The 72,089-nt window shown below is 46.2% G+C and overlaps 2 long non-coding RNA genes across 3 annotated transcripts; one reads left to right on the top strand and one right to left on the bottom strand.

The window, feature by feature from the left end:
• Window positions 1-23,382: 23,382 nt before the first annotated feature.
• On the bottom strand, window positions 23,383-40,602 carry LOC141990157 (uncharacterized). Its single transcript, XR_012640094.1, has 3 exons — window positions 40,457-40,602; window positions 27,015-27,176; window positions 23,383-26,240 (listed from the first exon to the last, which is right to left on the bottom strand). It is a non-coding gene; the product is annotated as an uncharacterized LOC141990157 (long non-coding RNA).
• On the top strand, window positions 34,363-63,755 carry LOC141990156 (uncharacterized). Of its 2 annotated transcripts, none has more exons than XR_012640092.1 (3): window positions 34,363-34,517; window positions 61,773-62,337; window positions 63,251-63,755. It is a non-coding gene; the product is annotated as an uncharacterized LOC141990156 (long non-coding RNA). The 2 variants fall into 2 exon arrangements; XR_012640093.1 differs by lacking the exon at window positions 34,363-34,517 and adding an exon at window positions 34,556-34,626.
• Window positions 63,756-72,089: the final 8,334 nt, after the last annotated feature.

Here is a 72,089-nt window from a genome sequence, read left to right as displayed (position 1 = left end):
AACTGGTACATTATAAATGCCCAGGCATATTGAATAATTAAATTAAGTAATACTTACCACTAACAGCATATTGCACCTTTCATGTGAGGATATCAAAGTGCTTCTCAAAGGTCAGCAGTAATAATTAATGATAATACATCAATAATGCTTTGCAGTTATTTAGCAACTTACGTTTTTAAAGAGATGTATAACTATCCACTCATTGAATCCCACAATCTTTCTGGGAGGGTAGTCAGTATCATCGTCCTCATTTTAAAGATGGGGAAAACAGAAGTGATTTACACAGCTCCACACAATTAGTCAGTGGAAGGCAGGAATAAAACCTAAGCTTCTTGAGTCTCAGTCCCAGAGCTAACCACTAGAAAACACTGTCTTCTCCACTGTGCTACTGGAGGCGTCACAGTCTCCTAATTCACACTTCTGTTGCAGGTACCTGGCCAGTTACTTCGGTTGCCAGGCGTCCGGTTTTCAACCAGAATGCCCGGTCAAAAAGGGACCCTGGCAGCTGCTGAGCAGGCCGCTAAAAGTCTGGTAAGTGGCACGGTGGGGCTAAGGCAGGCTCCCTGCCTGCCTTGGCTGTTTGCAGCTCCCGAAAGCAGCCAGCATGTCCCTGAAGCCCCTAGGATCAGGGCAGTCAGGGAGGCTCCGCGCACTGCCCCCACCCCTAGTGCTGGCTCTGCAGCTCCATTGGCCGGGAACCATGTCCAATGGGAGCTGCTGCCTGCAAGCACGGGCAGTGCACAGAGCCCCCTGAGCCCTCCACTTAGGAACTGGACATGCCGTCCGCTTCCAGGAGCCGCCTGAGGTAAGTGCTACCCAGCCAGAGCCCTCACCCCAAGCCCCCTCCTGCACCCCAACCCCCTGCCCCAGCTCGGAACCCCCACCCAAACCCAAACTGCCTCCTGGAGCCCTCACCCCACATCCCCTCCTGGACCTCAACCCCCTGCCCCAGTCCTGAGCCCCCTCCTGCACCCCAAACCCCACATCCCTGGCCCCACCCTAGAGCCCACACCCCCAGCCAGAGCCTGCACCCTCTCCCACACCCCTACCCCCGTCCCAGCTCTGAGCCCCCTCCTGCACCCAAACTTCCTCCTGGAGCCTTCACCCTGCATCCCAACCCTCTGCCCCAGCCCTGAGCCCCCTCCCAGAGCCCACACCCTTTGCCCCCTCCCGTACTCCAAACCCATTGGCCCCAGCCCGGAGCCCCCTCCCGCTCCCTGAATCCCTCATTTCTGGCCCCACCCCGGAGCATGAACCGCCTCCGGCACCCCAACCCTCTGCCCCCGCCTGGTGAAAGTGAGTGTGGATGGGGGAGAGTGAGCGACGGAGGGAGGGGTGATGGAGTGAGCAGGGGGTGGGGCCTTGGAGAAGGGGAGGGAAAGGGGCAGGGCCTCAGGTCAGGGGCAGGACAGGGGCAGGGCAAGGGTGTTTGGGTTTGTGTAATTAGAAAGTTGGCAACCCTACTGCCTACTGGTATGGGGCAGTCTCCAGGTTGCTTCTTTAAGGAGGAAAACGGTAGAATCCTCACTTCTGGTTGAGTCTGCCAGGATAGGAAGGCTGATCTTGTTTGTGCTTTGGAATTAGAAGAGGATGGCAGCCTTCCAGTCTTAGGTGCTGGGAGTGGGAATCTAAAATAATGTTTCTGCCAACCAGGTTTCTGCTCATGGGCCTATCTCTAGTTGAGCACTTTCCCAGCTACCTCAATTAGTACTTTCTCTTTCTTCAACCTAGAAGGCTCACTTTGAAGTGTGAGAGGTAATAGATTAATGGAGCATCTTCTAACATCATCCTATCTCTTCTACCCTTTAGACTGGTCCCTTGCTTTACTCTTAATGCTATATCACGCTTTGCCCTAGTTCTCTCTAGATATACCCACTGCAGCACCAGCATCTAGTCTTGCCCATTCCCTAGCCCTAACCAGTGCACCATTTCACCCCACCTTTTTCCTGTTCCGACCCTCTGTGTCAACTAGCCCTGTTGCAGGCCCTGCCTGAACTTGCCTATTAGCCCACAGATCCCTGCACAGATTGGGCTTCAGACTCCACTCATTTACACTGGTATATATGTATTGGTTCCAGTGGAGTTACTGTGGATTTACACCAGTGTGAGCACAGAATTGAACCCATAGAGTCTAGGTACTAGATATTGCTTAGAATACAGTGAAAATGACATCCCCACAGGTGCTAAGAAGTTCCACCAGGCATGGATGAGCTTCCTGGGGCTGTGCTGTAGGGGCTGTCTTTCCCTGTGGCTCTACAATGCTTAGTATGCTGATGCAGTAAGCAACAAATTTATAATGAAACTTTTCTTTCTCTTTCTCACCTTCCTATGGGGAGAGGGAGGCCTCATCAGCTTCCTGAGGATCTTACCCATTTCTCCCTTCTCACTGAGTAGCCACCATCCCGAGATCTATTTTATTTGTTTTGTATTTTAATAAGTAAAAAAAACCACCCTGAAACTAAAATTTGGAATGGTTCAAACCATCTAGCTTACGCACAAGGCAAGTCTATGTAGCAATGTGTCCTTATCATGTTGCCCTCATCCTCCCTCCCTTGTTTCTGCATCCATTTCTTATGTCTTGTCTTAGAGTGTAAGTTCCTCAGGCCAATGAATGTCTCTTACTATGTATGTGTTTGTACAGTGACTAAGACATAGGGGCCCTTATCTGATTAGGGTCTCTGATCGCTACTGTAGTACAAATAAGAATAAGAATTGTACTTGGAATTGCACTCAGGTGCAGCCTATCTCTTCATCACTACCTGTCCACACAGAAGACTTAATACTCCTGGACTAACAAAACTTACCCCTAATGGAATCTCCATCATAATTTTCTGCAGAACCTGGATGTTGGTTGGGGCATTCTCTTACAAGTACTGACAAGGCTAACCCTGTTAGGTTGAGAGAGCTGACCAGTTTATAGCCTGCAATAATACAACTGCAGGTAGGAAAGAGTACGTGTAATAAATCCTTAGCTCCCCAGGCTGATAAGTTCTGTGAGAATTGCCGAGGAGATGTGCCCAGCCCTGGAGATGGAGCAGAGGAAGGAGTAAATACTATTGGCCACTCTCTACTGCCTACTCTGATAGATGCTCAGAGTGGAACTGATGATGAGCTCTAGCAGGAGCTTTGTCCAGTCTTCTCTTAGTGGAAGGTGAATCACCTAAACTTTCACAGAACCTCTGTGAATGATGAGAATCTGAAGGGGACCTCAGAAGAAAAGGTGGGGATGCCAAGGACACTTTTCCAGCATTCCTTGTTTATCTTGATGGCTTCCTTTCCACTCCATTATTTACTAGAGGTTTGGAAGAATGAAAGAAACTGCTCTGGTCTATTACTAGGGCCCTGAATCTGTTATCACTTATACTGATGTAAAATTAGGTTAATTTTTGCCCTAAATGCTACATCACTTGAAGAAAAGGAATGATCTAATGTTTTGAACAGAGGCCTGGGAGCCACAGACTCCTGGGAGCTAAGAGCAGCACTAACACTGAATCACTGTATAACCTTGGGTAAGTCATTTTACCTCCTCTCATAGTGTCTCTGTCTTAGTGTACGCATCAGTAAAATGGAGATAATTAGCACAGTTTTCAAAATTGTGAAAGTCAGAGGTCCCCAAAATGTGGGGCGCCCCGCCCAGGGGAGCATGGAGGAGCGTCCAGGAGGCGCAGCTGGGTTCAGGCCAGCCCCCACAAAGGCAGGGAGGGAGCACCATCTGGCCCCCCACCCCCAGCCCCAGTCATGTTCCTGGCTCCTGGCCCCACATCTGGCCTTGGCCCTGTTCCCAGCCTTGCGCCAGCCCCCAGTAGGGTTGCCAACTTTCTAATAGCACAAAACCCCGCCCCTGCTGTGACGGTGCCCCCCATAAGGCTTTATGGAGATATGCTTTTGAATGTATATATGACAAACATATTCTAGTTATACGCTACATATGCCATGTAACATATCTCTGTAAAGGTTATGATCTACTGAATCTAGTAATCCTATTTGTAGGCATGTGTCATTTTTGTATTAAAAGTTATGAATATTGGCTGTGTACTGGCTTGATTTTGAAGTAACCTTTGTAAAACATTTGGTCAGCTTCTTGAGAAAGGAATGTGCAAATCAAGAAGCACTTAAAGTACAGTGGATCTTGGAATGCTCCAATCCACATAAGAAGTCTACTTGAGGACGTTCAAGGCAGCATGTGACCCATGGCTGCTATCTGGTAAGAAACTGTGAGTCATGCATGGACATGTGACTTGCGCAGGTGACTCCAGAACATCATCTTGGAGCTGGACTTTGCATAGGAGAGAGGAGGGGTCTCCATCCACAAGAGAAAGTCTATTTAAGCCCATGGGAGACCCCCTCCATTTTGTCTTCAGCTGGCTAAAGAGAGAGCCTCTCCACCCCCAAGAAAGAAACTGGAACAAAGGGCAATAACTACACGGGTTGTGAGTGATTGCTGGATCCGGACTAGAAGGAGATCAGTCTGTAAAAGGAAGCTTACTGGAACTGGTGAGGTTTTGTCTGTATTCAGTTTTATTAGACATAGACTTGTGGTTTTATTTTATTTTGCTTGGTAATTCACTTTGTTCTGTCTATTACTACTTGGAATTTTTCTACTTGGAATTTCTACTTTTCTACTTGGAATTTTTAGTACTTTCTGTATTTAATAAAATCACTTTTTACTTTTAATTAACCCAGAGTATGTATTAATACTTGTGTGTGGGGGGCAAACAGCTGTGCATATCTCTCTATCAGTGTTATAGAGGGCGAACAATTTATGAGTTTACCCTGTATATGGTTTGTACAGGGTAAAATGGATTTATTCAGGGTTTGGGCCCCATTGGGAGTTGGGCATCTGAGTGTCAAGGACAGGAACACTTCTTAAACTGCTTTCAATTAAGCCTACAGCTGTTAGGGGACGTGGTTCAGACCTGGGTCTGGGTTTGCAGCAGGCTAGCGGGTCTGGCTCAAACCAGGCAGGGCACTGAAGTCCTAAGCTGACTGGGCAGGAAAGCAGGGGTAGAAGTAGTCTTGGCACATCAGGTGGCAGTCCCAAAGGGGGTTTCTGTGATCCAACCCGTCACAGTGGCGTAGTCGGCAGGATCTGTGTACAGCTGATTGCTCTGAGGTACCGGTAGTGATTTTAAGTGTGTTTTAAGTGTGGTGGCTGGAGAACAGACAAAGTGGTTGCTGGTTTGTTATTTTCTGTTTGCTCGTTTCAGGCAGGAAAGCAGGGGCAGAAGTAGTCTTGGCACATCAGGTGGCAGTTCCCAAGGGCGTTTCTATGATCCAACCCATCACAGTGACGTAGTTGGCTGCCTCATCCCTTCTCTGAGGCCCCACCCCCCACTCCCTCCGTTCCCCGTCCCTCTGTTGCTCTTTCTCCCCCACCCTCACTCACTTTCACTGGGCTAGGGCAGGGGGTTGGGGTGTGGGAAGGTGTGAGGGCTGCAGCTGGGGGTACGAGCTCTGGGGTGGGGTCAGAAATGAGGGGTTCAGGATGCAGGAGTGGGCTCAGGGCTGGGGCAAGAGATTGAGGTGCACAAGCAGGTGCGGGCTCTGTCTGGGAGTGTGGGCTCTGGGGTGGGGCTGAGGATGAGGGGTTTGGGGTACAGGAGGGGACTCCTGGCTGGGGCCGAGGGGTTTGGAGTGCGGGAGGGGGCTCAGGGCTAGGGCAGGGGGTTGGAGTGTGGGAGGGAGTGCAGGGTGCAGGCTCCAGGAGGGAGTTAGAGTGTGGAAAGGGGTTCTGACCTGGGGCAGAGGGTTGGGGTGCATTTGGGGTTGCGGGGTCTGAGAGGGAGTTAGAGTGCAGGAGGGGATTCCCACCTGGGGCAGGGGCTGGGTGCAGGTGGGGTTTTGGGCTCTGGCTGGGTAGTGCTTACCCCAGGCAGCTCCCAGTCAGTAGCACAGCAGGGCTAAGGCAGTCTCCCTGCCTGCCCTGGCTCCGCACTGCTCCCAGAAGTGGCCGGCATGTCCGACCCTAGGCAGAGACACAGCCAGGCGGCTTTGTGTGGTGCAGGCTGCCTGTGCCCCCAGGAACTGCCCCCACAGTTCCCATTGGCCGCGGTTCCCATGCTGCGGGGAGCTGGCGCTGAGGGCGGGGGCAGCACACGGAGCTTCCCTGATGGCCCCTGCACCTAGAGGCCAGACATGCCGTCTGCTTCCGGAGAGCTGCGCAGAGTCAAGGCAGGCAGGGAGCCTGCCTTAGCCCCACTGCGCCACCGACCAGACTATTAACAACCTGGTCAGCGGTACTGACTGGAGCAGCCAGGGTCCCTTTTCGACTGGGCGTTCCGGTCGAAAACCAGATGCCTGGCAATCCTAGACCTCAGCCTCGGCCACTGCTATGTTCTCGGCCTGAGGCCAAGGCTGGGGGCAAGGCCAGGAGAGGAGCCGCATCTGCCCGCGAGCCCAGCTACCGACCCCTACCGCAGCCCAGCTGCGGCTCTGCTCCCTCCCCCACGCCCAGCCTCAGCCCCTGGCTGCAGCTCTGCCCCCAGACCTACCCCCAGCTGCGGCCCCCTTACCCTGTCCTTTTCCCCCCACTCTCCCTGGAGCCGCAGCCCTGGTCCCGGCCCTGGTTCCGAGGGGTGGGGTGGGGGGTACAGACAGGTGTAAGGGGGCGCTGCAACACTAAATAGTTTGGGGACTGCTGGTGTAAGTGATTTAGAAATCTGAATCAATGGGATTTAGACATGCATCCATCCTCCACGCAAAGCGACAGTATGTTCTATCCCAACATTGAATGGAACTTTCCCTTCAATTGCTCTTCCCAACTGCTGGGCACCAGAACAGGGGAAAAGTCTCTGCTCTTTCTCAATGCTCCCCCTTCTAGCACCCAGGCTGGTGCAGGAGAAGGAAGAAACAGCCTAACTTGAATACAGAGGGGCAAGGAATGGGAAAAGGAGCCAGGGGAAGAGAATTGGGTTAGGAGCCAGATGGAAGAGGGGTTAGGAACAGCAGCCAGGAGGGGGAAATAGGGGCAGGAACAGAGAGGGGCAGAAGACCAGAGGGAGGGATAGGAAAAGGGAAGGGAGAGAGGCAGGAACAGATGGAGGAGCTCGAAAGGATGGACCGGAGCCAGGGGGATAGTAGTAGGGGAGGGTACAGGGGTAGGAGCTGAGGATGGGGTTGAGGATAGGAGCAGAAGGGGAATGGGGAGAGGCTGAGGGGGGCCAACATAGGAGGATCTATAATTGCAAGAGTATTCATTGACCCACAAAACCTGGAACTGAACCCATTATTCCTAAGTCTCACCATTTCTTTGCTGGGAGCAAATAGCTGTGAAATCCACTGGCAATGGATGTGTCTCCATCCCTTTTCAGTGGCAGGTCCACATAGAAATAACAGCCTTCTAGTACTACCAGTTACTCCACAAACTCAAGTGCTAGAGGATTGTGCTGTGAATCTAAAGGTCCCAACCCTGCTGATGACCTATGGGGGAATTAATATGGTTCCACATGATGATATTTTTTGTTTGTCTTTTTTAAGTTTTTAAAAAACAGGAAATTACATCCAAAAAACTATATTTAAGAATGTTAAGGTTGCAAAGTCAAGGACTTAAAAGTCAGAAAATGCCAGAAATAAGATTGCCCATGCAACTTTAATTTGAGCCCGTTGTACCTATGCATCATGATACAGTCTTTAATTACATGATCATATATAATTTTTCCACACTCTTGCCTCATTCAGTGCACAGAATGGACTGTACTTTGGGAGTGTACCAGGATTATGTAATGAATGAGGGTGTTGTTTGTAGTATCTCTGCCTCGTTTGTTGTAAAAGTTGGAAGGTGTAGAAATTGGAAGATGTGTAGTGAATGAAGCAGGGAGCTGCAGAACGGATGGACAGTTGAATCCCACCCTGGAACTCGAGTCTGTTCCTGCCTCTCCCACGGAGTTCCAGTGTGAGGTGGGGGAAGTCACATAAACCAGAATTTTGAGAGATGTGAGTTCCTCTTCATTTTGGCCACCTGTGTGTTCCCCTTTATTTTGGGTACCCAACTTGAGACACCTGGGGTACAATTTGAAGAAATGCTAAGCACTCACAACTGCGGACTGAGGTCAGTGGAAGTTCTGCTCTGAATTTATAAAGTACTGTGACAAATCAAGTCGTGAGATTCACAGATTGGGCACCCTAAATTAGCTGATACTTTTGTCAAATTTGGCTTTTATTTCTGTATCACAGTTGCGTATGTGTAAAATGGGGATAATACTACTACCTCACTTCACAGGAGTCTTGTGAAGGTAAATTCATTAATGTTTGTAAAGAATTAAGATATTATGATGGAAGTGCCATAGAAAAGCCCATGAGGAAATTAATAATTCTGTTTTCAATGAAGGGTTTGGATGGTATACAGTAAATAATGCATGACGCCACACAGTGAATAATGAGAATAAAAAGAAACATTGACTAGCTACTCATTCATTGTGTACCATCTATCTTATGCCCTGAATGAGACAGTGGTCCTGTGAAAAAAATATGTGATCATGTAATTAAAGACTGTAGTGTAATACATACACATTTCTGGCATTTCCCAACTTTTGAGACTTGACTTTGCAACTTTAATGCTTTTTAACTTTTTTTTAATGTAATATTTATAAAGCATGTAGAAGAATAACTATATTATTATTGCCAATTGGTATTTCCAGCCATATTAGAAACCTCCCTCTCCCTTGTACACAGCACCACATAACACAAACACACTGACTAAGCTAGTACTGATGGGAGCCATGCGCTAGGGCCCTTAAAATGTACAGAATCTCTACCTCTCCTAGTGTTATTTTCTATAGTTATGTCTCATCAAACATTGGACATTATGTCATGCTATTTTGTGGTCCACATAGTGTCATCCTCATAGATCATTCTTAATCAGCCCTGGACAGAGCCCTGACGGAAGAGCAGTGCTCACTTCCACCACAGTTAGAAACAGATGCTGAGAGTCATGTCTGTTTATTGGGTTTAAGTGGAATTTCCTATTTCAATATATTTGACTGGGATAAACTGTAGGGAATAATTGGACATTAGTGCTCAGATTAGGGACCTGATAGATGGGACCTTATAGATTGTTTCCTTCTCTAGGGGCATGTCTACATTACAAACTTTTGCCAACACAAGTTACACCAGCATAAAGCTGCCACATTTAGTATATTGCTTGTGTGCATGCATACTTGGCTCCTTACATCAGTTCTGCAAGTACTCACCAGGAATATGTTTCAATGCATAGTGCAGTGCACCCTGGGTAAGTATGCCAGTGTGCAACTTGCCACCATCCAGCACACTGTCTTTTGGGAAGTTTTGGCAATGCATGCTGGGGCAGAAACGAGGTGACTGGGACTGCAAGGTCAAGTTTCCATCATGCTGCTTTCTCCACCCAATAATGCCATCTCTATCCCATAATTTTTGCATCTATTTTGAAAATCCCACAAACCCGCACGGGATGCCATCTCTGACAGAAGCATGGAGCCGCACAGCTCTACACTATTGTCATGAGTGTTGCAAGCACAGGATGCATGATCCTCTGGTATTTGCAGAGCTGTAAGAAGAGCCACAGGGAACATGATGATTTCCTGGACGACAGATTTCTGTGGGACATAGTGAGAACCAATTTCAGATTGTTGGTAGCATTCACAGAGCAGCTGCAAACAGTAGAGTGCCATTTCTGGGCCCAAGAAGTGAGCATTGATTGGTGGGACTGCATCATAGTGCAGGCTTGGGATGACAAGCAGTGGCTGCAGAACTTTCAGATGCGGAAGGCCACATTCCTGGATCTGTGTGCCAAGCTCGCCCCATTCCTCCAGCACAGGGACACAAGAATTAGAGCCATACTGACAGTGGAGAAGTGAGTGGTGATCACACTGTGGAAACTTGCAATGCCGGTCAGTGAGAGATCATTTTGGAGTTGGCATATCCACTATGGGGGACTTTGTCATGCAAGTGTGAAGGGCTATTAATTCTCTCCTGCTGTGCAGGACTGTGGCTCTTGGCAATGTGCAGGACATAATGGATGGATTTGCAGCACTGGGGTTCTCGAACTGTAGTGGAGTGATAGACAGCACACATATCCCTACTTTGGCACCAGACTACCTTGCCACAGAGTACATCAACAGAAAGGGCTACTTTTCTGTGGTTATGCAAGCACCGATGGCTCACTGGGGATGCGTCACCAACATCAATGTTGGCTGGTTCAGGAAGATACCTGACACTCACATCTTTAAGGACACAGGACTGTTCAGAAAGCTACAAGCAGGTACTTTCTTTCCTAGCTGGCAGATTACCATTGGTGATGTTGAAATGCTAATAGTGATCCCGAGGGACCCAGCCTACCCCTTACTCCCCTCGCTCCTGACATCGTACACCAGCCACCTCAACAGCACCAAGAAAAGATTCAGCTACTGTCTCAACAGGTGCAGAATGACAGTTGAATGTGCTTTTAGTAGATTGAAGGGGCACTGGTGTTGTTTACTCACAAGATTGGACCTCAGAAAAATGTGACAATGGTTATAACGGTCTGCTGTGTCCTCCATAATAAAGTAAAGTAAAATATAGTAAAGAGGGAAAAGTTGCTGCTGAGGTGGAGCTGGAATGGCTGTCCGCTGAGTTTGAACAGCCAGACACAAGGGCTATCAGAAGAGCTCAACAGACAGCTATACAGCTCAGGGAAGCTTTGAAAGAGCAGTTTAACAGTGTGCCACAGTAATTCATTGTGGTGTACTGTGCTCTACCTGGTCCTGCAGTTTGGGAGCCTGTTAGGAAATGTGTGGTGCTTGGTGCACATCTATGAATATAACACTAACAATGCACCTATTAATTTTGTGGTGCTCGCTGTACATTTATGATTACTACACTGTGTTTGTCACTGATCTTGTGATTTGGATCACAGTGTACAAAACAAGTAAGTGTGTGCTTTTACTACCACCAAGCATTCTACAGCATGTGCTGGGAACTAATAAAGATGAATTATTTTCCAAACAATAGAATCTTCCCCCAAAATATCCCCCCAAGCCCTACACCCCCTTTTCTGGGGAAGGCTTGATAAGAATCCTCACCAATTGGTACAGGTGAACACAGACCCAAACCCTTGGATCTTAAGAACAATGAAAAATCAATCAGGTTCTTAAAAGAAGAATTTTAATGAAAGAAAAGGTAAAAGAATCACCTCTGTAAAATCAGGATGGTAAATACCTTACAGGGTAATCAGATTCAAAACATAGAGAATCCCTCTAGGCAAAACCTTAAGTTACAAAAAGACACAAAAACAGGAATATACATTCCATTCAGCACAGCTTATTGTATCAGCCATTAAAAAAAGAAAATCTAACGCATTTTCTAGCTAGATTACTTACTAACTTAACAGGAGTTGGAAGGCTTGCATTTCTGATCTGTTCCTGGTAAAAGCATCACACAGACAGACAGAACTCTTTGTCGTCGTCCCCCCCTCCAGATTTGAAAGTATCTTGTCCCCTCATTGGTCATTTTGGATCAGGTGCCAGCGAGGTTACCTTAGCTTCTTAACCCTTTACAGGAGAAAGGGTTTCGCCTCTGGCCACTGTATACAGAAAGGTGGTTACCCTTCCCTTTATATTTATGACAGTTAAAAGCAAATACATTAAAACTTAATAAATTTATGCAACAGAGATTAAAGAAGGGGAAGGAACATTCATGTCCATTTTAGCTACACACTCACTGACCTGTGAGAGCCACAGTTAAGTATGTGAAGCTCTGGTTGTCCTTTATGTTCCCCAGTGTGGAGTGGTAGGGGTAGGGATGCAGTCCCTGATACCAGTGTGGAGAGCAGGGGTGTAGGGAGGTGCTATATTGGAGTTCTCTCTGGATTGCAAAAGGAGGCAAGCCCAGGATTGTTGAACCTGTAGGTCCACAAGAGGCTGTGGCATCTGTGTTTGCTGCCAGAGAAGCCCCATTATGTCTTGGTGCAGCTCCCTCTCCTTGTCCTGCAGGAGTCCTGGGCCTTTCTCCTGTCTGCTCTTTCCTTCTCCATACAGTCTACAATATTCATCCTCCAGGGCCTCAGTTCAAGGTCTGATGCAGCACTGGCTTTCAGGATCTCATTAAACATGTCATCCCGAGTCCTCTTTTTTCTTCTCCTTATCTAGCTCAGGTGTTCCGTTGGTGTGGAGGGAGAAGCCCTCAAGCCACAATCAGCAGCTGCAGATAAAACACACAGAGGTACCATTGTCAGTATAGTCACAACAGACAGCGAAAGTTAAGATTTAGAGTTCCCTTCCCTTGCTCACCTAAAGTTTTAAACAAGACATGTTTATTGCCACTTGTCTTTTGGAGTCCTTGTACACAGCATGACTCAGAGCAGCCACCATGGATTGTATGGCCCACTAGGGGTGAGGGAAATGAGGAGGGAATTGCTCAGTTGCATGAAACTGTGAGTATAGGGCAATGACACTGAATACTGACACCATTTTCCACAGACAGTGGGAATTTTAGCTGTTAGCTCACTCCTAAGGGTTACGAAGGCACAGAGAGAGTACAGCTGCTGCTGGTGTCCCACCCGTATGCTGCTAGCCTGTTTACTGCAATTATGCTAGCCGAAGTTATCACAGACTGGCATGGGAAAGTGTCCTACCACGGATGAAGAATTAAGGCTGCAGAGTACCTCCATGAAAGTTTAATTGAGATCTCTCAGGAAGATTCAAGGGACATCCCTGTGTATATAAACAAACTTCTCTGCATGCTCCCCGCCCCCCAGCCTAACTCTACACGTGAATGAAATCAGATAACAACACTATCTCCCTTTGTTGTATTGCTACCTCTTCTAGTATGAGTAAATTAATGAAAAGTTGATCGCAGAATCATGCTAAGTTGGGGGCGCCCATTCAATAGGAAATAAATTTACACACTTCCTGGAGGTTCCTTCCCCTCCATCTCCTTCCCCTCCATCTGGCTTGCCCATCCTCGACGGCCAAGACTGACTGGACTGCAGTGTAGTCTCAAACAATTCTGGCTCGCAGCATAGCTGGACCCTCTGTTTGCATGTCCCCCATTCTCCTCCTCTACCTCCTCCTCATCCTCTCTGTTCATACCAGAGGCCTATGACATGGGCTCCTTGGCGGTATCCTCAGTGGTGTGCAGGGTAGTGATGGGGTCTCTGCCAAGTATGGCATGAAGCTCTTTGTAAAAGCAGCAGGTCTGCAGCTCGGCACCAGATCAACTGTTGGAGTCCCTGGCCTTCTGATATGCTTGCCACATGTCCTTTGCCTTCAAGTGACACTACTGTTGATCCCTGTTGTACCACCTCTCCTGCTTCCTCTGCAGAATCTGCTCACAGATGTCTATATTTCTACAGCTAGTCCATAGCTGTGCTTGCACAGCCTCTTCTCCCCGCAAGCCCAGCAGATCCAAAATCTCCTGTGTGCTCCAGGCTGGAGTGCATCTAGAGCAGGGACGGGCAAATTATGGCCAGGGGGCCACATCCGGACCTACAGATGTTTTAATCCAGTCCTCGAGCTCCTGCTGGGGAGCAGGGTCTGGGACTTGCCCCGCTCTGGCATTCTAGCCAGGGAGAGGAGTTGGGGGTTTGCCCCACTCCATGCGTGCCGTGGCTCCACACGGCTCCCGGAAGCAGCGGCATGTCCTCCTTCTGGCTCCTACGCGTAGGGGAAGCCAGGGGGCTCCACACACTGCCCCCACTCCAAGTGCGGCCCCCACAGCTCCCATTGGCTGGGAACTGCAGCCAATGGGAGCTGCAGGGGTGGCACCTGCGGATGGGGCAGCACACAGACCCGCCTGGCCGCGCCTCCACATAGGAGCCAGAGGGGCAACATGCTGCTGCTTCTGGGAGCTGCTTGAGGTAAGCACTGCCCGGACCCTGCACCCCAGACTCCCTCCTGTGTCCCAACCTCCTGCCCCAGCCCTGATCCCCCTCCAACCCTCCAAACCCCTCGGTCCCAGCCAGGAGCATCCTCCTGCACCCCCAACCCCTCATCTCCAGACCCACCCTAGAGCCTGCACGCCCAGCTGGAGCCCTCACCCCCCAACTCCCTGCCCCAGCCCAGAGACCCCTCCCACACCTTGAACTCCTCATTTCTGGCCCCACTTCAGAGCCCGCACCCCCAGCCAGAGCCCTCACCCCCTCCCATACCCTAACCCCCAATTTTCTGAGCATTCATGGCCTGCCATACAATTTCCATACCCAGATGTGGCCCTTGGGCCAAAAAGTTTGCCCACCCCGATCCAGAGCGTTTAGCCAGCATGGTCAGCTGGGAAATTGCACATCACAATGGAGAGTTGCTAGGTGCGCTTGCCAAAATGGACGATCAGGAAAAGGGATTTCAAAAATTCATGGCATTGTAAAGAGTGGAGGGGCTTCTGGTCTCCATGACCCCTGGACAGTAGAGTTCACAATGATGACCAGAGCGATCAGTGTTGAGCATTGTGGGACAGCTGAGGGAGGATTGGTAGGGTTGACATAGGCAATGCAGTGTCTACATCAATGCTTTGTCGACTTCAGTACATCAATCATGGCTTAATTCAGCTTGGGGAGGTGGTGTTACTATGTCAGCATAATAGAGAGCTTACATTGATGGGAGACAAACTTAAGTGTAGATACATGCACAATTAGGACAACGCAAGGTGGCTTGCATTGATGTAACATTTTAGTTTAGACCAGGGCTAGGTCTCTGATTCCTTGAAACAGCTGATCTGTGGGTGATGTGGTGACAGCAGGCAAAGAGTTATTTTGGGGCAGGTTCTTTTTCATTCATGTTGTTTCCCTCTTTCTGTAGCTGTGTAGCAATTACAGTCCCTGGCAGCGGGGAAGCCAAGGGGGATGGGGAAGGAACTGTATTAGAGACAGAGGATTCATCATGACTGTTTGTCCTCTCCGTGACTGCAGCACCAGCTTGCGGGAGTGGGGGAGGGAAAAGGAGTGTAGCCTCAGGCTCATTCACAGCTGACCCATGGTTATTTTTAGCTCTGGAATGCTCCTCCCAAGACCCTCGGGGTTTATTTCTCTTCTCTTGGCAAATCGCACTTTGTGAGCTCCTCAGCAGAGGCATTGGAGGGCACTGGAAAAAGTCAAAACCAAGATAGAGCCCAGAGAGAGGGGCATTTGGAGGGTCAGTGCATGCCTGTGATAAGGGCAGGAGCACCTCATACGAGCTCCACTCACTCATCAATTGAGGCAATCCAGCTCACCAGGATAAGGTGGTAGGATCTAATTTGAAGGAGAGAGGAAAGGATGGGAATGCAGAGGAAAGGAGAAGAGAGAGAGAGAAGAATGAAGTCAGAGAAGAAAGGGAAGGAAGGGATGTGGAAGAGAAGCAGCTCTGTGGGGGGGGTAGATGGGGTGAGGGAAGAAGTGAAGGAGGGTGGGATGAGTGTGACTGAGAAAAAGGAGAACTAGGAATGGCAGTTTGCTCTCCAAATCCTCAGGAAGGCTTATTTGGCACTGACATGGCTTGTCAGGCTCCTCCTCAGCTGGAGAGCTCCTGAAATACCCAAGTTAGTCCCACGAAATAGAAGCATTATAAGAGGAGGGTTTGGGTTTGTCCACTAAGAGAATGGGACTTTTTTCCTTCTCCTCAGAGTGGGAGTCAGCCCCAGCAGAAGTGGGTAGCAGGCCTAGATTCAGTGAGGTGAGAGTACTCAGCTGAGATGGGGTTAATATTCCCCTAGGAAAGGAACCTAGCAGTTCTTAGTTTTTAGGAAGAGAGTTCACTCCAGTCAACCCCTCTAGAAAACCTTTCCCTGCCCCTGTTGGAGAACTCCTTGGGACCCAGCCTAGCACCTGCCTGGCAAAGCCCCAGGAGAAGTCTCAGATTGAAGTCGTAGTATCTGGAGTTCTAGTAAATGTCAGAAGCCAGATTCCTGGAGCTTTATGACAATATTAATGTAAGATCTAAAACACAGGCAGCCTCTGGTGCCTGTGAAAAGTGAAGCAGTTATTGTTTAGGAAATTAAAAAGATAGTAATAAATGCTCAGGTGCTTAACTGTGGAGTCCCCAAATGTGTGGGAGCTCCAAGTGCTTCAGCTGGCTGTACCTGCATGCTCCAGTGTTGCTTTCTTCCTCTCTGTTTACTTCACTGGCAACAATTCATATAGTATTTGAGCCACACAAACATTAATGAATTTATCTTCATAATTCCTGTGTGAATTAGGAATGTATGATTATCCTTATTACACACACGGGGCATAGGCGCCAACTCCGTGGGTGCTCCAGGGCTGGAGCACCCACGGGGAAAAATTGGTGGGTGCTCTGCACCCACAAGCAGCTCCCTGCCCTGCCCCAGCTCACCTCCACCTCCACTCCGCCTCCACCTCCTCCCCTAAGCGTGCTGCATGCTTCCTCCTCCCCACTCCCCCCCAGCATGCCCACTTTCCCCCCCTCCCCCCAGGATGACCAGACAGCAAGTGTGAAAAATTAGGACAGCGTGTCGGGGGTAATAGGAGCCTGTATAAGAAAAAGACTCCCAAATCAGGACTGTCCCTATAAAATTGGGACATCTGGTCACCCTAGGGTGGAGGGGGGAAGAGGGGAAATGCGGTGCACTCAGGGGAGGAGGGGGCCGGGGAGCGGATTTGGGGAGGGGTCCAATAAAGGCAGGGAGGGGGCAGAGTTGGAGAGGGGACTTTGTGGAAGGGGTTGGAATGGGGGCGGGGCAGGGGTGGAGTTGGGGCGGGGCCGGGGGCGGGGGGGGGCGGAAGCACCCACTGGTGCCATGAGAAGTTGGCACCTATGACATGGGGAACTGTTCCTGGGAAATGCATTAATAACCTTTCCCCAAATATTGTAAATTTGAAGATAAAATATGCTCTGATTTCCCTTCTCTTATCAGGGACCTGGCAAGGAGCTTGCCTGCTCCAGCACTTGGGCTGCTGCACTGGTGGTCATAGCTGGGCTGAATGTCATGCCGATGTGAGAGCAGAAATAACCTACTCAAAATAACATGGCTCCCCCCTCTCTGCCTCTCACGCTCTCTCTCTTTATAGTAGCTTCTCCTTAGCTTTCAAAACTCCCAGCTGTTTCTGCTTGTTTAAGGCAAGGGAAGCTTGTTGCCTGGATACCAGTCCCTTTGATGAGCAGTTCAGTCCCCAGGAACTCACACTGCAGCCAACACCCTCAATTTTGCAGTATTGTTGCTGAGTGTGAAAGATGGAAGCCAAGCACATTTTGGTGCTCGTAGGGCTTTAAAATGCAAAAAAGGGAAAGTAATAGATGGTAAAATGCCCTGAATGGCAATGCTCCTTCTCCTCTCAAAAGAATAACCAGCTGTAGTGATCGTAGAGACAGAAGTGGCCAGGAGAAAGGAGATCATCCTGGCCCTCTGCTGGGGGGGGGGCCAAAGCAGGATGCAATTCCTAAACATATCAAATACTAAATTGATAAAAACTGATCCTGTGCTTGAGCTGAGCCAAGAGGCCAATTCAGAAATCTGCATTACAGGAAGCAGAGATGCAAACTGATTGCCATATCCTGGCAGGGGGAACCATGAATGTGTTTGCTCTACCACTGATATAGGCACTGCCCTCAGTACAACTTCACATGTAGGGTCAGAATTGGGAGGGAACAAGATGACGATTCCCTTTCACCCAAGCTTTCTGTGCTGCTTCACCATTACGCAGTTGCTTGGCTCCGATGCAGTTAACTCTGGCTGGTGATGCTAGAACAATCAGCTAACTTGGCAGCGTTGCAAAGAGGAAGAGATCTGAGAGGGCCTATAAATGTCTGAGGGTGTAAACTCTAATGAGGGAGAGGAAATGATCAGGTTGTTCAAAGGGGGTTTAACTAGTAAGGCAGAGATTAAAAGAGACAAAGGCATACTCAGGGTGAATATCAGAAAAAGTGTCCTGATCATGAGCTTTCTTTTTATTTAAATACAAAAGAACACACGAATTCCAGTTCAAAACACCTGGTGATTACTTAAAACAAAAATTTGTACAAAGAATACTACTCATCAGCATAGTTGACACAAATTGCTGTTAAATTAATCAGTCAAAAATTCCTACCAACCCAATATACCTTAAAGTCCCATCACATCCTATCCTCTGCCCTCTTCCAGGTTTCTTGTACCTTCCTCTGAAGCATCTGATACTGGTCACTGTCAGAGATGGGTAATGAACTGATCAGATTCAGTGGCAATTCTTAAGTTCCAAAAGCCTAGCAAACAGATACTCTTTGCAGCATGCCATGAAGTTCAAGAGATTAAGGCTATTTCAGAACAAGAAGAGAGCAAATTCCTAAACTGAGGATCCCTAACAGATTGCCCTACTAGCAGCAGCCTCTCCTGTTCTGACTGGGCTTCAGCTCATGTGCCTCTGCTGATCACAGCTATGCAATACCTCACCAAGAGAGAGGTATTTCTCAATTACACATGTCTCGGGCCATTCATGGCTCTGTAGGTCAGAACAAACAGTGTAAACTCCACCAAGAAACCAATGGGAACTCATTGCAGATCCCCAAGCACTGGTGTCTCATGATGAGAAATCACAGTTAACACGCAGGCTATTGCATACTGCTGTAGCTTCAGTTTTGAAATAGATTGAAAGTAGATCCCCTCGTGGAGCGCATCACAGTGGGTTTAAAGTGACAAAATGCATGAATGACAGTAGTAAGGTCCTCATCTGAGAGAAAAGTTTGTGAGCTCCTGATCAGGTACAGATGGAAAAATACAGCGCTGGTGACTGCTGCCCTATGATCATCTAAAAACAATTCAGACTCTAACAGCACCCCTATGATGCAAACTCAGATGACCAATGGTGGACAGACATCTGCAGTCAAAGGGGCTGATAATTACCTTTGCCATCTTCTTTGGCTGCTTCCCTCAACCTACCATCAGTACCTCAGTCTGAATTGAGCTTTAGTCAGTTAACAATTATGCATACCTGAATCTCAGCCAGATATTGGGTAAGGCATTCAACTGCATCATTCAGGTTGTACAAGATAAAGAGGTAGAGCAATTACCTACAGCTACCCTTTAGGATCTCTCTGAGATGTGGCTGTGGAAGTTTCTCAAGAAAAAGAGGGGAATCCCCATTGCTTGGATTAAAAAGGGGGATACAGAGCAAACAGGGGAGTTTAAAAAGCAATCCCCTTAAAACTGAATTGGGTGAAGCACAGCAATATATGAAGAAGGGGGCTATTCCACAAAGGTCTTTGGGCTGGGGACAGGATAGATGGGATATCTTACCATAGTAACAGGTTTCAGAGTAACAGCCGTGTTAGTCTGTATTCGTAAAAAGAAAAGGAGTACTTGTGGCACCTTAGAGACTAACCAATTTATTTGAGCATAAGCTTTCGTGAGCTACAGCTCACTTGAAAGCTTATGCTCAAATAAATTGGTTAGTCTCTAAGGTGCCACAAGTACTCCTTTTCTTCTTACCATAATAGGGATTTTTCCTCTCTAGGCTTTATGAAATTTGGATCAATATAACAGGGACAGATTTTGCTGGGGATTTTCCCAGTTATGTCCCTTCTGCTCCACTTCAGTCTGTACTAGACGTTCACTCAAATCAAGAGACCAGACACGTATCTTGTGAGTTGTGGTGTGAGTGGGGAAGGGGAGAAGGAGGGAAAGTCTAATCACAGGTTCTTTTAAAAAAATTCTCTCATTCCCATTTCAAAGAGAGAGGGAACGAGATAGAGAGAGAGAGAGAGAAAGAGAGCGTGAATCATTTAACATATATTTTAGCTGCATGAGGACTGACATAAGTGTGCAAAATAGGAAAGAATCACATGAATAATGCAGAGCAGGGCTCTTTGCAACAGGAAGATTGTTACTGTGTCCTCTGCTCCCAGCTTCCCAATGCAAAATGAAGTGGCGATGGAGGGAATATGAAAGGTCTGTGTGGTCATTTCATGCAGATAAGGTATTAAGAATCCGTCCCATATTGCAAATCATCACCTTCCTCACCTTCCTGTCTCTATGCAAGATTAATTCCTATGCCAGCGCTAAGACGAGCACAGAGACAAAGGGAACATGAATTGTGCTTCACTGATTCTGAGGCCTCTGGGTACATGAGCAGGACTGCCCTAAGTTTTGCCTCAGTGGCCCCTCTAAGATACTGCAGAAGTACAGAATCATTGGGAATAGGTCTGCTCTGGCTACCCCTTGACATACACCCCCTACTCAGCACACTGCAGAATGCTACATTCACCAGGACCTTCTGTGGGAAGCCATGCACAACCAGAATTGACACTCCAGAAGAGGGTCTTTTGCGTTAAGGATATTTCTGGAAGGACTTATACCTGCACTACATTGCTCCACTGGTGCAAAGAGACCATAGGTCACAGATGAATTCCCCCCATCTATCTAGAGGATTGAATAATAGAAGTGTAGGCCTGGAAGAGACCTCAAGAAGTCATCAAGTCCAGCCTGTGCACGAGTCAGGACCAAGTAAACCTAGATCATTCATCACAGGAATTTGTCCAGCCTATTCTGAAAAACCTCCAATGGTGGGGATTCTACAATCTCCCTGGGAAGCCTATTCCAGAGCTTAACTACACTTATAGTTAGTAAGTTTTTCCTAATACCTAACTTAATTCTCCGTTGCTGAAGATTAAACCTATTACTTCTTGTCTGACCTTCAGTGGACATGGAGAACAATTCATCACTGTCTTCTATATAACAGTTCTTAATATATTTGAAGACTGTTATCAGGTCCTCCCTAGTCTTCTTTTCTCAAGGCTAAACATGCTCAGTTTTTTTAACCTTTCCTCATAGGTCAGGTTTTTTAAACCTTGTATTATTTTTGTTGCTTTCCTCTGGACTACCTCCAACTTGTCCACAACATTCCTAAGTGTGGTGCCTAGAATTGGACACAGTACTCCAGCTGAAATCTCACCCGTGCTGAGTAGAGTGGGACAATTATCTCCTGGGTCTTACATACCACACTCCTGTTAATACACCCCAAGAATATTATTAGCCTTTTTCACAACTGCATCACATTGTTGATTCATATTCAGTTGATGATCCACTGTAACACCCAGATCCTTTTCAGCGGTACTACTACCGAGGCAGTTATTCCCCATTTTGTAGTTGTGCATTTGATTTTTCCTTCCTGAGTGAAGTACTTGGCACTTATCTTTATTGAATTTCATATTGTTGATTTCAGTACAAATCTCCAATCTGTCAAAGTTGTTTTAAATTCTGATCCTGTCCCCCAAAGTGCTTGGTGGGGGACTCTGAACTTATTGTGTCTCTGAGGAGTTCAGTAGCAGCAGAGCTCCCACAGTCATCCAGAAGCGCTGAAAAATTCCCAAAGTTATTTGAGGGAAGATGTTGACTTACCCAGTGACACTCTCTCTCTCTCTTTCTCTCTCTCTCTCAAATTTAGTGCTATATTAGGACAGTGAAAGATATGATCCCTCATTAAACAGGTTTACAGAGGTGACTGAGATTGGAGGACGAGAACTAGGATGTGAAGGCTTCCAGATGAAAGTGAGAAGCTTACATGGAGAGCCAAGGATGGGCATCTTACAGAAGGGCTCTGGGGACTGGTACAGGAAGGGGAGGGGGAGTAAGGCTAGGACAGGCTGGGATGTGAGGAAAGAAAGCATGGGAAAGAGTGGGGCTAACCTTTGGATCTGGAGGGAGGAAGAGAAATGGAAAGATGGAAAGAGACTGGGGCTCTGAGGAAAGGAATGTGGAAGACCCAAGAGGACTCTAAATAGAAAGAAACTCGTTACTGAATCATATCCATGGTAGAATAGCCCTTCATACGCATCCTGTCTATCCAGCCAACCTGACAAGATATAAAAAGGCAGACTGCGAAAGCCCTGTTTCATGTAGAGACACGTATAATTTTAAATACAGGAGCATTAAAAGCAGCTGCTATGAAGAAGCAATGACGCTGCTGCAATGTGGTGATGGAAATAAACCTGCCTACTGCTGTGAGGACTGAAAAGGCACAGTGGCTGCATTCCACCTCGTAAATCTCCTGCCTATCAAAAATGTGCATTGTAACCCCTCACCAACCAATAAGGCATCAGACCTTGGCCTAAAACAGCATCCCTCTGTTTCCCCCTTGTTCTTACTGCATTTTCCCATAGTGCGCAGCAAAAGGCAAGGAACAGCTTGGCAGGAGGCCAGTAGGGACTGTAAAGATTTCAATGTATTGCATTTTCTGTAGCATTAGTAAAGTGCCCTGCATTTACGTTTATCTAATATCTTTTCACCTTGAAATGGGAGCTGCAGATGCTGGGATAGTTAGACTGAAAGGTCTGTCTAGTATCACTGCAATCCTTTCCTTATGTGCTGCTGAAATGTTACCAGCTGACTTCCCACAGCAATACCCCTTCATGATTCCGAGTGCTGATCCTTCCACTTGTCACAGCAACAGAATACAGCAAAACTATTTGTCCTTCTCTAGTGTTAGGGGGACAGCAGGGTAAAGAGTATCAGGTTCTGTGTCTGGTTCCCTGTGCACCCCTCTGAAATGTACCCCTTGTGTTATTGGTTCCCATATATCACACCCACTAGTTATAATACTTTCTCTAGTATAATACTTGTTTAGTTATAATGTTCTTACCAGTATAGCACCCTCTCAAGGTGCTCACTGGTGAGGCAGTTGTTAGTGGATAGAGAACAGATTTGGGAGTTAGAGCTTCTGGGCCCTATTTCTGACTGCGACAATTGCTTGCTGAGTGACTTTAAGCATGTCATGTTTTAACTTCTCTGTGCTTCAGTTACCCCATCAGTAAAATGGTGATAATAATGACCTACCTCCCAGAGGGCCTCTGAGACGTATTTAGGTAATGTTTATAAAATGTTAAGTATTAATAGGAGTGCAAGGAGAGTTCAGGCTCTGTGCTTCTTTCAGTCCTTGGACTTGCTGCAATGAGGTGGCTAATTATGTTGGTATTTTTTTATGATCTGTTCTGCGATATGTCCTCTAGGAATTGTACTGAAACCCACTGTGATGGGTTGGATCACAGAAATCCCCTTTAGGACTGCCACCTGATGTGCTGAGACTACCTCTGAGCCTGTTTTCCCTGCCAGCTTGGGACTTCAGTGCCCTGCCTGGTTCTGCCAGGCATGCTAGCCTGCTACAACCACAGACCCAGGTCTGAACCACATCCCCCAAAAGCTGCAGGCTTAACTGAAAACAGCTTAAGAAGTGTTCCTGTCCTTGACACTCAGATGCCCAACTCCCAATGGGGCCCAAACCCTGAGTAAATCCATTTTACCCTGTACAAAGCTTATACAGGGTAAACTCATAAATTCGCCCTCTATAACACTGATAGAGAGATATGCACAGCTGTTTGCCCCCGACACACAAGTATTAATACATACTCTGAGTTAATTAATAAGTAAAAAGTGATTTTATTAAATACAGAAAGTAGGATTTAAGTGTTTCCAAGTAGTAATAGACAGAACAAAGTGAATTACCAAGCAAAATAAAATAAAACACCCAAGTCTAAGCCTAATACAGTAAGAAAGTAATTACAGATGAAATCTCACCCTCAGAGATGTTCCAGTAAGCTTCTCTTACAGACTAACCTCTTTCTAGTCTGGGTCCAGCAATCACTCATACCCCTGTGGTTACTGTCCTTTTTTCCAGTTTCTTTCAGGTATCCTTTGGGGGTGGAGAGGCTACCTCTTGAGCCAGCTGAAGACAAAATGGAGGGGTCTCCCCGGACTTTATATAGTGGGTAGAAACTATATCTTGTGGGTGGAAACCCCTCCCTCCCACTGTGTAGAATCCCAGCTACAAGATGGAGTCTTGGAGTCACATGGGCAAGTCACATGTCCATGCATGTCTCAGTTCTCTACAGAGACGTTCCCAGGAAAGCTCAGATATGGATTGGCATCTATGAAGGTCCATTGTTCACCAAGTACTTCCATTTACTTGAATAACCTCTTCACACTGTGTTGATCAAATCTGCCTTAGGTGCTTTCTACAGCAAACACTTTAAATACAAACATAGAGCCAAAGCTCATAACTTCAGATATAAAAATGATACATGCATACGAATAGGATGAACACATGCAGTAGAACATAACCTTTGAAAAGATATGTTACATGGCATATCTAGCATAAAACATATTCCAGTTATGTCATATTTACATTCATAAGCATATTTCTATAAAGCATTATGAGGTGCAACATCACACCCACCAGCTCATGTCACATAGACCCCCACATGTCCATCAAATAGAAGTCACTTTCAGTCACTGATAACCTGAGCTACAGTTAAACCAGTAACTTAAATGTGAAAGACTCCATATCCCACTCTCCCCTGCACCTGAACTAACCAGTTACAGGAAGCTTGACTTTCAATAGGTGATTACAGAAAAGGTCTTATGCTTCCCTGTTGGACTTTCACCTCTCTTATGAGAGGGATCCTTTGGGGGTATATATAGGATAACTGTAATTAGTGTCCTTTTGAGAGAAAGGAATAACAAGCTTCAGGTCTGGAACAGTAGCTCAGAAATGCAGAAGGATCAGCCACATCCTTGGAGAATGCATGGTGCTGTGATGAAATAATTATGCCAGCTATAGATCTTGTGGGGAAGCTGCTCAGAAACCTCTTGCCCTTACCCCACATTCCTTATTGCAGTAGCCCTAACGCCTCTGCCTGATGATGCCCCGGGGAGCTATAAAGAAGTCTCTTCCTCTCTTGCACACTTAAAGATGCTGCCATAATGGTATGGATCTGGAATCCATTACACCCATTTCTTTACTTGCACAACTGATTTACAACTCATACCAACACCCTATAAAGGAAAGCCAGCCATATTGAATCCAACCTTCATAAATATACAAGAGCAATATTAAGTCCATCCCCATATGAATGGAGGGCTGTGTTGAGTTCATCCCACTCTAAAGGAAGGTGAGCCATATTGAAATACAGCCTTCCACACACATACATGGAGGCAACTTGTATTGAGTTTACCCCCTACATAAGTGATGGTGAGCTGTACTAAGTTTCTTCCCATAAATGAAGGCAAGCCCGATTGAGCCAATGCCCAGACATGAAGGCAAACTAGTCTTGAGTCTAGCCCCACCCGTACATGAAGGCAAACTATATTGAGTCCATCCCTTCATATATGAGGATGAGCCTTTTTGAGTCCACCTCCCACACACATGAAGGTGAGATGTACTAACTCCATCACCCCATACATGAAGCCCAGCTGTATTGAGTCCATCCGCTGCAAACATGAAGGCAAGCTGAGCCATAATGAGTCCTTCCCCCCATACATGAAAGTGAGCTGTATTGAGTCCATCTTCCCATACATGAAGTTGAGCTCTGTTTAGTCCACCTCTCAGATAAAGTAAGTCAAGCTGTACTGGGGCCTCTCCACATAAAGGGAGAGCCATATTGAGTCAACTTCTTCTAAAGGAAGATGGGCCATGTCAAGTCCAACCAACCATCCACATGAAACTTCTCCGTAATTATTCCCCACCAATAAAAGAAAGCAAACTGCACTGAGTTCACCCCCAGAAATGAAGTTGGGCCATATTGAGTTGGCCCCTATCCATGTAAATGGAGGTGAGGTCCATTGATTCCACCTCCCATAACTAAAGGAGAGCTATTACATTCCTCCTCCCAACATAAATGGTGGCAAGGTATATTGATTCCACCCTCCATAAATGAAAGGTGAGCTTTATTGGATTTTCTCCAAAATAATTTCCTTTTATGTGCCTCAGTTTCCCTGTCTGTATAAAAAAGATAATAATCCTCACACAGCTGCTAGAGGTTGGTGTGGCTTCATTCACAAATGCCTGCAGTGTGCTGTCTTGGTGTTGTCTTGTTATGATGAAGTCCCGTAAGTCCTGGGAATGCCAGTGGAAGTGGTTAGAGGGCTGGTGCTTATTGCCCAATCTACTGTAGGCCAGGACAGTTTCAGGAATGAGGTGAATGATACGCTCTGTGTTTTAGGCGGGATGGGCCTATACGCTGCCACTAAGCCATCTGCCAGAAGCTTCCTGGGAGCCCATCATGATCCCCTTTCCTCTCTCATTTCTCCTACTCTCTCCCTCTCCCTCCACTAACAGCACATTGGGTTTAACTGAAGGGAAAGCTGCCAAAGGCACCCCACCTCAAAGTCATGCACTGGTGCAGGAATTGGAATGTTTGGATTGTGACTGCTTTCATATAAAACAACTGGGAGGCAAGTGCACATCTGTAAAGGGAATTGCTGAAAGTCTGCTGCCCATCTTTGTATGGAGTTGATTGCAGTCCTCTGCAGCCCAGATAGTCAGTGAATGAGCAAAATGGGGCTCCTCTAAGATGGAGCTGCACCAATCATACCATGTGATGTGCTTCTGTTGGCAGCACCTGCCAGAGAGAGGAAGGGCAGAAGGGGAATCAAATAACTGGAGTAGAGAACATACCAAATTTAGCACACTCTGACCTCCTGCTGCCTTGAGTGCTCCCTGCCATAACCCCTGCCCCTCTTGAGGGAGGCAGAGAGGAGCTAGAGACCACTCCCAAAAACAGGAACCTGAGTGGGAGTAGAGAACAAAGGGGGCAGGACAGAGGCGAGGCTAAGGGTTGACTGCTCATGTCAGATTTTCACATGCCCTGACTGAGTTCCCATGCACCCAGACATATGCAGCTTATCTAGTGTTGGCATGAGTAGGACTAACTCAGCAGGTGAAATGGCAGTTGCCTTTGACTATCCACCTGACCTTTGTTCAGGGCATGCCCAGGATCACATGAGGCAGAGCATGTGCAGTCTCGGCTCAGACCTCTTGGTCCCAAACCCCATTCCCCAAGCAATCACAGAAGATGAAACATTCCTAAAAGCATATATTTTATTTATTTTTACAAAACATCAGTGGGACCAACAGAGATTCCTCTGCCAAAATAAAAATTAAGGAAAAATTACAGATTGTACAGTCTAACACACATGAGTCTCCCTTTCAAAATTCCCTTTATTCTGGGTTGCCTGGGGGCCTGCACCCCCCCAGAAGAATATATACAGCCTCCAGAATGTTGAAAAGCATAGGACAGATAAGGGACATCAGTGAGGAAACAAATATAGGTTCCCCACTTCTAGTTCCCCACCCAAAATATCCCCAAGGAAATATATTGACTTCCCCATAGTACCATAGTACTCCATCACTGAGTAGTCATTCCCTGTTACCCTGATGAATAGTATAATCTCTGGGGAATCCACTGGAAAAGGTAGAAGAGGGCGGAGATTCACTGAGCCTCATGAAGGGGCCTGTTGGTCTGTCATCCTGTCAACTCCACTCCAAGTGATGGCTCCTAGAGAGAAAAACAAAGAGCAAATAAACATTTAAACACTGGAATGCGTTACCTAGGAAGGTGGTGGAATCTCCTTCCTTAGAAGTTTTTAAGGTCAGGCTTGACAGAGCCCTGGCTGGGATGATTTAGTTGGGGATTGGTTCTGCTTTGAGCAGGGGGTTGGACTAGATGACCTCCTGAGGTCCCTTCCAACCCTGATATTCTATGATTCTATGATTCTGGCAATGGCCACAACACCAACAGGTTACACACAAGTCAAAAAAGTATGGAACATCAAAACAAGAATTTCAATAAACACAGAACAAATAATGCAGTCATAGTCAAACCTTCATCTCAAGCACTGCCACTCAAAGGCAATATGCCTCTGGGCACCATGCCCAGTGGTGGTCAGGCAGGGATTCTGGGGGATACTCCTAGCTTGTTTCCATGCTGTCCTCCTGTGTGAGGGTATAGCAAGGTTGGGGCTGGCATAGCCACTACCCCACATAGTATATATGCAGCTACTCCTGCAGGACAGAGCCATATGAGGCAGACAATGTGGAAAATCAAACAGATAAATGGAAGCACATTTACTCTATGGCTCTTTGTCATTATGTAACTAAAGTAGGGAGGAGAGCATCCTAGTTATACATGGTTATACAATCTTTGACCTTGTCTTCACTAGGAAAAAGGTGTATTTTAAGATGTGCTAGCTGACATGCTACTGCAGGGGTGGGCAAACTACGGCCTGGGGGACGCATCTGGCCCATCAGACATTTTAATCTGGCTCTAGAGCTTCCGCTGGTGAGCGGGGTCCGGACTTGCCCCGCTCAATGCATGCTGTGGCTCCGAGTGGCTCCCAGAAGCAGCGGCATGTCCCCACTCCGGCTCCTATGTGTAGGGGCAGCCAGGAGGCTCCACACACTGTTCCCGCCCCAAGTGCTGGCCCTGCAGCTTCCATAGGACTGGAACCATGGCCAATGGGAGCTGCAGGGGCGGCGCCTGTGAACGGGGCAGCACGCAGAGCCACCTGTCTGCACCTCCGCATAGGAGCCAGAGCAGGGAGATGCTGCTGCTTCTGGGAGCTCCTTGAAGTAAACGCTGCCCAGACCCTGCACCCCAGACCCCCTCCCGTGCCCCAACCCCCTGCCCCAGCCCTGATCCACCTCCTGCCCTCCCAACCCCTCGGTCACAGTCTGGAGCACCCTTCTGCACCCCAACTCCTCATCCACAGCCCCACCCCAGAACCTGTAGCCCCAGCCAGAGCCCTCCCCCCCCATACCCGAACCTCATGCCCCAGCCCAGAGCCCCCTCCCACACCCTGTACTCCTCATTTCTGGCCCCACCCCAGAGCCCACACCCACAGACAGAGCCCTCACCCCTTCACGCACCCAACCCCCAATTTCATGAGCATGGCCCGCCATACAATTTCCATACCCAGATGTGGTCCTCAGGCCAAAAAGTTTGCTCACCCCTGTGCTACTGTGTTAAAATCCCAGTGTATACAAGGCAAGGCATAGTTTTAAATGTGCTAGCTGGTCCAGGTAAACTCTAGCCTCTCGCTAAATGGCCAGCTTGTAACTGGTCTTTCCAAAGAAATTGGTGTGCCCACAACACACTGAAAATTCCTTTACAACCCTGAGCAGCCAAACCCAAGTATCCAGTTTCTCTACTATGTACCCATTTCACCAGCTTTCAAAATCCCTCTGAGAAAGGATTTAGTTTGGGTTTTGTATTGAATTTATACAGTGTGCCTCATGTCCTCCCCAGGAAAGTCAGACAAGGTTTGCTCCACACAGCACCAGAGATGCAAATCTCATTCCTGTTTCAGTGCAGCCTTTCAAAGGGGCACTAGCGCCGTTTCCATGGCAGCCACACATATGAGTCAGCTGTAGTTGCCATGGAAACAGGAGGAAATGACTGAGAACCAGGAGAACTAGTCCCAGAGGAAAAAACATGTTAACAAAAAATAAATAAAATAAAAAATCCTGCTCTGAAATTCTGAGGTCTCAGAAACAAGGGAGCAAAACAGAGGTGGGTGCAATCACTCTCCCATCATACTGTTTGCTTTGTTTTTTACCTTCTTGGGAGTCAAGGGCAAAGGAGCAAGTACTATCCTGGTGATTACTATGAGGTGAGCTTCTTGAGGTCCTTGACCTGGTCTGCTGACCCTGTTGGGATGATCTGCACTAATTAATATCTAGAATGGAGCCGCAGACCAACACTGGCACTTCACATCTCTCTCCCCTCCACGTTGTCCGTGCCCTGAAGTTGGGGCTGCTCCCAAAGTTTGAAAGTTGTCTTTGGAGAACCCAAGCTTCATCAAAGGGTACAGTGTCCACTATTAAATAGGAGGCAGCATGCACTGTCTGGGACAGTCAAGGTCTTACTCTGGGAAACTCACGTAACTGCTGGAAATGTTCCAGAATCATAGACGTTAAAGACAGAAAAATCCTACTAGACTACCAAGGGGCCAGGGGAGGATTATTCCCTGTAGTCTTTTCTCCAAGGGTGTGTCCAGCCATGTTTGAAATGTACAAAGGAGTTCACAGCTATCTCACTGTCAGGGCATTTTGCTGGAATTTATTGGTAACTTACATTCTTCTTGGAGTGCTTGCACATATCCATTCCAGTGTAGGTGTGTGCTCGCCCCGAGCACAGCCGACGGAAAGTTTTCCCTCCATCTGGTCGGCTCTGGTACCTCCTGGAGTCGCACACTCATAGCGCTGGTATAAAAGGGTCCTGCCGACCCACAGCCCCCTTAGTTCCTTCTTGCCAGCCAGCTTCGACAGAGGGACAGGAGGGAGGGTGTTGGAATGGACAAGTGCAACACATCTCAAAGAACAACAGTTACAGAAAGGTTAGTAACCGTTTTTTCTTTCTTCAAGTCCTTGCACATGTCCATTCCAATGTAGGTGATTCTCAAGCAGCTGTGCAGGTGGAGGGTTCGCAGTTTATTGCCATGCTTATTGCAACACCACTCAGCCAAATCCAGAGCTGACCCAACAGATACCAACAGATACCACTGAGAGAAAACTTTCCAGGGGCTGTGCTCAAAGTGAGCGCACACCTATATTGGAATAGACATGTGCAACACATTGTGAAGAACAACAGTTATGGAAAAGTTAGTAACAGGGTTTTTTTCAGTGTTAAAATGTATTAATTATTATTATTATTATTATTTCCATACCCAGATGTGGTATATAATAATAATAATCAGACAAAGATAAAAATGATTAAAATAGAAAAAGGAAGGGTACTGGAGGGTGAGACGAGGGAAGGTAAATCCAGCCTCCATCTAGTGAAAGAAGCGTTCTGAGGTTTCTTTAGACTGAGAATGAAATAGGGAAGAGCACAGGGTCTGAGGTGGAGAGTGACTGCTGAGGGGAGAACAGATGGAGGGAGAGCAAGCATGGGAAGTGAGGTTGCAGAGGTATGGGAGAGGAGATGGAGACAGGGGCAGAGCTAAGGGGATGGGGGAGTACCAGCAGAGTAGATAGTAGGTGGGACAGAGAGTGTGGGATTAAATGAAATGCGATGGGAAAGGGGAAAAGAGATGGAAGTGAAAGAGCAGAGCACAGGAGTCAAAGTGGGGAATAACTGGTGAGTGGAAATGAGAGGGAGGCTGGGTCAGTGTTGGCACCAATGTGGGAAATGACAGGAAGGGAGAGAAGAGGGGAGATGGAGGCAGGGACAGTATTACAGGAGCAAGGTGGAGAGAAGAGAGGGGAGATGGAATCTGGGGAGAGCACTGCGGCAGGGGCTATGTTTGATTTTCTTGAATATTTCATATGTCACCAGAGTTCCATGACTTTTCTAAAATCAATGGGTGATGTATGTTTGTTAGCTAATTCCCTAAACACCCTAAAGAGCAAATCATTCAGCCCAGTGTACTGGTATGCTTACATTTTCCAAGTATTTCTCTCCCTGCTCTTTATCAATAGTTAATAGTGTAAAATCTTCCTTATGTTCTAATTGTCCAACCATTTTTTCATTGTTTTCTTATGGAAGACAGATTTCGAAAATTAACTCAGTATCTCAGGAGTCATTAATTTCATCCGTCTCCTCATTTTGTGATCTCAAGTCCTAACTTTCTGTTTCAGGCTCCCTCTCATTCTGACTGTAAATAAGAGAACTGATCGTTTAGTCTTTACATACATGTAATTTCTATTGAAGTTGATGGGAGTGTATGTGCAAAAGGACTGCAGGATTGGGCCAGAAGACTCTCATTTAAGGGGATAATAAACTCTTCACATTTACTGAGGAGCAGAAAGAAAAAAATCTTTATTTAAAATGTAAATCTCTTCCTGCTGAGGAGAGAACCCAAAAGTCAGCCTTCAGGATATAAATATTTATGCCTTTTGCACGAACAACAGACTTAACATTTCCAATTAATTTTTGATGTTTCAATTTCTTTGGCTGCTGCCGCTTTCACTCACAATATAGGAAAGAAATATGGATAAGGGGCCCGCTTGATTTGCCTAAGCTCAGATCCCTACCATACTTCCACAGTCAGTAAGATGAAATCATTCCTTGAAATGTTTATTTATTAGTGTTTAACTTATTTTTCCCTGTCTTTTTTATTTCCTGTATTTTGTGTGAAGTGAATCTGATAAAAGATGTCAGACTAATGCCCGAATACAGAAAATCTCACAGGACAGGTAGCATCCAGGCAGCAGCAGTGCAAGTTTTCTCAAATGTGCACACACCCTGCCCTGACAATATTATCTCAGCCCTACCCTGGAAGGACCCCTCTGAAGATGAGAAAAAAGTTCAGTCTCTGTGACTCATTTGGCCTTTGGCCTCTCTGCTGAGACTGCCAACAAGGGGGCCAGTTAGCGCCAAATGTGATGGGTTTTATGATATGGACACCAATTAAGTAGAAACTAGATTGAGACCCACCAAATTTATTTCACATGGGCCAGTGAACAGCTTTCAGTCACTACTGGCCTGGACTGGAACATGCTGACTGTGAGATTAAAGGCAGCAGCCATCCTGTATTCATTCACAGATATCAGAGCTTTTTTTTTTTTTTTTTTTTTTTTACTGAACAAAGGCATTCCAGCCAGGACACGAGGATTATCACCAATTCTTTTTGAAAAGCACTGTGTGAGGCAGCATTGTGTACTGGTTAGAGCAGGGGTCTGCCTGTCAGAAGACCTGTATTCTCTTCCCAAATCTGCCACTGACTCACTGGATGAGCTTGGCTTTGGAGGTCTGTCTGTAAAATGGGGATGATACATATCTACTTTTGTAAAAGGCTTTTAAGTCCTCAGATGACAGGTCCTATATAAGTGCAAATCATTAATTATTATCTACCTCCTACTCTTTAATTTCACCTGAGCAGACACCAGAGCTTTGCAGAACAGACTTTGAAGATCTCCTCTGAAGGATGCAGGTCCAACAGTAAAGCACACCTGCTGTGCTCTGGCTGTATTGCAGCATCAGCACTGGGAAGATGCCCAGTCCAATTCTGGGACTTGAGCCCTATGACCTCAGAGATATATATTTGAGATATATTTAGCTGATTTTGCAATATTTTAAATCAATTGTAAAATAAAATCTGGACTGAGATTGGTCTATAGAGATGAATAGTTAGGAATAGCAGTGAAGAGGCCTTCTTCCTGCAGGGGGACTGACAAAGGCTGATGATTCTAAGCACAGCTGGTTGGGAATTTTTTGACAAAATGGTTTTTTTTCTGTCAGAAAATGCAGAATCATTGGAACCAAAACTGCTTGCAGGAAAGGGTCAGTTTTGATGAGTTTCTCGTTTCGGAAAAAAATTGGAAAAAGAAGTTTTGAAATTGTCACAAGGTCCCATTTGAAAAGTTTTGTTTTTTTGGTTTGAAATGACTTTTCATTTTGAAATGTAAGTTCAATATAGTATTTTTTGTTAAACAAAAAAGGTCTGCATTGAAACAAAGTGATTTCATTAACCTAAACTGAATTTTTTTCAGCTTGTTAGTAAATTAACATTTTTGAGAGTTTGACTTTTTTTCCAGATTCAGGATAGAAAAACATTTCAAATTCTTGAAAAACCTTTTTGGGACAGGAAAACCATTTCCTGCCCAGCTTTATTTTTGAGCAACCTCTGTAGTATCTGCTGGCCTTTCTTTGACTTCTTTCCTCCATCACTTCTCTACAATCTTGTTTTTTACTGATGTCTCTCATTTAATCCTAATAATGATAATCTCCCATTTCTACAGCTCCTTTCTCAAAGGGGACAGGTGTGGAGCTGAGGAAGCAGGAAAATAAAACTTACTAGAGCTGCTAAATTTAACTTTGGAATTGGCTGGATGCAGACAAGACGAAAGGACTCTAGATCAGAAAACATTCAGTGGAGAAGTAGCAGTTAATGGGAGACAGGGGAAGGCAGGTGTGCAGGAGGCAGATGTTGACGGGTAACTGTTCCCATACTCCCTTCCTTGTGGGATACTCCTGCTTAGCCTCCTATCCTGACCACGGGCCAGCACCCACAGTGGGTTTGGCTCAACTTTTCACCATTTCCTGATACTTTGTGGGGACCCAGAAACTGGGTGGGAGGTTGAATCAAGCCAGAAGATCCTCTTTCATATGGTCCTGTCTCCCTCAGTGGCTCTGGCAGAGAGCTCTTTCCTCTCTCCGAGGTTGTCTACACGACCAGCTAGGGGTGTGATTCCCAACTCACATACACATATTCGTGCTAGCTTGGTGAGAAGTAGCGCAAGTATAAATAGGGTAATTGCGGTAGCATGGGCAGCGGCAGCTGTGGCATGGTTTAGCTGTGCTGAGTACAAATCCACCTGACCCTTGTTGGTATGAACTTGGCATGGCTAAGCCATGCCTCCACAGCTGCTGTAAATGCTACCGCCACTACACTGCTGTTTATACTCATGCTAGCTCACTTCAAGCAAACATAAATATATGTGTGCGAGCTGGGAATTCATACCCCTAGATCATAATGTAGACATAGCCTAAGGAGACAGGACTTGCCTGAGAGCTGAACAGCTTGCCTGTGATGTGGCTGCTCACCGAGCTTGTGTGTGAGGTCGGCCTTGCTTTTCACCTTCCTGAAGGGTTGAATTGCTCTCCAAAGGCAGCTCTCACATGTACTGTTGCTATGGAAACAGGATCTGCTCTAAAACCATCCATGTTGCAGTGCAGGGACTGAGGTTCTGTGATACCAGAAGCTTGTTGGGTGTATATCCCACATAGATCTGTGTCTGATGCCTTGCTTATCCGGGCTTCTGTTTGCCCACATTCACTGTGCTCTGTGTTACTTTTCTCTTCTCTCCCTGGATTCCTCACCTGGATACCTTCTTCTCTTCATCTCTGCTGTGCTGACTAGGAAAAAAATATCAAATCTCCTACAGAGTATTAAAGGTAATCCCTATTATGCAACTCCTAAGAATATGAAGCAAGAGACTATCCTTGTTCCACTGGATGGAGCACAGCATGGAAATGGGAGCTGGGGAAGGACAAAAAGGGAATGGTGAGGCTACCATTGTTGGCAGAGTGAAGAGGATGGTGGGGGGATATGGTAAGAAACAAGATCAGAGATGCAGGTCACGGTGGAGTTATGCAGAGCCTTGAAGAAGAGGTCAAGAATTCTCAGCTGGTGAGCAAGTGGAGAGATGCAAATATGCAGTAGGTGTAAACATAGTGCCTGAAGGTAAAAGGAACTTAGACACTGAATATAAAGGCTACTCAGGCACCAGGCGTGGTGTGCAGCTGGGGTGTTAAAACCATCATTGCCTGTGCCTTGCATGGTGACATCAGCTGGCTGTTTCACCCCTGTGATTGCCTTCATTCTGCAGTGAGACCATGAAGATGGGTCCCACCTGTTTGCCTTTGTCCCATATGACAAATAATTGCATTGTGAAATTGAACCAATAGACCAAGATGATACCTGTCCCTGACTCAGGCACTCTCCACTTTTTGTGGCCCCTTAGGGGCAAGGGCAGCTGTGCAGACAAAGCCAGCTCTGTGCTGCAGTGGCCTTGGCCTGGTTAGTGAGGGAGAGGTACGCTATTTCACAGGTGAAGAGTAGCAAGGGAAAACTAGCTGGTGGAGAAGAGGGAGGGAGGAAAGAGAGAAAGAGTGGAGCAGTATAAATAAAGATTGAGAGAAGAGGAAGAAGTAACAAGAAAGAAAAAGTGAAAGGAGACAGGGAAAGAAAGGGATAGATAACAAGACAGAAAATATCATAATGCCACTATATAAATCCATGGTATGCCCACACCTTGAATACTGCATGCTGTTCAGGTCACCACATCTCAAAAGAAATATATTAGAACTAGAAAAGTTACAGAGAAGTGCAACAAAAATGATTAGGGATATGGAACAGCTTGCATATGAGGAGAGATTAAAAAGACTTAGACTCTTCAGCTTGGAAAAGAAATGACTAAGGGATATATGATAGAGGTCTATACAATCATGAATGATGTGGGGAAAGTGAATAAGGAAGTGTTATTTATCCCTTCACATAACGCAAGAACCAGGGGTTAGCCAATGAAATTAATAGGCAGCAGGTTTTGGACAAAAGGAAGTACTGTATTTCTTCACACTAGGCACATTCAGCTTGTGGAACTCGTTGCCAGGGGATGTTGTGAAGGCCAAAAGTATGATGGGATACTATGATTTTGGCAATTCATTGATCTTTAAATATTCATGGTAAATAGGCCCAATGGCCTGTGATGGGATGTTAGATGGGGTGAGATCTGAGTTACTACAGAGAATTCTTTCCTGGGTATCTGGCTGGTGAACCTTGCCCATATGCTCAGGGTTCAGCTGATTGCCATATTTGGTGTCAGGAAGGAATTTTCCTCCAGGGAAGATTGGAAGAGGCCCTGGAGCCTTCCTCTGTAGCATGGGGCATGGGTCACTTGCTGGAGGGTTCTCTGCACCTTGAAGTCTTTAAACCATGATTTGAGGACTCAGACATAGGTGGGAGGATTATTGCAGGACTGGGTGGGTGAGATTCTGTGGCCTGTATTGTGCAGGAGGTCAGACTAGATGATTATAATGCTCCCTTCTGACCTCAATATCTATGAATCTATGAATCTAGTATAACTGGGTTCAAAAAAGAATTAGATAAGTTCATAGAGGATAAGTCCATCAATGACTATTAGCCAAGATGGTCTGGGAAGCAACCCCATGCACTGGATGTCCCTAAGCCTCTGATTGCCAGAACCTGGAACTGGATGACAGGGGATGGCTCACTCGATAAATTGCCCCATTCTCTTCGTTCCCTCTGAAGCATCTGGCACTGGCCACTGTTGGAAGACAGGATACTGGGCTATATGGACCTCTGGTCTGAGCCAGTATGGCTGTACTTATGGTGCTGGATAAGAATTACTGGAACGGATTCTGAGCTGGGCTTTCTGAGTGCTGACAAATCTTGGTTTTTACTGATGTCTCTCATTTAATCCTAATAATGATAATCTCCCATTTCTAGAGCTCCTTTCTCAAAGGGGATAGGTGTGGAACTGAGGAAGCAAGAAAATAAAACTTACTAGAGCTGGTAAATTTAACTTTGGAATTGGCTGGATGCAGACAAAACCAAAGGACTCTAGATCAGAAAACATTCAGTGGAGAAGCAGCAGTTAATGGTTTAGCAATATGGCTTTACGCTATGTTTGTACTTGCCAGATTCTGTGCTTATCTAAAAGCCAATGGACCCTTCCACAGACTTCTCTGATTTACATCACTTGCCACAGCTCTTTATGAAATTGTCTCTCAGCCTACAAAGGCTGGAGCATAGCATCACATTTACTTCCATATGGTTGTTGGCAGCTTTGTTCAGGAGAATATACTTTTCTTTTACATTCTTTGCCTGTTGCTTTTTCCATGGAATAACTGTTTTGGTTAGACTATTGCTCAGATTGACATTAGAAGACTGATGTTCATACCTGTTTGTGATTGTATGCATTATAGACTGGAGAACTGATGTCCTTCCTCTGTTGGGTCTGCACACACTAGGGTTGCCAGGCGTCCGGTTTTCGAGCAGAACGCCCAGTCTAAAAGGGACCCTAGCGGCTGCAGCAGGTACTGCCAACTAGGCCATTAAAAGTCCAGTTGGTGGTGCAGCAGGGGCCCGGGGCTAAAGCAGGATCCCTGCCTGCCCTAGCTCTGCGCGGCTCCCGGAAGCAGCTGGCAGGTCCCAGTGGCCCCTAGACGCATGGGCAGCCAGGAAGGCTGCCCCCACCCCTAGTGCCGGCTCTGCAGTTCCCATTGGCTGGGAACCACGACCAATGGGAGCTAACGGGGCAGTGCCTGCAGGTGCGAGGGCAGCACGCGGAGCCTCCCTGGCCGCCCATGCACCTAGGGGCTGCAGGATTCTGGCGACTGCTTCCTGGGTGCCATAGTAAGCACCGTCGGGACCCCGCACCCCAAACCCGCTCCTGCACCCCAACCTCCTGTCCCAGCCTAGAATCCCCTCCTGCACCCAAATTCCCTCCTGGAGTCCACCCGACCCCCCACTGCAACCCCCTACCCCAGCCCAGAGCCCCCTCCTGCACCCAAAGCCCCTCATCCCCGGCCCCACCCCAGAGCCCACACCTCCAGCAGGAGCCCTCACACGCCCCCACACCTCAACCCCCTGCTCCAGCCTGGAGCCCCCTCCTGCACTCCAAACTCCTCATCCCTGGCCCCACCCCAGAGCCCACATCCCCAGCCAGAGCCTGCACCCCCTCCTGCACTCCAAACCTCTCTGTCCCAGCCCAGAGCCCCCTCAACTCCTCATCCCCAGCCCCACCCCAAAGCCTGCACCCCCAGCCAGAGTTCTCACCCCCCCTCCTGCACCCTAACCCCCTGCCCCAGCCCGGAGCCCTCTCCCGCATCCTGAACCCCTCATTTCTGGCCTCACCCAGAGCCCACACACCTAACCCAGAGCCCATGCCCGCCCGCCCCACCCCAAACCCTTGCCTCAATCCGGAGCCCTCTCCTGCACCCCAAATCCCTCATCCCCGGCCCCACCCCAGAGCCTGCATCCCCAGCCAGAGCCCTCCCACCCTCTGCACCCCAACCCCCTCCCCCAGCCCGGTGAAAGTGAGTGATGGTGGGGGAGAGCGAGTGATGGAGGGAGGGGGGATGGAGTGAGTGGAGGTGGGTCCTCAGAGAAGGGGTGGGCCAGGGGCGGGGCCTCTGGAAAAAGCAGGGGCGAGGCAGGGGTATTTGATTTTATGCAACTAGAAAGTTGGCAACCATAGCACACGCATTTCTCACATCCTGGGAGATGGGTTTCTCTGTGTTATCCCATCATATTCTCCCCAGTAGCTGAGCTTGGCCACACACTAGATGAATACTTCTCTTGCTTTGTGAGGAAGAGGAACTATTTCTTTGTCAGTAAAAAGAAAAGGAGTACTTGTGGCACCTTTGAGACTTAACAAATTTATTTGAGCATGAGCTTTCGTGAGCTACAGCTCACTTTGTCAGTGACGCTCCTGGCTAAATTCCTAGAAAGTGGCATTTTAATAAGTGACAGCAATTTTGACCTGATACCATCTTCAAGGCCTCTGTGTGGTTAGGTGTGAAAGTATGTTAAAGGATATTTTAGGGGGGCTGCTCCATTTTTGGCACAGATTTGACCCCAGAGATTCCTTCCAGGAATCTTCTAAGAAAGATGTAGGGTGCTGGTGCATCATGTCATGCCCCTTGCAGATATGCTCATGATGAATTTGATTACATCATCTTTCCAAGTAATAAGACTATGTTTCAGAAGACTGGGGAGGTGTCCCTTTGGATTTGCACATTAACTGGCTAGACACATCGTGGATGACTCTCTGGAGTTATACTGAAATTTCTGAGATCCATCCTACATTTCTCAGCATTACCATGTGGCCTGTTGCTTCACTAGTGTATGTCAGACAGGCACAGTGATTCAGGAATAAGATATCCTTCTTTACAGAAGCGGTGCATCTCTTGACTTGATGCTAGATTAGAGGAATACATGTACTTTAATATATTTGCTTGCAGGGCAGACCATATATTGTTATCCTCAGCTTGAGGACCATGTGGTCCTAATCCTACCTCTGACTGTTCACCATATACACAATATTTTGCCCGACTTTCCTACTTCCTTTTTGTATGGAAAGCATGTCTGTCGGTGTGGTGGACAGCTTTTTTTTGTCCCTTCATAATTGGCAGAAATTCTTTTATTCCCTTAAACCTTCTAGTCTGATTGGATTCCTTCTCACCTGCCTGTCTGCCTTCCCTGAAGAATTGATAAGTGAACATTTGCAATAACTTATTTTATAATCATTCTATCATACTTCTATTTATTTCTTGCATATTTTATGCCAAGAGGTTAAGAAGCTCTTAGTTTCCCATTCATTAAGAAAATGAAGGAAAATGTCTTAGAGGGCACAGGGACACTTGCTGTTAGTTTATACATAAGACACACCTGCTGGTGTCTCAATGGATTAAAAATACCAGCTTGAAAGCTGGGAGTTTGTTTTTGTCTCACAAAAGGGCCTGACCCAACTCTCATTGATATCGTTGGAAAGGTTGTCACAGATTTAATTGGGAATTGGATCAGGCTGTAGAAGTACAAGACTCAAAAGTATGAATCTAGCAATATAATTTAAAAGAAGCAGAATTGTAAGTGGGTGATTTTTCATTATTAACTCATAAACTAAGCCAAATTGGACCGAGCAGTACTTAGCAGAGAAACCTCCAAGAAAAATCCACAGATCTGAAGGAAGAGATGATGGTAATTCAGTAAGTGGAGTTCTTCCCTCTTCTTTCATATAGTTTTAATGGGCTGTTTGTTGCAGGAAGTGGTGTCAGTTACTCTGTGGAGGACACAGTGAACCGTTACCCATAATTCAGATGTTTTATTAAGTGCAAAAAATGTGCTTAACTATTTTATTTTATTTCTTTGGTGGTTTCTCTGCTTCTTGGTTCCAGCCGGAACAAGAAATACTGAGGTTCCACAAGAAAGACTGCTCTTATGAAATCTCACAGGCAGGTTAAAGCAGAAAGCACCAGAAATCCCATGAGAATAAACTCTCTTTGTCTCCAGTCTCCCCCATGAAAATCTCAGTGTCATGGTGGGCTAAAGACACTCTGAACAAAGAAGAGGTGGGTGGGAGAAAATGACTCAGGAACTTCAGTACAGTCATGGCTCAGGTCTTGCAGCCAATGTTCATCTTTGACAGATGCAGCAAGAAATCAGGTTGAAGAGAAACTGTCAAGCAAACAAGCGAATTAACTAGACAAACAAACTGGCTGATAAAGTAGAGCTGGGAATCTGCAGCTAACAAACACATCTCTGTCCCTGCATCTGCTTCTCCTGAACAGAATGGGAGTCAATTACCCACCTTCCAACAATCTATTGATCGAGCTGCTGCCACGTATTGAATCTCAGGCGCTGTCTGCTCTGTGTGTGGCTCTTTGATTTTCTCTCCCTCTGTAGCAGCACATGGATAGAAGCCAGATGAGCTGGCACAGTACTATCGATCAATATGCTTCCCTCTTCCTTCTCCTCCACCTCCTTTCCCCCTCTGGTCACCATGGCAACCACCGCTACTGCAGTGCTGTTTACCAGGCCCCATTTGTTCTCCTTTCCAATATCTTTCCCTTCCCACAGTTACTGTCACCTTGGCATGCTATTGGCAAAGCGCTCACTGGTTGTGAGAGATGAGTTTTCATGACTCCTAGGGACAATGCAGTGTTTTTATAACAAATCCTTGGCCAGTAGGTACTTGGTCACCAGCTGAATCACACACACACCACTGTGGAAAACCCAGATTCTGCCATTGCAAAAATACAGGTCTCTGCCAATTGATCTAATGGAGACGTTAAGCTATAGTAAGTAGTATTAAGGCTTGTAGACTCTGTTTATATATACCCCCTAACAGTGGAGATAGTTCCATACAATGGAGCAAGTCTGAATTTCCATCCAGCACAAGCCCTATGTGATACGTTCATATTATAGAAGAGTTCCCAACTTCTTGATGTTCTGCATCCCATTTCCTAGATTCCTCAAATTCCAGACACCTTTTTCACTTCCCCTTATCTTCTCTCCACAACAGGAAGTAAATCCATCTGCCATCACCTTCCTTATGCTGCTTCCACCTCTCCAGAACAGCCTCTCTGCCCCTAAATAGGGTGACCATCTATGTTTCAAGAAAACAAAGGATGTTTTATTCATGGTAGAAAAGCATACATCTGCAGCCTTACGTTGTAGGATGTGCTGCTGAAATACAGGACAAAATGCCTTTTGTATGGACACAGGATGTGGGATATTAGGAACTAAGTAAAGGACATCTCCTAAAATACAGTACAGGTGTTCACCCTCCACCTAAATAACTCCCTGACTCTCTTTTAATCCTAATTTTTCACCGTACTTTCGTATTCCTCTCTAGACAGTAAAGCTACGAAAACACATTCCATGAGGTTCCTAGTTTCCTTTATAATTCAGTACCATGATTCATAAAAGATCACTTGCAGTTGTCAGGCACAGATTCTCTCCCCTTGAAGCAGAAAGCTGCAAGATAAACTGTGGAATTTGCTACTGCACTATATTATTGAGGCAAATATTAAGTTTTATAGAAGAAAGCCATTTATATGAAAGAGAATAGCATTTGCAATGATGATAGCTACACAAAAGTTTCAACCCACAAGTTTCAGAGCAGAAGCTAATGGAGGGCTAGGAAAGAATCCTATCCCTTGCCCCCACCCTCCCCATCACTGAATATTGCACAGTGCGCTATATTATAGAGTTCATATGCCTTCCTCTGAAGAATTTGGCATTGAGCACTGCCGGAAACAAGTTACCAGACCAGATGGGTCATTGGTCTATTTTTGTACAGCAGATGTGATACTAGACTGGATGAACCAAAGGACTGCTTTGGAAAGAGAAATTATTTGTACCTATTATGCACAAAGTGGACAAGTGAATAAAAGGGGATGGGAGGATGGTCACCTGTCTCTGAAGCATCCAGTATTGACCACTACCAGAGGTGAGATACTGGATTATTTGTAGTGATGGTCTAATCCAGTATGGCACAGGTGAGGTATTAGGTGAGAAGGTGCCATGGTCTGAACTGGTGTGGCAGGAGGCATGATACTATTATTATTTATAAATTAATTAGATGGCTTTCATGCCCACAATGCACTCAGCACTTTCCAGAAAGAGAAGGATAGAGTCCCTGCCCTCAAGAGCATAACAGCTGAAAAGCCAAACTCAAAGAAAGGGTCAGGGAAAGGAATACAACATACAAACAGAGGGATCATAGTGAGAAGAAACACATGGCTTAGAAGTTACATTTTTTAAAGCTCCCCCTTTACCATCTCTCTTCACAATTCAGCCTTCTTGTCTTTCTCCCACACCAATTCTCAGCTTCAATTCCAGTGTTGCTAAAGCCCTCTCCTAACATTTAACCGCTTCCCTCTACAAAATTGAGTAAATAAATGAAATATATAAGAAGATAATTTAGTCAGCTAGTTTTGCAAAGATGATGAAGAAAAAAGTGGGTCTCCTGCAGGAGTTGATGAAAAAATGTTGTCCTTGTGGACCATGCATTCCATATATTCCATGCATAAGAGGGAGCATGGAAGAAGGTGTGGAGACTTTTGTGGGAGAAGCAGACAATTCGGACAATGAGTCTGACATTGTCGGCAGAGCAAAAGGGACAGAGAGGCGACACAATAAGAGATAAGGGTAAGCAGAATTATGCAGATGACTTTGAAGATGATCACAAGAGCCTTAGATGTGATGTGGTGGAGAAGGTAGACCCAGAAGAGGAATTCTAAGAAAGGAGTGACATAAAATGATGAACAAGAAAGATAATCTTAGCAGCTTCATTTTGTATAAATTGCAGCAGGAGATATGGGTATCAGGCCAAAGAAGGGGACGTCACACTAATAAAGATGAGGAATGCTGATGGCCTGGGTGAGATATTTACAGAGAAAAGGTCAAATCTTAGTAATATTGAGGAGGACAAAATGGCAATATTTGCTTCTGCCTGGATGTGTGGAGCAAGAGAGAGGAAAGAGTTGAAGATGACCCCAGGTTATAGGTCAGTGTGACAAGGAAGATCCTGGAGGAGTCAACTGTAACAAGAATGGACCAAGTGGGGTGGGTTTGTAAAGAAAGATTAGGAACTTAGTCATCTTAAATTTTAGTTAGTGTTGAGATATCCAAGAGGAAGTATTTGAGATACTCGATTAGACAGAGCAATAGTCTGATCTGGCAAATCCTACCTATTTCAGGAACGACTCTGTTGGTGTTTCAATTATTACCCATTTATTTTGTATCAAATTGTATGGTACCCATTCAGTCAGGCCTAGAGCAACTCTGGTTAGATTGTAATTGGCTGGGGAAGAGTCTGAAGTACTTTGGTATGAACAATGATAGAATCATATCATGTGCGTGATGTTCATTCCTGTTGAAGCCAGAGGATTTTTGGGTGTTGGTCCTATGGCACATACAGATATTCCTGTATCTTTGCAAGAATATACACTCTCCTGTGCACTTTCACTCTTGCACATGCAGACATATTCCTGTGTCCCCTATGCCTGTGCATGTACAAACTCTCTTGTGCACACACACATATGCATTGCAGATACAGCCCTGTAAACTGTGTCAGTGCAGATCTGACCAAACCATTAATCCATTCTATTGTATTGCACTTCTCTGGATTTCTCGGGTCACAGGTTTGTGGTTTTTAACCAGGCTTATTTCCTCTACTCCTCCAACTTCCCTCAAGCTGCAGGCCAAAGTACTGCCATCATGCTGAATCTGCAACATCACAGTATTTCCATGGTAACATGCCCTGATGTCACAAACACCGCACTATCAGCTCAGCTTGATCTCCCCCAGAATTTGACAAAATGCAGGGCTCCTGTTAGAGGTGTTATGGAGCCAATACCCTGATTTTAGTTTTTAAAATGGTCTGTCTCATTATAGTTTGTTTGTGTGTTGGTTAGCATATGTTGAAACCCTCCCCCAAAGGTCATCGCTTTTCATGTGTGCATCTGGTCATTCATTTCCTCAGCTCGGTTCCTTGCCCAGTTATCTCTTCTCACAGTAGCCTCTGCTGTACCAAGTCAGTAAAACCCAGTCTTTCCTGTGAACGCTGGGGAATGCTGCCAGCCTGCCTGCCCCATGGGAGTAAAGCTGAATCCAAATCCACCTCTTTTAGGCATCCAGCTACAATGCATGCAGCAGCCAGCTCCAGAGCCTTGCACTGCACCAGCTGGCTCCCGCCACCCCCAGCTATGTCCCATACGCAAAGCTGGATAAATTTTTTATAGATTCTTTTCCTGTAATTTTTTACCCCAGAGCCGATTTATTAGCTGGGTTTTGTCAGGACATAGCCTGTCAGCCTCAGCCCCATCTCAGGGGTGGGGTGCATAGGGGGGGATGATGGCTCCCACTGGGCTCCCCAGACAGGGAAATGTGCGTCTCTCCTCATACAACATGAGCTGTAATTTCCGGCAGACATTTGAGGTCCCTGACATCTGCATAATGTGTGCCAGTCTCCTAGCAACCGGCAACAGCTGTCTGGCATTTCCAAGATTAAACTGTAACTATACACGGTCATTGCCAGGGAACGAGGAAGAGAAACGGCCCCTCCTGGCTCTTTTTAAGTCATTTATGTTTTACTCATTTCCTGCTCCGAGTAATGAGGCCAGAGATTGGGGGTTGGTGCTGCTGTTTCTGAGAAGGCAGATTGCTACACACACATATGTTATTGTTTCTGGGTGAATTTTTAGTGCTCATGAAAGGGAGGAGATAACAGAGGACCCAAACTTCCTGGCAAAGCTCTGCCAAAAAAAGCCAATCCAGACTGGTAGTACCCGCTGTTATTCCAGTTCTGCCCTTCTCTTATCCTCAGCTCTGCCAATGCATCTCAGTCCTTACCTGCACTACCTCCTGCTATTCTTGTGATGGGATCCCCCGGACTGTTGGTACACCTTAATGCTGAACTGCAGAATCCTTTGCTATTCCAGTGCTGGATTCCTCACACAGTTCTGTGATGCATCACAATCCTGACCTGTAACTACTAAACCCCCAATCTCTCTTCTATCTCTACTCCAGAATTATGCTTAATCGGATGATGAGGTTGGGTGATATAAACAAATTTCCCTCAGGAGAAATCAACTTGAGACCATCCAGACTCATTGCATTAGTGACCTAAATCTGATGAAATGTGAATGCAGTCACCCAAGACCACATTTCCACACCCTTGTTCAGTAAAAATAAATAAATCCTCTAGTGATGTTATAATATGTCCCCAGCTCATCCTTAAACCCAGCAATCTGTCTTCTTCACAATGAGGTATCAGGGACACTGGCCTCCCAGACTTACTGCCGTCTCTGCCCCCACATCCATCACTTCTGAACTCTGCCATCTGGATCACAGGGGATGACTTTTGTTTTTCCCAGTGTGTGCTTCACCCCCGCTCAGCCCCGAGGCCCTGTTCCCACTTGGCCTCTTCCCCTGAGGTCCCGCCCTTGCCCCACTTCTTTTAGCCTCCTCCCCCAAGGCCCCTCTGCCTCCCGCTCACTCCTCTCCACCCCCTCTCCCCAGCTCCCGCCAGCCGCCCGCTGATCAGTGGCCAGCCCTGGGCCCGCCAAACAGCTGATCGGTAGCCAACCCCAGGGCTCATGGAACAGCTGAGCACCCCCTATTTTTGTGTGTGTGTGCATGCTTGAGCCCCGGAGCACCAATGGAGTCAGGGCCTATGATCTGGATTCTTCATTATAATTTACTAACAGGATTCTGTGTTACTTTTAGTTTGTTTTTAAATAAAAAGGGAGGGGGGAATAACTGTTTGGCTACAAACAGTTCCTTTCAGTCTCTCTCTAATGCCAAGGCCAGCTGGATCCAGAAATTCCTCTACTGTGCCAGCAAGACAGCATTGACTCAAACAAGGAAGCCAGAACTTGGGCTAGAGTCCTTGCCAGGGATCAGCAAGCGGCCAGAGAGACCATGCTGCTGAGTCATCACTGCTTCAGTTACTACAAGCCTTTTCTGGGGACGGGACTGTTGCAAAGGTTCCTGGGAGTTGACTGATTGCTCCTTCTATAGTCATGTAACACACGCACAAATCAGAGGAATAAGAAATGCCATCCGCTGGGCCCAGCTCAGACCAAGAACACAGCCTGCTGGCCATGAGCAGGCAGTCTCTTTGACTGCGTTGATCCGCAGGCAAGGCACTCATTTAAGGCCCCATGTACGTATTTCAGGATGCAGCTTGCAAGTCTTATGTTGTCTCCCCCCTGTATCTAGCTTTTCTTGTCACCCACTCGTTAAACTGTTTCTAAAGGTCAATGATCCAACCAATGGCTCTTTAGAATGTTTTCTCCTTAAGATTTTTTCCTTTATTCTCACAAATTCCATCCCTTTATTTTCAGGATCACTGGCGATCACAGGGTCAGAGACGTTACGAGATGGGAAAGACCTTAGGTCCTATCTAGTGCATTCCCTGGGCATGGGAGCAGTGCAGGATTACTCCCTACATAATATAATAAATAAATATAATTAATAAATTAGCTCTTCCGGAGCACTTTCCATTTTTTAAGCCCTACACTGACTTAAACTAATTAATTTATTATATTCTCTAGGGCTTTGTCGAGTCTAGTTTGAAAGATCTCAAGCAATGGAGCTTCCCTAACTTCCTTTGAGAGACTATTCTACAGTCTCATAGATTTCACAATTATGGAATGTTTCTTTATGTTCAGCATAAATCTTCCTTTGCCAAATTTCATCCCACCACTTCTATTATTCTCGAGTCCCCCTTTAACTGACCTGAACAATTTCTCTCCTTCTTGGGTGTTTATATCCCTCAAATACTGCAGCTGTCCTTGTTCTCTGCTCCATAATTGATATTTAACCAAGTAAGATATACTTAGCTCTTCAGATCTCTCCACATCAGATTTAGATTGTTCGTGCCTTAGGGCATGGGACTTGACTTCTTACTTCTCTGTTCTACACCATGAACATCAGTGACTCCACATAAACAAATAAATAGCTATCAATTAATAATAAAATTAATCATTCCAGCTCCTAATCTTTCTGTTCCTCTTCTCTGATTTCCTTGTGGGGCATAGAATTCAGAATCAGACACTGCAAAATGAAGTTTAGGGAGTTTATCAGTTTCCTGTGGATGTGAGATGGATCTGCCAAAACCGAAGCTCTCTCAGGAGATTTAGGCCACAAGGAAGGGACACTATGGGTCAGGCTTTTTTGCTCCTCAGAAAAAAAGGCTTGCATCTGATTAGTTTCTTTTTTCACTAGAGAACAGACATGGTAGCTGGGTTTCCCACAAAGGGCTTTTAAATGTTCGGTATGGACACCACCACCCACAAATCCAATCACATTCAAATAAACAGCAAAACAATTCTCTCTGTACAAGAGGTCTGTGATATGGATCAGTGTACTGAAGGAAGTGATAGAAGCCACATTGTGCAAAGCTCTGGAGAATATACGTTAGGAGAGACCATCCAGCACTGACTCCCAGGGGTATGGACTAAATAGGATTTTTCCAGTTTAAACTTCTAGGATTCCCTGTGAATTATGGGGAATGGAGAACAACATACTACAGACACACAGGTTTTCCTAATTACTTACATGCGCAAACTTAGAAGCTACATTTGAGTCCTAATTAGGCTCTAAATTATACTGACAGTGTGCCTACATGTACAGTTATGGCCTGGCCCACCCAGCACTCACATGTAGGAGCAAATTAGTGCTCTCTTAAACATAATTTTTCCCTAAAAACCTCTGCCATGACAATGGCTAAATCCTACTCTCTTTGTCAACCAAGAATGCCTCTATACCACCCCAGAAATTTGCTCTTTATGCTGTGAGGAACTGGTAATGTATGGTCAGGGACCACAGATCTCAAACCTGGGCCCATAGGGCTCTTAAGAACTCTAAGCTTCATCCTGCTACCCACTAACAATTGCTAAGGCAGAAGCTGACCCCACAGAGGACTCCAGTCCTGGAACCTGATTGGCAGAATACTGGGGTTTCTGATTGGTCCACAGCTTCTATATAAACCCAGCACAAGACAGGAACAGGAAGTTTTCTATGCAACAGGGATTCACCTTGCACTCAGCTGTTTGCATTGTGCTTCCCGCTCCCTTGGCTTGATGTCCTTGTATCCCAGACTGACCTGATTCTGGTTATCGATCTGTGGTTCTGCTCGCCTGCTTCTGATTTCCCGGTAACCTGACCCTGCCTGCCTCCTGATTCTCGGGTTGCCCTATGACCTGTCTCGGTCTCTGACCTCCCAGTATCTGACCTGGCCTGACTCCTGCTTTGACTCTTAGGTCAGGCCACCCATGTCATTTAGGCTCCAGGATGGGTCCCAATGCCAGCAGAATGGACGTGGCTAACCCTTCAGGAGCCACCACACGCACTCGAGTGGGCCACCCACCTTCAGGCGGCCAACCAAGCCCTGCAGGCCTGTGTCGTCCAGCTGATCTCAGAGAACCACCTACTGCAGGAACAAATCATGCAGTTGTGTGCCACAATCCACACACGGCTTATGCAGCCCTATTCCCTGATACAACTGCTGGATTGCTTTGATGGTAATTGCCAGCGATTCTGGGGTTTCATAAACCAGTGTTGCCTCCTGTTCATGATGCACCCTCAGTCTTCTACTACTGATCATGCAAAGGTGAGCCTGGCCATCAGCCTGCTCTCTGGGGAAGCATTAAACTGGGCCTCCCCGCTCTTGGAATGTGACAGCCCAGTTGTGTTGAACTGGGACCATATCGGTATTATTTGACAACCCACACCGAACTAACTCGAACAGCAGAGGCTGCCCTAAGGAAGCTCCAACAGGGGCAGGGCACTGTAGCTTCCTATGCTGCGCAATTCTGCCTCACAGCCAATACAGACTGGAATGAGGCAGCACAGGTGGGCCAGTTCCGATGGGGCCTCCAAGAAGAAATTAAAGACAAACTAGGCTGGGTACAGATTCCCATGAGCCTGGATACCCTTATGAATCTTGCCATCTGTATAGACAACTGGTCACAGGAGTGAAGAGAGTTAAAAATGGGGGCTGTCAACTCTCCAATCTATGTACTGTGAGCTTTTCTCAAGAGAGTGAGAGAGTGAGTTTGTCTGTGGGGGGGCGGAGGGTGAGAAAACCTGGATTTGTGCTGGAAATGGCCCAACTTGATGATCACTTTAAATAAGCTATTACCAGCAGGAGAGTGGGGTGGGAGGAGGTATTGTTTCATGGTGTCTGTGTATATAATGTCTTCTGCAATTTCCACAGTATGCATCCGATGAAGTGAGCTGTAGCTCACGAAAGCTCATGCTCAAATAAATTGGTTAGTCTCTAAGGTGCCACAAGTCCTCCTTTTCTTTTCTCCACTGCTTCTTACTGAGCCAATGCAGGTGGATGTGGGCCGTCAATGGCTCACTCCATAGAAAAGAAGCGACAATGCCAGCACCATCTCTGTTTCTACTGCTGTGAGTCAGGTCACTCCATCTCTGCCTTCCCTGTATGAACTTCAAGGAACCTGGGAAAAGAGCTCCCTCACACTTTGGTCTTGATGGAACACACCCAGAGCCCTGCCCAAGGGCTCCCCATTTGCCAGTTGCACATACCTGGGGCATCCCTGCAAAATATCATCCTACCAGCCCTCATTGACTTACATGCAGCTGACATCTTCATAGATGCAGCAGCAGCCCAAATCCGACAGATACCTTTGCGATGCAAGGTCATTCCTGATCTTGTAGAGACTCTTGGCAGTTCCCCTTTGTCTTCTGGTCCAGTAACAGAGGAAAAAACTCCCCTGGAGGCTGTGATTTAGGGGTACTGAGAAGTGTTACAATTTGATGTGATCCATTCTCCACACTTTTCCCAATCCTTGGTATCTCTTGGCTGACCCTCCACAACCTGGTCATTTGGTGGCAAGCACAGGAAATCTGTTTTCTGTCTGAGTTTTGTCTCCAGCACTGCTCCAGCATCCAAACCTTGAGAGACTCAGGTGGGATTGACCATCCAGGCAGAACCTTCCATTTCAGTTACAGCCTGAGCTCCCCTTGATATACCAAGACTATGCTGGTGTTTTAAAAAAGAAGAATGTGGAAACCCTACCTCCGCCTGGGACTATGACTTCGCAATAGAGCTGAAGCCCAGAGCCATTTGGACCAGTTTATTCCATGTCAGAACCTGAGCTGGCAGCAGTCCGAGAATACCACCAGGAGAATTATCCACAAGTTAACCTTGCCAGCTGGCGCACCAGTCCTGTTTGTCAAAAAGAAAGATGGCAGTCTCCAACTCTGCATGGACTACCACTCATTGAATCAGATAACTATCAGGAATTGTTACCTACTACCCCTGATTCCCAAGCTGCTGGACTGTGTTGGAGCTGGCCATATATTCACCAAGTTGGCCCTTTGGGGGGGCTTACAACCTTGTACAGAGAAGGGGACGTGTGGAAGATAGCCTTCCGGACCTTGTACGGCCACTATGAATATCTGGTAATGCCTTTCGGGTTGAAGCCCGGCCACCTTCCAACATTTTATAAATTATGTGTTCTGAGACATATTGGACCAGTACATAGTAGTCTACCTGGATGACACATTGATCTTCTCTATCCTGAACAGCGTACTGCTCATGTCTGAATCATCCTGGGACACTTGTGGCAGCATGGCCTTTACACTAAGCTCAAGAAGTGTGCCTTGCTAGGAGTTCTTGGGCTTCACCTTATCCCCAAAAGGAATCCAGATGGACCCAAGTAAGGTCCAAGTTATCCAAGACTGACCAACTCCCCCCACAGTATGTGACCTGCAATGCTTCTTGGGGTTTGCCAACTTCTACTGATGATTTATCCTGAATTTTTTTAAACAAACAAAGTCACTCACTGCTCTCTTCTGGAAAAATGCCAATTCCATTGGTCTTCCAAGGCCCAGCATGCATTCGATCAACTGAAATTTGCCTTTACTACAGCACCTATATTGACTTACCCCACTGTCACAAAAGCCTTAATCATAGAAGCTGATGACTCCAACATGGCAGTTGGGGCTGTCCTTTCCCAGCGACTTGGCCTCAAACAAGTCTTACACCCGTGTGCTTATGACTCCAGGAAGCTCCCCTGCAGAGCTAGACTATGAAATACTTGACAAGGAACTCCTGATGATTAAAAAATTCCCTTTGCAAAATGGTGGCACTACCTGGAAGGAGCTCGTCACCCAGTCCAGGTGATCACTGACCACAAAAACCTGGAATATCTATGTAGAGCAAAAGCCTTAAACCAATGGTAGCTTCGGTGGTTTTTACTTTTCCTCATGATCCGACCACTCTGGATCCAAAAATGGCAAGGCAGATACCCTGTTCCTAAGATACGGTACCACCCCACAAGATGCCAGCCAGGAACCAAGTCTCATTCTTAAATCCTGTAACTTTGTCACTGCAGCTCATCTGGATATACTCAGATTGATATGCTCCACCTCTGCCTCAGAAATTCTGCCTGATGAACAAACTACTATTGCCAAGCAGCCACATGACTCCCTGAAGGAATCACATACATAAGAGACCATGTCTATGTGCCCCCAGGACCCACAACGGTCACAGTCCTACAACTATGCCATGATTTTCCCCTAGTAGATCACTTGGGGTATTTCAAGACATATTGACTAATAGTCTGTTCCTTTTGGTGTCCCTGGATGCGCCCAATCCAGTCGTTCATTGCCTCCTGTGATGTTTCTGCCTGTGCCAACACCCCATGCCACAAACCCTGTGGTCTCCTCCAGCATTTGGATACCCCATCTCAACCCTGGGTGGCCATCACTGTAGACTTTAGTATAGAATTACCAGAGTCTGACAAATTTACAAGTTTTAATGGTAGTAGACTACTTTACCAAAATGGGCCACTTCTTCCCTTGCACAGGCCTCCCCTCCACTGAAGAGACAGTCCATTTTTGGATTAGCAACCTGACCTTCCAGAGCACATCACCTCTGTTCGTGGGTTGCAGTTCACGGCCTGGATCTGGCACAAGGCCCTGCACCTGCTGGGAGTCTGCACATGTCTGTCTTCTGCGTACCATCACCAGTCCAATGGCCAGACGGAAAGGGCTAACCAGATTCTCAAGGAGTATCTGCGATGCTACATTAATCATCACCAGGATGATTGGTCCTCACTTCTCTGTTACATGGAGTTTGCCTACAACAACGCAGATCATGCATCTATGGGTCAGAGTCCCTTTTTTATCAATTAGGTGAACCACCCTGGATTCCATCCACAAGTACCTGCATCCTTTGCCCAACTCAGCTGCCTCAGACCTGGTGCAGTGGATATGTCAGGCCCAGGAAGAAGTAAAGAAGCACCTGGAAAAGGCAAAAGTGGAGTATAAGCAGCATGCGGGCCAGCAAGGATCCACCTATTCAGTAGGACAAAAAGTATGGCTCTGCATGGAGCACCTCCACATAGACAGGCCTGCCTGCAAGCTGGACTTTCTGTTTCTTGGCCCTTTTAAGATATTACGACAGGTAAATCCAGTCACTTTTGAACTCCAACTACTCTGCTCTCTAAAGATGCACCTGGTGTTTCATGTATCACTTTTGAAACCCTATACAGAAAACCTTTTCCCTTATGGGCCCAGCCACCTCCCCCTACAGTACAAGTACAGGGCCATAAGGAATGTGTAGTTCATGAGATCCTGGACTCCAAACATAAATGTGACAGGCTATGGTATCTTGTGGACTGGGAGGAATATGGTCCTAAGGAATACATCTGGAAGCCTGTGGAAAATGTACACACTCCCACATTTGTGTGGGCATTCCATAAAAATCACCCCAAAAAGCTTGGTCACACACTGCTTGGAGGGCACCCCTTCGAGAAGGGGTGATGTCAGGACTGCACATCTCAAACTCCGGTCTACAAGACTTTGGCCAACCTGCTAACAGTTGCTAGGGCAGAACCTGAACCCTGACAGATTACTCCAGTTCTGGAACCTGATTGGCAGAATGCTAGGGTTTCCGATTGGTCCACAGCTTCTATATAAACCTAACACAAGACAGGAAGAGGAAGTTGTCTATGCAACAGGGATTCACCTTGCACTTGACTGTGTGCATTGTGCTTCCTGCTCCCGCTCCCATTGCTTGACATCCTGGTATCCTGGCCTGGCTTAACTCTGGTAATCAATCTGTGGTTCTGTTCTCAAGTTTGCCTCCTGCTTCTGATCTCCTGGTAACCTGACCCTGCCTGCCTCCCGACACTTGACTCTTGGGTTGGACTCCTGGTTTGGCCACTAGGTCACAGCATGTATGTCCCAGTAGTGACACATATGGGGCACAGGTCACCGACATCCAAGATGACCTCTGCAGAGAGCAGAAAAACTACCCACTGAATTTCATCCCTTCCCCTCCCCTCCAGATTTCAGCGTATTCATGAAGTAAGACAGCTTAGAAGTGTTGTAAGAAGATAGTCATCACTTGTGATTCAGGTCCATGTCACAGCAGCTGATAAAAGATGCTTGGGAGCGCCCAGGGCTGCTGCTGAAAGAAACTGTTACCACCACCTTTGAAGAGGGAAACCTACAATCCACCCTAAACCATGCCATAATTCAGCCAATTCTGAAGAAGCTAGACCGATCTCTAGACCTATCAGATCTTACAGATAACTACTTGGTGTCAACCTTCCTATATATAAGCAAAATAACAGAGAAACAAATGAAGAACTGCTTCCAAACACAGCTATCCATCACCAAAAACCTGGACACTCCTCAGTAGACTTAAGTGCACAAAGTTAAGCATGTGCTTAAGTGTTTTGGGGAATTGTGGACTTAGAGAGGTACTTCTACTCTAAGTTCCAATTAAATAACTATTTCTTGGGGTAGTTTCATTTTAAATAGCCCCGGCCAGTATGATTAATATTTATTAGTTATATTACAGAGGTTTCCAGAGGCCTGAGTCAGAATTGGGGTGTATTATACTAGGCACTGTACAAATGTATATGGAAAGATAGTCCTTCCCCCAAAGAGGTTATAACCTAAGAAACAGAGAAATCAACTAGGTTACATAATTAGTCAATCTAATTTAGAATGACTTTAGGGCAGGGAACATGTCTTCGTCTATGACTTGTACAGCACCAAGCACAATAATGACACTAAATAAAGAAGTAATAGTTCTGCAGAGGCAGATGAAGGTTGGCGAGGAAGCTAGTAGGGCATAGCTGCACCTGCTGCTGCCAAGTTTCCTATCACAGTCAGTCTGGGAGGCAGAGGTGGGATGCTTGCCCTTCATGTGTGCTTTCCAGATTCCTGTCATCTACAGTTGCAGCCGCTTAGCCATCACTTTGAGTGGCATGTGTCATAGGGATAGTGGAGATAAAACTTAAGTGTGTGCACTGGAGCTTGCAATAACACAGCAGCAGCAATATCTGAAAAAACTGCATCCCAGAATCAAAATAATATGGAGATGAATCAATTTCAAATGGCCACTCAGTGTCTTGACTTTCCAAATCAGAGTCTTTCCAAATCAGAAGTCACAACTGCCATAATCGGGTACAACAAAATATAAAAGAAGCAGAAGAAATCCATCTTGTCTCGCTTTCTGTCTCTCTTGCACACACACAGATAGTCATCTCACACAGAGAGAGAAACAGATATATGCAGATTGCATAGATACAGGGGTACAGTATATCTGTACACAGAGACACATGCACTGAAATATTTACCCATAGCTGCATGTGAACAGAGAAATACTAATACATACATGCACCGATGCATGACTCATTCATGCACAGAGACACATAAGTACATACATACACAGACTCATATTCATTCACACATGTACAGTCTCTCTCTCAGCACTGACACCTACATAAACACACAGATCCTTACAGACACAAACACATCAATGCTAAGACACTCATAAACACACACAAAGAGACACTCACACACATATAGTTACTTTGAAGCCTCTTGTGAATTTTCCACTTGCAGTTCTATTTTTCTCTCCTTGTTTCCTAAGAACCCAGCTGAAACTTCATGGCTGCAGCTGTCACTAACTCATATTCCCAGGGAGTCGGGTGAGGGACACAAGTCCTAGCTGTCAAGGAGCAGAAAGCCAGGGGCTTTGTTGTTTTGACAACCTCTTTCCAACTCAGACTGTGCACAGTCACAGGTACTGGGACTTTCAGGGCTTTTACTAGGGGTGGAGGTTTTGGGCAGGTGGAAGTTGTGCTTTCTACAGCCAAAGAAGTAGATATTTATATTAAAGTATGAAAAATCTGAATCCCAAATAACTAGGGTGTCTAAAGTGAGGCTCCAAAATCCATATTTATGCCTCTAAATAGAAGTAGCTTCATTTTCAAAGTGCCGAACACCCACAGCTACCATTGGCTTAGGGAGAGCTACAAAAGGTTATTAATCTACCTGTTATATGATGGGGATCATCATTTGCTGACTCCAGTGGCTACTGTAAAAATGGTCAGAAAATTTACTCTATAAAAATGCTCCTGTGTTCCCGTCTTACTCAACACACAGTAACTGTTCCATGTGTGTCTTCAAGTCACACTTGCTGACTTTACTGACCCAAACAACTGCTAACTCTGAAGTAAGGTGTTGAGTCCTATATATCTGCCTTCTCATGATTTTCGCTGGGATCGATGTCAGGCTAACCAGCCCAGTATTTCCGTTCATTCCATTTGCCCTTTTTAAATATTGGCACAACATTTCATTTTTTCCAATTCCCTGGAACTTCCCAGTGTTCCAAGTTTTGTTAAAAATCAACATTAGTGATTCAGATTGCTCCCTGGTCCATTCTTTTAATACTCATGGGTGCAAGCTGTTCTGCTGATAAATACCCACCATTCCTGAAAGTACCCATGGTAAATAAACATTTTTACTCAAATGATTAGGCTGTGTTGGCTCCAAATATGTCATTATCTGTGCTCCTCATAATTTGCATCCCAGCACCTGCTGATTTTATCCCATAAATTATCTCAGACACACTAAAAATTATCCTAACGTGTCTATTGCCAGACACCTTAGGGTACATCTACACTGCAAAGAAATACCTGCAGCATCGAATCTCAGAGCCTGGGTCAATTGACTTGGCTTCGGACTGCATGGATAAAAATAGCCAAGACCTATCCCCCTTTCCGGCTTTCAGAGCCTGGGCTCCAGCTCAAGCAGGAATGTTTAGCCTCACAGTCTGAGCTCTGCAAGCCCAAGTCAGTTGAATCAGGCTCTGACACTTAGCACCCTGAATTTTTCTTTGCAGTGTAGACATACCCCTAGTGACTGGACATCGTTTATAATCATTTAGAGACAGAGTCTGTAGCCCTTGCTCATGTGAATGAGAAGACTCTGCAGCTCCTGACTTCATTGGGACTACTCAAGTGATTAAGGGCTGCAGGCCCTTTATCATTATTCACTGCATATCCCCATATCACTGTTAAGTTCTCACATCATGACCCCTACAACAGATCAGTACATTAAAGGGGACACTGAAGTAATTAGTTCAAATTCCAAGTATAGTTAAAAAGAACAGGGCGAGGAACAAGAACGGGGAAGGCTTACAAAATAGAAAGGTTTACATGAATTAGAATGTCAAAAATAACACATTCTTATTTTGGATTTAAACTTCCCTCTGGCATATTGGAAACCCAAACCCAGTAGCCATAGACTAGTGCTTGAGAAACACAAAGGGGAACTGATCATTATGGTTTCACTGTCGTAGGATGAGTGAAATGCAAAGGGTAATCAAAGAACATAAACTGTAAAAAGGAAATTAGATTTGAAATATTCTTTCAGTTTTAATAATCTTGAGTGTTAGTGACACAGGGAAGGATTTTTAAAAACATTTGATTATTAGGTTGATAGTGTGGTTAGATAGAAACTCAATTTGGGCAATAATAAAATAAAAAACAAAAGACAATAGCTACCATTTTTGTGACTCCCACTCAAAAACTATACCCAATTTTCTTTCCACTTTCTCGTGGTTTTGGAGCAACAACTAACTAACAAGAATACTGCCCAAATTCCTGTTGACATGATTGAAGAGATAGGTGCCCAGAACAAGGAAGTAAACAAAAAGAAAGCCATGCTGACCTCTGCTGTATCAGAAACACTAGTGGGGAAATGGCGCCTTTCAGTGGAACTTGAGTGAGAAGGCCCATGTTCCCTGCAGGGACTGTAATTGACAAGACATCAGGGGCTCAGGAAACACGGAGTCAGGCTGGAAGCAAGTAGCCATGTGGCTGGAGCAATCCACAGAGTTTAATAAAGTTCCAATGGTTAACCTGCATTCAGGATCACTCTGCGAATGGAACACTTTCCTGCTGCGGCTGTTGTCCCCATTACAAACTCCATAGCCTGCCACAACATGTCTTCTCATAGCAGCATCCCATCATGTGGCAGGAGACAAGCACAACAGGTGGCCATGCTGTCCAACTGAACTTTACGCTCATTGTCTCCCCTCATAGGTAAGAAATAGGAAGGGATGGAAACACCCCAAATTGCCATTTCCCACCTCAACATGTTAGCCCTTAATCGTCATTAGGATTTGCAAACAAAAGTCTCTCCAAGTGGCTGCCCTGCTGTTGCAGCCAGAGTGTCACCCAGTTGGTGTAAGCACTGAAGAATATTCTCTGTGAGCATCCCAATGAATAGTTGAACTACCCGACATGCATTGCTGGTGATTTGCAAGCTGATGGAATCATTTCTAACGCTAAATGACTTGCCCAAGGTCCCTTAGGCAGAGTGTTGCCAACTCTCATGATATTATTGCAAGTCATGCAATTTTTGGTGTTATTCTTAAAGCCCCACCTCCTGGAGGCATGGTCTTGAGACTTGCCAACATGAGGCCAGTTAGTGACAGATACGATGGAGACTTTCACAATGTGGATTCTTGTTTAGTAAGAATTAGACTGAGAGTGAGCAGATCATTTCATAGAGGCCACCAGGTGGAAACAACTTATGAGCACTGCTAACCTGCAACTTCAAGTCAAAAGGTTCCATCCACATCCTGTGGTGAGGGCTTCCTGATTAGCTGTGTTGTCACAAGTTCCCACTTGCTTGCTTTGGGGTGGAAAGTCCTGCTTGCCCAACAAGGACCAACCCATTCAGGTTCTCTTTTGATCCATTTTGGGATGCAGGACTGACACATGGATATGATATGACACTTCTGTGAGCCACCTAGTTTACATGGATGGAATCACACTGCCAGTATAAGGGATAATTAAACAAACCTGTTAGTTACCAGTTGACCCTATGCCTGACCTGGCTAGATCCATTAGTTTTTGGTCTAGATTCTTTAGTTATTGTCCTTTTCTCCTGCTCCTAATGTCTCATTCTTTCCTTCTACTGTCCCATCTATCTGTATCACTTGTCTCTTGTTTTATACTTAGATTGTGAGCTCCTTGGGGGTGGGACTGTCATTTTGTTCTGTGTTTGTACAGCACAGTGGGGCCCTGTGTCTGGGGCTCCTTGGTACTACAGTATTAGAAATAATTAATAATAATCATACTGCTTTGTTTTTTGACCTCTAGGCTTCCCCAGGAGCCAAGCGGTCAGGCCTTGTTCAGGCTGTTCCACTTGCTCCCTACTCGTAGACCAACCCCAAACTGTGTAGTCAGGCTGTTTTCAGACTGTCTGCTGGCTTGGCCTCTCTGCTTTACAACTCTGGAACCTACCTTCAGACTGTGTAGTCTTGGTGTTCCTTGGACCTATTTCTAGGGCATTTTGTCAGCTACTTTTGGCCTGCTTCATCCTCCAGAGATTAATACTCTGCCTTCCCTATCTATCCTGGATGCTCTGCTCTTAGCCACAACCTTTTCAGCAGTGGGCCTGCCTTCACAATATCTATGCTCTCCACGCTCCTATACCACAATACTGTCTTGCTGCACCAGGACCTGTTTCCAAGGCTGATCCATATATATATTCCCCATAGGGCTGTCGATTAATTGCAGGTAACTCACACGATTAACTCAAAAAAATTATTCACGATTAAAAAAAATGTATCGCAATTAATCCATGATATTTGTGTTTTCTGAGATTCCCTACTTGAACCTCCTGAGAAGTTCTGCTTGGCCCTTCAGAGATGTTCCAGGTCTCTAGTCAGTCCCCTTGATATCCCCAATTCAGATCAACTTCATGAGAGTGTCAGGAGTAGGAATTGGGAGGAACAAATAACCTCAGAACAACCATATGGGGGAATTAGGACTGTCAAGCAATTAAAAAAATTAATCGCGATTAATCACACTGTTAAACAATAATAGAATACCATTTACTTAAATATTTTGGATGTTTTCTACATTTTCAAATATATTGATTTCAATTACAACACAGAATACAAAGTGTACAGTGCTCATTTTATACTTATTTTTATTACAAATATTTGCACTGTAAAAACCAAAAGAAACAGTATTTTTCAATTCACGTAATACAAGTACTGTAGTGCAATCTCTTTATCATGAAAGTTGAACTTACAAATTATGTACAAAAAGTAACTGCATTCACAAATAAAACAATGTAAAACTTTAGAGCATACAAGTCCACCCAGTCCTATTTCTTGTTCAGCCAATCGCTCAGACAAACAAGTTTGTTTACATTTGTAGGAGATAATGCCACCTGCTTCTTATTCACAGTGTCACCTGAAAGTGAGAACAGGTGTTCTCATGGCACTGTTGCAGTCAGTGTCGCAAGATATTTACATGCTAGATGTGCTAAAGATTCATATGTCCCTTCTTGCTTCATCCACCATTCCAGAGGGTATTTGTGTATCATTTCTGGATGCATCACCATGGGAAGCAGTTTATCTAGTCCTGGAAATGTTAGTGGGCAGATACTAGGAGGGATATGCTACAAAAGCTGTAAGATGCCTCAGATGCCAGCACAGGAACAAGAAAAAAGGAGGACTAACCTGGTCACCTGGGAGGTCTCTACCCCCAGCTCAGAGCTCTTCTGTTGCCCCAGGATGAGGCAGGGACTGGTATATCAAGAAACTGCATAGGATATTTTTCCTGCAGAGGTATGACATCATGCCTGGCAGCCTCCCAAGGCACCGTATCCAATTATCTGAGTCATCAACAAAGATAAATTGTCAAGGGATTGTCTCTGAATTCTGCCCCAGTAAATACAAGAGCAGAAAAGGCAAAGAGAAATGGCTGACTGCAGTAGGGTGACCAGATGTCCTGATTTTATAGGGACAGTCCCGATATTTGGGCTTTGTCTTGTATAGGCACCTATTACCACCCCACCCCTTGTCCCGATTTTTCACACTTGCTATCTGGTCACCCTAGACAGCAGAGTGGGGGTACACATACACACAGAGAGAACACAACAATTAGAAGGGATGCAGGAAACCCAGATACATGCAGATACCGGGAAAAACACTGATTTGCTCACTTTCACACGTACATGCTTTTGCCCACACAATCTCACACATGTATATTCTCACTCCTACATGTGTATGCTCACAAACACCTATTTTCACATAGCGCACATAAAAAATATATATATCATATGCACACACAAATACACTATAGCAGACATGCACAAACGTACACCCACATAAATGCAAACTGAAATCACACACTTGGATGCATATAACACAGCACCAACACATAAACATGTATGCACCCAAGCTCAATGATGATACTATCTGTATAACAGCTGCTTAATCACGTAGTAGCTGTTCTTGTTTACAACATAATGAGGAACCAGAAACATTGGCCCAAATTATTCCCTCTGCCTTCAGTGTCAGAGGAGACAAAACCCTATGGAATTGAGACAGGGGTATCATTCCACACAGTAAACCTCCTGTGGGCATGGGGATCTCTGTGTAAGGAGGAGAGAACGAGTACAGGAGAGAGGCGGGCTGCAGCGAATAAGCACGGCGACCTTACCAGCCCTCTGTGGATTTTATAGCAGAGATATTACTGATTGAATCACTATGGTGATTAACTTTGGTGCACTACCCTCATCCTATGGAATCTCCTGTGAGGGGAGTCCAGGGGTATCAGCCAGTAGGACAGAGGCAGTGCTGAGGCACAGCAACTCTACATAGACATCAATGGTCTTTGGCAAATCCCCTAAAACTATGATACGGGGTAGGGGAGGGGAAGCCTCCTGCCTATTCCAGGTGTTTATATGAGAGCAAAGTCCCTACTCCAGTAGAACAACACAGAGGAAACCCTGCAAAGGGAGTTTCATAGAGTTCCCAATCCTCCACATAAGGATTGATCTGGCTATTGGACAATGGCAGGTCTATTGCTTTTTTGTATGCAGTGTAAACAAATCTTCATTAGAGACCAGACTGAGACCCTTCTCTCTTATGACTCAGCCTGGATTTTAACCTGGATCTCTACTGCATTTACTTTGCCCTGATCTACAGTACGGGGTTAGGTCGAATTTAGCTGCGTTAGGTCCATTTTAAAATGAATGCGTCTACACAACCTACCCCGTCCATTGACCAAAAGGGCTCTTAAAATCAACTTCTGTACTCCTCCCCGGCGAGGGGAGTAGCGTTAAAATTGATGTTGCTGGGTCGAATTTGGGGTAGTGCAGATGCAATTTGACAGTATTGGCCTCTGGGAGCTATCCCAGAGTGCTCCAATGTGACCGCTCTGGACAGCACTTTGAACTCCGATGCACTAGCCAGGTACACAGTAAAAGCCCCAGGAAATTTTGAGTTTCATTTTCTGTTTGGTCAGCGTGGCGAGCTCAGCAGCACAGGTGACCATGCAGTCCGCCCAGAATCCCAAATGAGCTCCAGCATGGACCGAAAGGGAGACACTGGATCTGATTGCTGTAAGGGGAGAAGAACCTGTGCAGGCCGAACTCTGATCAAAAAGAAGAAATGCTAATATATATGCCAAAATTGCACAGGGCATGGTGGAGAGATGCTACAACAGGGACACACAGCAGTGCCGCGTGAAAGTTAAGGAGCTGAGGCAAGCCTACCAAAAGACAAAGGAGGCAGATGGTCGCTCCGGATCAGAGCCCCATACATGCTGCTTCTATGATCAGCTGCATGGCATTCTAGGGGCGGACCCTACCACTACCCCACCACTGTCCTTCAACACCTGCAAGGGGGAGTCTCACGCAACAGGGAGGAGGATTTTGTGGATGAGGAAGAGGAGGAGGAGAAGGAGGAGAATGTGCAGCAGGCAAGCTGTGAATCCATTCTCCCCAGCAGCCAGGACCTTTTCATCACCCTAGAGCCAGTACCCTCCCAAGACGGGATCCCCGACCCTGAAGCCGGAGAAGGCAGCTCTGGTGAGTGCACATTTGTAACTACAGTACAGGGTTTAAAAGCAATAGTGTTTAATGTTTGATTTGCCCTGAAGAATTGGGATGCATTCGGGGCTAGTACAGCTACTGGAAAAGTCTGTTAACGTGTCTGGGGATGGAGCGGGAATCCTCCAGGGACATCTCCATGAAGCTCTCCTGGAGGTACTCTGAAAGTCTTTGCAGAAGGTTTCTGGGGAGGGCTGCCTTATTTTGTCCTCCACGGTAGGACACTTTACCATGCCAAGCCAGTAGCAAGTAGTCTGGAATCATTACAGCACAAAGCATGGCAGCGAATGGTCCTGGGTTTTGGTCGCATTCAAGCAACATTCGGTCTTTATCTTTCTGTGTTAGCCTCAGGAGAGCGATATCATTCATGGTCATCTGGTTGAAATAGGGGAATTTTTGTAAGGGAACAGTAAAAGGACCCCATTCATGCTGGGTTGTTTGCGCTTGGCTAAAAGGCATCATCCCGGAGAATAGCCACGTGGCAGGGGGAGGGTGAAGGGATCATTCCAGAGAATAGCCATGCAGTGCGGTGGGGGGAGGTGCGTGCTGCATATCCACCCGAAAACTGCAGCCCCTCCGGTGAAAACCAACCGGCATTGCTTGCTATGGGAAAGGATGGCGCTGCAGTTTGAAACCATTCCCACATGTTATGAAGGCGGAAGAAGCCAACCCCGCATACCAAAATGGCTGCCTGGAAACTGAATTCTGTTGCCCAGGCGTGTGTGATGTGTCACCATACCGGCAGGCACTCAATATAAAAGGCAAAATGTGACCTTGTACCTAAAGCACATGTGCTATGCACTGTGAATTGCTTGATTCACTGTGAAAGAATCTCCCTTTTGTTTTCAGAAATGTATCTTAAATTTTACTCTCCCTTTTTATCTCCCCCCAGGTGCAAATGTTTCTATGCTCTCCCTATCATCTCCGACCCTGAGGTTATCGCAGATTAGAAGTCGAAAAAAAACGCACTCACGATGACATGTTTTCTGAGCTCATGCAGTCCTCCTGCACTGATAGGGCACGGCTTAATGCATGGAGGCATTCAGTGGCAGAGGCCAGGAAAGCATTAAGTGAGCATGAAGAGCAGAGGCAGGAGGCGATGCTGAGGCTAATGGGGGAGCAAACGGACATGTGAAGCATCTGTTGGAGCTGCAGGAAAGCCAACAAGAGCACAGACCCCCTCTGCATCCATTGTATAACCGCCTGCCCTCCTCCCCAAGTTCCATATCCTCCTCACCCAGACGCCCAAGAACGTGGGGGGTGGGAGGCTCCGGGCACCCAGCCACTCCACTCCAGAGGATGGCCCAAGCAACAGAAGGCTGTAATTCAAACAGTTTTGATTTATAGTGTGGCTACAATAAGCAATGTGGCCTTGTCCTTCCCTCCTCCCTCACCCCACCCCACCTGGGCTACCTTGTCAGTTATCTGACTTTTTTTTTTAATTAATAAAGAAAGAATGCATGGTTGCAAAACAATAGTTACTTTATTTCCTTTGCCAACTGTGATCGAAGGGGGGAGGGTGGCTGGCTTACAGGGAATTAAAATCAACAAAGGGGGTGGGTTTGCAGCAAGAAGAAACACACACAGCTGTCATACCGTAGCCTGGCCAGTCATGAAACTGGTTTTCAAAGACTCTCTGCTGCGCAGCACACCTAGCCGTGCTCTTCTAATCGCCCTGGTGTCTGGCTGCTCAAAATCGGCCGCCAGGTGATCTGCCTTAACCTCCCACCCCACCATAAACGTCTCCCCCTTACTCTCACAGATATTATGGAGCACACAGCAAGCAGCAATAACAATGGGAATGTTGGTTGCGCTGAGGTCTAACCTAGTCAGCAGACAGTGCCAGTGAGCTTTTAAATGTCCAAAGGCACATGCTATCACCATTCTGCACTTGCTCAGCCTATAGTTGAACTGCTCCTTACTACTCTCCAGGCTGCCTATGTACGGCTTCATGAGCCATGGGAGCAAGGGGTAGGCTGGGTCCCCAAGGATAATTATTGGCATTTCAACATCCCCAATGGTAATTTTCTGGTCTGGGAAGTAAGTCCCTTCTTGCAGCTGCTCGAACAGCCCTGAGTTCCTAAAGTTGCGAGCGTCATGCACCTTTCCTGGACAACCCACGTTGATGTCAGTGAAACGTCCCTTGTGATCTACCAGTGTTTGCAGCACCATTGAGAAGTACCCCTTGTGGTTTATGTACTGGTTGGCAAGGTGGTCCAGTGCCAAGATAGGGATATGTGTTCTGTCTATTGCCCCACCACAGTTAGGGAACCCCATTGCAGCAAAGCCATCCACTATGATTTGCATATTTCCCAGAGTCACTACCCTTGGTAGCAGAACGTTGGTGATTGCATTGGCTACTTGGATCACAGCAGTCCCCACAGTAGACTTGTCCACTCCAATTTGATTCCCTACTGACCGGTAGAAGTCAGGTGTTGCAAGCTTCCCCAGGGCTATCGCCACTCGCTTCTCAACTGTCAGGACAGCTCTCATCTTGGTATTCCTGCGCTTCAGGGCGGGGGAAAGCAACACAGAGAGTTCCAGGAAAGTGGTCTTACGCATGCGAAAGTTTCGCAGCCACTGTGAATCATCCCATACCTGCAACACTACGCGGTCCCACCAATCTGTGCGTGTTTTCCGGGCCCACAATTGGCATTCCACTATATCAACCAGCCCCACTGCCACCATGATATCCCAATTCCCACAGCCCATGCTTTCAGGAACGTCTGTGTCCATGTCCTCATCACAATCGTCCTCGTGCTCGTGTCTCTTAGCCCAGTTCTGCACATACTCCAGGATAATGTGCGAGGTGTTTACAATGCTCACAACAGCAGCGGTGAGCTGAGCGGCCTCCATGCTTGCTGTGGTGTGGCGTCTGAACGGGTAACCCAGGAAAAAAGGCGCGAAACGATTGTCTGCCATTGCTTTCACGGAGGGAGGGAGGGAAGGAGAGGCGACTGACGACATGTACCCAAAACCACCCTTGACAATGCTTTTGCCCCATCAGGCATTGGGAGCTTAACCCAGAATTCCAATGGGCAGGGGAGACTGTGGGAACTATGGGATAGCTAGTCACAGTGCACCACTCTGTAAGTTGATGCTAGCCACGGTATTGAGGACACACTCTGCTGACTTAATGCGCTTAGTGGGGACATACACAATCGACTGTATAAAATCGATTTCTAAAAATCGACTTCTGTAAAATTGACCTAATTTTGTAGTGTAGACATACCCTAAGTCTTCCTGCCTCCAGCCTTTGCAGCATCAGTTTTCAAAGGCTGAAAAATAGACCCTCTTAGCCCTAGCCATTCCCTGTCCTGGATTGTGCTACCTTTGCAGCTGCAATGTGTTCCTTGCCTGGACGAGCTTGCAAGGAGCACAAGGCTTTTCTGAAGCTGGCATGTGCAACGTTGTTTTCAAAGCCAGGCCTCTGGAGGGTTCCGATAATTACTTCACCAGAATTCATTTATATATCTGAAATTCCCCCAGCACATTGGAGAAATAAAGGCCTATACTGCCTCATCGGCCAGCACTGAGGTGACAGCTATAAATAATACTGTGATATAATGGCCATCATTGGCATAAACAAACAGATGCACACAAAGTCTCTCTGTCTCTGTCTCATACACACATACATACAATTTCACATGCACATATACCATAGACCGTTACGTTCACACAAAGAAACAGATATGCACACAGTCACCACAAATAGGAATACAAAGAATTCCACCCCTGGCCCCAAATCACCCACATGTGCACACATCTAGCTGCATGCACATTCAGACCTGCACTCACAGAATTACATTCACAGGTCGAAACAGACAGAATCTCACACACACACACACACACACACACACACACACACACACACACACAAAATTTACAGAGATAGAAACACCCATTCCATAGACAATAGAAATACATACCCATACATAAGCACTGCGCTCACACAAAAGCTATTAAGATGTAGATGTGGCTTCATTAATCTGTGCTGTTTTACAGACCTTATTCCCTGGCTTTCATAGGGTATTTAGATGATAAATGAAGCCATTTTGGAACCTGGCAAAATGCCAAGTTCCTCAGCGTGTACTACAGAATGAAATTATGAAATTTTTATATAATATGTAGACCATGGGAGGGGAGGCATAAGCCGGAGTGGACATGTGTCTGTGTGTATAAATGTCAGCTTCAGTCAGAGCTGCAGTGCATGTGCATGCATAGTGTATGTGTGTGTGTGTGTGTGTGTATCAGCCCCTGAGATCATCTGGGATGCTTGAACTGATTTATCTATCAGGAGGACAGAACACTTGACTCCAGAACTGACTTCCTCCCCAGTCTGGCAAATCCTGAAATTAATAATCTTCAGGGCCTAATACAAAGCTTATGTGGGTAGGCGGGTAGATGAGTTTTCTAGTACTATTGTCAGTATGCATGTCTTTTGCTTTATGTTTGTGAATGTAAGTGCCAAAGAAATTTAAGAGAAAATCATGTTACAAGTACAGTTATCTACACACACATGTGATGGTGCTATCCCAGTGATTAAGTGTAGAGCCACATGATACATTCATTTAACATGTTTGACTTCCTCACCTGCATTCTACCTACTATAGTTTGGTCACTCCAAAATAATTATTATTAATGAATCTGCACCAGAACTACCTCTAACATTTCAAACCACTGAGTAGCTTTGAACAGGTACTATTTAAAAAAAAAAAAAATTAACAGGCCAGAGAAATGCTTCTTTGTTTCCACCCAAATATGGAACTTTCCTCTGAAAGTTACCCTGGCTCAAGGTCCAGATTAGGTAAGATTCAGTCCAGAACCATTAGCAATTTTAAAATCTGATGTCTCAGCTCTGCAGAGCTGGAAACAGGAGCTTTTATCCTATTAGAAAGCAATCAGCCAACCATTGATGATAGCCAAAGAGAGCTGGTTTTGTTTTATGCATTTAATTAATTAATTACTTTTTAAAAAACCTTTTCAGATAATCACCTTCAAGATGTGCAGTAACTGACCTATGTAAGTGGCAGTTATCACTATTCCCATTGTCTATTTTCCCCCATTCCTCTCATGGAGTTTGTCACACTCACATGTTGCTTCTTGTTTCAAATTAGACTGTAAGCACTTTTGGGCAGGAACCACCGGGTTTTCCTGTGTGTGTGCAGAGTGCACAGATCCTGATGTGGACACGTGGGTGCTGCTATAATAATACAAATAATAATATAATTAAATCAGAAAATGGAGATTCCCAGTGAGACACAAAGTACATTGCTTCCAACTTAGAATGTACCAATATATTGAACTTCAAAGTCAAGACATGTTTATGTATTGAAAGGCTATTTTAACTCATTTTTAGATGTTTAAATTCCAAAGATTTTGCAGTTAGGCTCATGATATTGTGACAAAGTTCCTGCTCTACCTTGGTGGGTCTTGCGCTTCTTGGTGAATTTGCTCACCTTGGAGCTTCACGGCAGCCCTCAGCTTGACCGTTTTTCTGAACCCACAGTCCAGGTCGACTCCTCCTGTATCTGACTAGGAGTTGGGAGGATTTGCGGGGAACCCGGGCCCGCCCTCTACTCCGGGTTCCAGCCCAGGGCCCTGTGGAATGCAGCTATCTAGAGTGTCTCCTGGAACAGCTCTGCGACAGCTACAACTCCCTGGGCTACTTCCCCATGGCCTCCTCCCAACACCTTCTTTATCCTCACCATAGGACCTTCCTCCTGGTGTCTGATAATGCTTGTACACCTCAGTCCTCCAACAGTCCGCATTCTCACTCTCAGCTCCTAGTGCCTCTTGCTCCCAGCTCCTCACACGCACACCACAAACTGAAGTGAGCTCCTTTTTAAAACCCAGGTGCCCTGATTAGCCTCCCTTAATTGATTCTAGCAGCTTCTTGATTGGCTGCAGGTGTTCTAATCAGCCTGTCTTAATTGTCTCCAGAAGGTTCCTGATTGTTCTGGAACCTTCCCTGTTACCTTACCCAGGGAAAAGGGACCTACTTAACCTGGGGCTAATATATCTACCTTCTATTACTCTCCTATAGCCATCTGGCACGACCTTGTCACGATACTAAAGGCTCTATGTACCTTTACAAATAGACAGATGACATGTTTTGAAGCATCCGAAAACATTTCTAAAATAGTTTATCTTTAACATATGTATCAGAGACAGAATACTTGATAATGTATCATGATATAAAGATTTTACCAGCACTTGTCTTGGATGAGCTGAACGACTCATTGACAACGGCAGTGTGTGTGAATGTATTTGTATAATGACCTGCAATTGTCAAAAGCAAAACTTGCAGCATGTGTGTGTGTGTAACCCACTGTTCAGTGTATGTTACATACCCTCCCCAATGCCCAATCCACAGAGAACACAAGTTTGGTATAGCCCCAGCAACAGTGCTTGAAGGTTACTCCAACTATTGAGGTTCATATGCTTAGCTTTGGAACATGGTTCAGTCCCTTTTGTTGGCCAAGATGGTGGCTGTTGCATAAGCAGAGCTTTGTCTGGGATTCATAGGGCCTCAGATACTTGGGGATGAGCTTCCTCTGTCCAGAGGAAGTATGTAACTCATTGGTCAATATGTGTTATGTGTTCCATCTGTGCACGATCCACAGACAATACTGGTTTGATTATTTTTAAGCACCTGCTTCTTTAGCTCAAGCTATCTAGATTTATGCTTTTTAGTCTCAAAAAGAAAAGGAGTACTAGTGGCACCTTAGAGACTAACCAATTTATTTGAGCATAAGCTTTCGTGAGCTACAGCTCACTTCATCGGATGCATTCAGTGGAAAATACAGTGAGGAGATTTATATACACACAGAACATGAAAAAATGGGTGTTATCATACTGGAGTTCAATCTCCAGTGCAGATCAAGATGGTGGCTGTTACATGTGTATACACATAGATACCTATGTATGTAGAGGTTTAGGCCTGGGGTACAGTTATAACCTGTATCTGCATATGCAGAGCCCGCTTTAAGCTTCCCGTGAATATATCAGCATGTGCATTGCCTTAAATTTTTTACAATAATGTTCTTCCCTGGGTTTTAACTGTATCCACACATTCCAGTAAGGAGTGAAATTTCACAGCTGAATGCCCTGAAAATGGTATAGGTGTGACTATTCTTCTGTTATATCAAAATAGGGTCTGGAGCGTCTAACTGGGACTTCAGCTATGAAGTTAGTGGAACAGGGGAAACAATAACAGCGCCATGATTCCCAAAGAACTCTGCCCTGGACCAGCAATGACCAAAACAGGCTCCCCCTCCCCCACTTTTTGGAAAGAGGCTGAGCTAGCAGGGGAGGCTCTTTGTAGAGGGTTTTGGGACTCTCACTGTGTCTAGAATTCTAGTGATCTGTACACATTCTATTTTTGCAGTTTAGATGATGTAAAAACATGCACCAGCATATGGATTTGCAGCATTACCAGAAATGTGGATCATAAAGCTGTATGTAGATTGTGGAGCTTGAGCAGAACATATATAGATAAGCGTTTCCTTTCTGCTTTGCCTTTCCGCTATACACAATCCTCCCCTTCTCTTTGCCTATGCCTTCCGATCTCCCTCATCTTTTGGATGGTCCTCAGCTGTGCAGAATTCCAGACATGTGGAACTCCCAGAAGAAAGTGTCATTTTTGTGTTAAAGATGCATATTGAATTTGACAAACAATGATTTATGACAGGGCAACCCGCACAGGGTGCACCAAGGAATCTCAGCTCTTCATCACAGCCTGGGGATCTGTTGCATTCCTGTCTCCTCTCCTCAGTGCCTCTCGCTCTCATTGGAGTTCTGAGCAGATCAGACTTGACAGATGCAGAGAATTTATCTCTTAGCAGAGAGGGAGAAATGGCAAGACAAACAATGCAAGCAGAGTGGGGGAGGTTATTGCAAAGAATTTCTCTCTCTGATCCTTGGCTGGATCACTCTTAATATATTAAATTAACTTGAACTATGCAGAAGACCTAGTGCAACAAAGCAGGGCTTTTCCCCAGTTTACAAAGGATCCACTGCCACACCCACCATTTCTTTTAAACAGTTTTATTTCTCAGACATAGGCAAAAGAAACAAAGAAAGTTCTTCGGCTCACCCTGTGCTACAATCCCCAGGGAATTTTCCCTTTTACCTCTCAGGCTCTCACTGCCCCCTGCCCTCCACAGGGGATACTGGCAGTCCTGCAACACTTATTTCCTGCAGCTTCCCAGCTCTGACTCACCTAAGTCTCTCTCTATCACTGGGTCTCTTCTTCCTTGCCCAGATGACCCAAATCTGGGTCATCTGATGCAGCATAGGTGCACTAGCCACTGCACCCTAAGCCCAGGCTCTGACTCAGGTTTGAGACCAAGTCCCCTTCAGTCCACACACAAATGAGTCGGACTCAAGTCAGCAAGCACTCAGGATGCAGTCCTAGGACCCTCCTAGGGGGGCTGGATCATAGCCCAAGTCACACTATGACTCAGGCCCAAGACCTGTCATTTTGCAGTGTGGATGCAGCTCAAACTGCAGACCTGAGTCAGAAGGTCTGCATAGTGCAGTATAGATTTTCATAAATTGCTAGAGACATAATTCAAAGTTAGTCAAGAATGAAGATTATGAGACTGAGAGCTTGTCTATACAAACATTAGTATGTGGCAAGCTGGGGTGTAAATCTACCTCTCACTAGCCTTCTGTGCACTAAGCCTCTGCGTGGACCCAGCTGCCGTGCATGAAAAGATACATAGTGCACTTTGACCTAACCCCACTTTGAAATGGCGGTAGTTTAACTTTGGGAACTTTTAATGCACGGCAGCTGGGTCCACATGGACACTTAGTGCATGAGAGGCTAGTGCAGGGTAGATTGCACCCCAGTTTACCGCAAATGAAATGTTCATATAGACAAGACCTAATTTTCCAGAAAGATTTTAAACACCATGTTTCCACCAACAAGGCAAAAGAGAAAAAAAAGAAGCAGTGTGGACTAATGGTTGGAGCAGAGGGCTGAGACTCAGGATTCCTAGATTCTACTCCTAGCTCCACTACTGACTTGCTGTGTAGACTTAGTCAAGTCATTTCCCCTCTCTGTGCCTCAGTTTGTCCTTTTGTAAAAGGATATAATGATACTCATTTTCCAGAAGGTTCTGTGAGGGTGAATTAAATAAAATGCTTTGAATCCTGTGTTGGAAGAAGCTAATAAGGAAAAAGGATTATTATTATAAATGGCATCTGGTGCATAGCTCCCTAGAAGTGGTGGGGGACACTGGTGCCCGGACCATGGCCCTGCCCCCTGCTCCACCCCAAGGGCCGCCGCCACTCGGCCTCCTTCCCCAAGGCTCCCCTGCTCACGCCTCTCTGCTCCCATCCCCGAGGGCCTCCCCGCTGCTCGCACCTCTCTCCCCCCTTCCTTGAGGGGCTCTGCTGCCTGTGCCTCTCTACCTATCAGAGGGCGAAGAGGTGTGAGCGGCGGGCTGGGGGTGGACTACGGAGGAAGTGGTGCAGGCGTGTGAGAGGGAGGCGGGGAGGGCTGCAAGGGGAACCGGGGCAGGAAGAGGCACAGCATGGGCAGGACCATGCGGGGAGAGCAAGACACAGGAGTGGGACCATGGGCGCCCTTATGGCGGTGGCGCTCCAAAGGCAGCAGGCCAGCAGTGTACCTCCATGGGCCACTTGGGAGGACTCCCTCCATAGTGTAGCTTGCAGTCAGCACTGAGGGATTGTTGGGCTGTGATCCAGATGCAGCCAGAAAA

Source organism: Natator depressus, chromosome 6, assembly GCF_965152275.1.
Source record: "Natator depressus isolate rNatDep1 chromosome 6, rNatDep2.hap1, whole genome shotgun sequence".
Taxonomy (NCBI): Eukaryota; Metazoa; Chordata; order Testudines; family Cheloniidae; genus Natator; species Natator depressus.
Note: the sequence above shows the minus strand (reverse complement) of the source record. Positions and strands in the feature narration are given on the sequence as shown.